This window comes from Nicotiana tomentosiformis, chromosome 12 (genome assembly GCF_000390325.3).
Source record: "Nicotiana tomentosiformis chromosome 12, ASM39032v3, whole genome shotgun sequence".
Classification (NCBI taxonomy): domain Eukaryota; kingdom Viridiplantae; phylum Streptophyta; class Magnoliopsida; order Solanales; family Solanaceae; genus Nicotiana; species Nicotiana tomentosiformis.
Genome location: NC_090823.1, coordinates 118,657,989 through 118,719,924, shown reverse-complemented (window position 1 = coordinate 118,719,924; position 61,936 = coordinate 118,657,989). Strand labels below are relative to the sequence as shown.

Below are 61,936 nucleotides of genomic sequence, written 5' to 3'. Positions count from 1 at the left end.
TCTTTGTACTCAAAAGTCAAAACTTGCACCATCTTTTAATTAGATACTGCTAGTCTGCTACCATACGCGTTACAGACAGTTAAAGAGTGATGTTTACACTTGACAGTTGGTTTTTTTGGTCAGGACCCCCCATTTCTATTTTTTTTCCTTAAAATCATCCTTAAGAGAAACTACAATTGTTTCTATAAATAAACTAGAAAGAGAAGTGGGTAGGGGCTATACACAAGGATCGTGATTGGAAGTAAATTCAAATTCATATGCATTACCATGTCATTTTCGGAGTTCAATACTTGGCAGTGTTGTCAAATTTCTTTTCTTTAAAGAGGCTGGACTCACTCTTTCTTTTGGATGACTCTTTTCTTTTCTTTTTTTAAAATATGTTTCAAAAGAATGATTCCTTTTTAATTTATAAATGTTTTAATTTAAAATTTTCATTTTATTCGTATTGACTAACTTTATAACTCGATAAATATTGTAACATGTTTAAGATTATAAATTTTATAGTCATACAAATATTATAGCATGTTTAATATTATAACTTTCAAGCTTCTCAACTTGTTAGTTTTATGTGAATAAATAAATAGGTAATTACTCCTACCGGCTTTTTTTCAGTTTGAATGAACCATAAATTTTAATTTTCACCATAAAGTCACACACTGACTAATAGAAAAAGCAAATGTTTATCAGTCCATTACAACCGTTGTTGATTTGAACGAGTTGAGTTTACTGGAGAGGTCTTAAGTGGGCAATAATTGTGCACTCTCCTTGACATCGCAATGTGCAGCCACGCCATTCAACATTTCGAATTGTCATTTTCTTGTCAACTTGCCTCTGATTGAAGTGGATGCTAATTAATCTAGTTATACATATGTTCCCCTCTTATTCGTCCATTTACGGCCGTTTTGTATTGTCAATTCTTAGACAACAGTTGGGTGCCAACTCATCCTCAATTTGATGTTTCCACGCATTACCCCAAATACAGGGGCGGGATGGAAGCCTGTATACCAGTTCCGTCGAATTCAATTATTTTTGCTTAAACAATATATTAATAAATATATATATATATATATATTTTAAATTAAAATTTTAATTATTAGCATTTGAATTTAATTATTACCATGACCTTCGCCTCTGCCCCAATATGATTTAAAATGAAAAACAAATATATTGAAAATATAAGCTAAAGACGCTTCAAAACAATTCAAGATTTTGACTTCTCTAAAAAGCTATATTATATTTTTTGTTTTTGTCTGATCCCTTCTGTGCACTTTAACATTTTTTTTTTGTGGTTCACACTATTTAATTTTTTCAGATATCAAGAAGGAATTAACTTTTTTTTCTCAAAGTTGTCCTTGAAGTAAAGAGTCTATGAGTATTTATTGTAATTTCAATTAACAAGTTAAGGTTAATATGGTCAATTATATCGATAATTAATACTAAAAAGTGAATTTCTTAATATACGTGAAAATAACTTAAAAATTAATTAAAGTGGATTGGAGGAAGTATAAGACAATAGTAACATTTAACTTTCTATAAAAAGCAAAGGTTGGACCCAAACCCAGTTCTGGTTGGTATAAGGTAGGACCTAGAAGAGTAGAAGTTATCGTTCTCTAAAATTAAAAGGGCGTTGAAACGCTAAGTATCTGTGTGTGATGAGTTAATTAATGACTAATAACACTAAGGAAAAATACATAAATTATCTTTTTGTTATAAGAAATATCAAATTATGGTGGATGTTTATTCTTCCCCCATGAGCTTTATCTTAAATGCTTAATGACATATTCAATGACATATTTTTTATGTTTAATGACATATTCAATGATATATTTTCTTCACTTTTCATGCCTATATAAATGCCTTATAATAGATAGGAAAATACACATAATTGAAGAAGAATTAAGAATCTCTTCTCTCTTTCTCTATATATCTCTTAGCTTGTTTTTTCCTTTTTTTATATTGTTACTTTGAGTTATATTTTATAATACGTTATCACCACGAAGTTCTAGCCAACTGAATTGTTATGATGCGGCCAGTGCCGGTAGCGTCATTTAATGTTAATAATATGGTAAGAATGATGACGGTATAAGGTGTACAATGCCAACATATATTCGGCCATCATGGTTAGCCTTTTCTAATTAATTTTCAAGTTTCTTTACACTTTGCTATTTATGTTTCCATACATGAACAAAATTAGTTTACGAAAAAGTTTTTCTTGAAAGTTCATCGAATCATGTAAGGATTTTTGGTGTAAAAAACGATAAATATTTTTCCTATAACAAATATTATGTTCCTATGTGTTAATATTAAAAAACACGAAGTGAAGACTTTTGAGAGAGCACATATTTTTTCTTTTTATTTTATCACATATTTCTTCCATCTTAAAGTGGGATAATTATCACAAAGGACACGTAGATTTTAATTGATTATGTGTTTTTCTATATTTGCTTGATACTTTTTATTTGATTGAGTTCAGTTAATGAAAGTTCGTATATGCAAATTAAATTCAATCGCCACCAATAGTGGAAACCTATCCCATAAGTCTAAAATAAGACATGATATTACCGTGGAAGCATGAATAGATGTGGATATGATAATGGACGGAATTATAATCGTCATCATTATGATAATTAGAACAATAATGGCTCTCAAAATAATCCTTCACTTTGTGAAAGTGATGTTTGCCATTGATATGGCATGAGATTTTGTAAAGCACGCATGGATTATTATGTTCCATTCCTGAAGTGAATGTGAAAATAATGTGATAATCATTATGAATACATATTAATTTTTGGAAGAATATGAACGTGCTAGTGGTAGTAAATATACCACATCACCTCGAGAAGGGGGTTTGAGATGAAATAAGAAAATAATGTCATTATTATGGCATGAATGGTCATTGGTCACGTACCTATTGTACGCCAAAATATTTTGGCAATGTGATTATTAAAGGACAACAATAATGCAAGAAACAGATCTTGCATCTAGTTTTGACCATGACCATAATGATATAACTTTCTCTTTAAAAGAGATATTTACCGTATAGATGTTGATGAATATATGGTAGTATAAAATTAATTGAAGGATCTGGAAGAGCTACTATAACTCTGCATAATGGAACAATACTTATCATAGAGAATGCAATGTTCTCCTCCAAGTCCAAGAGGAACTTGTTGAGTTTTAAAAATATCTGCCGAAATGGATTTCATATTGAGACAATAGATGAGAATAATCTCGAATATCTCATCGTTACCAAGAATGTCTTTGGCCAGAAAAGGGTTATTGAGATGTTCCCATCTTTATCTTGTAGCCTGTATTGGACAAGAATTAGTGCAATTGAGGCGCATTCTATCGTAAACCAAAAGGTTACTAATTGCAATACTTTTGTACTTTGGCATGATCGATTGGGACATCCCGGATCAATTATGATGAGACGAATTATAAAGAACTCAAATGGGCATCCATTAATGAATTTAAAGATTCTTTTAAATAATAAATTTTCTTGCACTTCTTGTTATCAAGGCAAGTTGATTATTAGACCATTACCAATAAAGGTTGTGATTGAGTCCCCTGCATTTTTGGAACGTATACAAGGGGATATTTGTGGACCTATTCACCCACATAGTGGGTCGTTTAGATATTTTATGGTCTTAATATATGCATCTTCTAGATGGTCTCATGCATGCCTATTGTCATCTCGCAACCTGATATTTATAAAATTAATGACACAAATAATCCGATTATGGGCACAATTTTTCGATAATCCAATTAAGTCTATTAGACTTGATAATGCCACTGAGTTTTTGTCACGACTCGAAATTCTCACCTTCGGGATTGTGATGACGTCTAATATTTTACTTGCTAGGCAAGCCAACGTTAAGATAATTTTATCCATTTTAAACAAATTAAATTAAACGGAAGTCAATTACTAAAATAAAGTGCGGAAGACCATACCTAGCGAATCATCAAAATACATTCCCGAATCTGGTGTCACAAGTGCACGAGCTACTATAATAATACAAATAAAGGTTTGAATAAAATTCAAGTTGTTTGAAAGATAATACACAACTAAGATAAGATAGAAGGGAACTTCAGAACTGCGGACGCTGTGCTGTTATACCTCAAGTCTCCTCTGGATAGCTGAATCCGAGAAAGTCTATGGTACGCTGCTGGGACCAACTCCAAAATCTCCACAAGGAGTGTAGAGTGTAGTATGAGTAACACCGATCTCATGTACTCCGTAAGTGTCGAGCCTAACCTCGATGAAATAGTGACGAGGCTATGACAAGACACGTACTTAAACAACATGTACAAGCATATACAAATACGAAGCAACAATAACACAATAATTAACAATTATAAATTTGGGAGGGAACATGCGAAGGGGGATGATATAATAATTTTAGCAAGAGAAGTATCACGTAGCAGCCAATTAATTCATCAACAATAAAATGAGCAACTGATAATATGAAAATGGCACGGCACTACCCTTCGTGCTTTTACTCTCATTCTTCCCATAAATTTATAAATAAATAATAAGATTGGCACGGCATCACCCTTCGTACTTTAACTCTCTTCTGGCACGGCATCACCCTTCGTGCTTTTACACTCTTTCTCACCATGAAAAGATAATATAAATAATATAAATGACACGGCATCACCCTTCGTGCTTTTACACTCTTCTTACCATGAAAATAATAATATAAATTCGGAAGAGTATTTAAATGCGGGGATATATACTTATCTATCAATTCAATACCAGAATACCGACTTCACCTTCCAAAATATTCAACAATAATTAAACTAGTAATAATCTCATGAAAAATAATCAAATAAAAAATAATAACTTAAGCAGGAATATCTTAATTAAATAGGTAATTATTCATAATAAACAAATTCCACCCGCATGCTCTGATTCAAGCACAACGCATAAGTACTCATCACCTCATATATACATTGTACCCGCACATTAAATCACGTAGCAAATAGACAAATAAGTCCTACTCCCTCAAGTCAATGTTAACCACAACACTTATCACGATTTTCAACCGACTCAAGATTCCCATAAATATTTGCCTCGCGAATTGGTGTCTGAATGCCTCGAATCTAGTCACAAACAATTCAATATACTCAACACGAATTATAGAAATCAATTCTATATGAAAATACTAAAGTTTCCAATTAGAATCCGAAATTTAACTCAAAAATTGCTCGTGGGGACCATGTCTCAGAACTCGACAAAAGTTCTAAAATATGAACGCTCATTCAACCACGAGTCCAACCATATAAATTTTACCAAATTCCGACATCAACTCGACCTTCAAATCCCCAAATCTTATTTTCAAATCCCTATGCTCAAATCCTCGAATTTCGCCTCAAAAATACGTAATCTAGTCGGAATAATCAATGATAATTCAATATTATTGACTAACAATGATCACAAGTGACTTACCTCAACTTTTTCCGTGAATTCTTGCTCAAAAATCGCCCCAACCCGTACTTAAAATGTCCAAAAATGAGAAAAATCTCGGAACCCCTCTGTTTTTAACACTGTCAGTGTTTTCGCATCTGCGATGCACTTGGCCGCATCTGCAGTCTCGCAGATGCGAGGGTGGAGGTCGCTTTTGCAGTTGGATCGCTTATGCGGACAATAGTCCGCTTCTGCGGACTCGCTTATGTGAATAAGCGTCCGTTTCTGCGGTCCAAGGCCCCCTTATCCCAGGCTGCAATCTGCGACCACTGCGTCGCTTCTGTGACATGCTTTCCGCTTCTGCGAGCTCGCACCCGCGGTCAAAAATCAGCAGGTGCGATTATACCAGAAGGCCAAAATTTCAGATTTTTCTTAAGTCTAAGTTTTGATCTCTTAACTATCCGGAATCCATCCGAGATACCCGGGACCTCAACTAAATACACCAACGAGTCCTAAAATATCATACAAATTTAGTCTAAACTTCAAATCACATCAAACAATTCTAAAATTACTAATCATATCCCAATTCAAGCTTAAGGAATTTAAGAATTTTTAACTTCTACATTCGATGCCGAAACCTATCAAATCAAATTCGATTGACCTCAAATTTTGCACACAAGTCATAAATGATATAAAGGACCTATGAAATTTTCAGAACTAGATTCCGACCCAAATATCAATAGAAGTCAATTTGTGGTCAAACTTTAAAATCTTTAATCCTTTAAGCTTCTAGTTTTCGTCAAATGGCGATAATTTAAGCTAGGGACTTCCGAATTTGATTCCGGTCATACACCCAAGTCCCAAATCATGATACGGACCCACCGAGACCGTCAGAATATCGATTTGGATTTGTTTTCTAAAAATATTGACCGAAATCAACTCAGTTGAGTTTTAAAGCACAAATTCATATTTTTATCAATTTTTCACATAAAAGCTTCCCGAAAAATTATACGGCCTGCGCACGCAAGTCGAGGAAAGCTGAATGGTGCTATTTGAGGTCTCAAAACACAGAAATAAATATTAAATTTAAAGATATTTTTTCGGGTCATCACAATTTTCATCCCAAGCATTTAATGATTATTGCTTATCAATTGGGATAAAAGTGAAACATTCTGTAGCTCATGTTCACACTCAAAATGGCCTTGTAGAATCTTTGATTAAATATCTGCAATTGATGTCAAGACCATTACTCATGAAAACCAAGTTACCCACTTCAGTTTGGGGTCATGCCATTTTGCATGCAGCAATGCTAATTCGTCTCAGACCGATAAATTATCATAAATATTCTCTGTTGCAATTAGTTTTGGGTCATGAACCTAATATATCCATCTAAGAATTTTTGGATGCGTTGTATATGTGCTTGTAGCACCGCCATATCGCACCAAGATAGGTCCCCAAAGAAGGTTAGGAATATATGTTGGGTTTGAATCGCCCTCTATTATTCGTTACCTTGAAACATTAACGGGAGATTTGTTCACTGCTCGGTTTGCATATTGTCGATTCGATGAGGCATTTTTTCCAAAATTAGGAGGAGAAATTGGTGAAACCAAACGTGAAATTTTGTGGAAAAATACATCATTGTCTCATATTGATCCGCGTGCCTCTATTTGAGAAAAAGAAGTGCAAAAGATTATCCATTTGCATAAAATAGCAAATCAAATGCCAGATGCATTTATGGGTCTGAAAAGGATAACAAAATCACATATCCCTGCAGAGAATATTCCAATCTGTATTGATGTCCCTGTTGGACAATCTTCTAGTATCATAGCTAATGAGTCAAAAGCATACCTAAAGCGTGGTAGACCATTGGGTTCTAAGGATCGAAATCCTAGAAAAAAATAAATAAATGATCAAGATGACACTACAAAAGTGTCTCATAAAGAAACCCATGATTTAACCAATCCTGAGATTCATGAGGATATCGATGAGACCGAGACTCAAGAAAATAAGAAACTATCAATAAATCCAATCGATATTGAGGCAAATTTGAATCGATTGAATATAGTGGTGGATTATGTCTTGCATACAATGTTGCATCTATCATTATGCAAGATAATGAGGATCTTGAACCTCAATCTATTGGAGAATGTCGACAAATATGTGATTGGCCAAAATGGCAAGAAGCAATCCAATCTAAGTTGGATTCACTTGCGAAACGTAAAGTTTTTGGGTTTGTAGTCCAAACACCTAATGGTGTTAAACTTGTTGGCTATAAATGGGTCTTTGTACGTAAAATGAATGAGAAAAAATGAGGTACAAAGATATAAGGCACGCCTTGTTGCACAAGGATTTTCATAAAGGCCTGGCGTCGATTATGAAGAGACGTATTCTCCTATTATAGATGCTATATCGGTCTGTTATCTCATTAGTTTTGATGTCCATAAAAAGCTTGACATGTATTTAATGGATGTGGTTACAACCTACATTTACGTCTCACTTGATAATGAGATATACATGAAAATTTTCGAGGGATTTAAAATGTCTGACGCACATAATTATAAATCGAGGGAAATGTTTTCAATAAAATTGAAAAGTTCTTTGTATGGTCTAAAGCAATTAGGGAGAATGTGGTATAACCGCCTTAGTGAATATTTATTAAAGAAAAGTTATATAAATGATGTCATTTGTCCATGTGTTTTTATAAAGAAAACAACATCGGAGTTTGTTGTACTTGTTGTATATATTAATGACATAAACCTTATTGGAACTCCTACAGAACTCCAAAAGGTAATTGATTATTTAAAGAAAGAATTCGAGATGAAAGATCTCGGAAAGACAAAATTATGTCTTGGTTTGTAAATTGAACATTTGGCAAACGGGACTTTTGTTCATCAATCTGCCTACATAGAAAAGGTATTGAAACGGTTTTACATGGATGGAGCACATCCATTAAGTACTCTGATGATTGTTCGATCACTTGATGAGAATAAGGACCCGTTCCGACCTCAAGAAAATAATGAAGAGCTTCTTGGTCCTGAAGTACCATATCTTAGTGCAATTGGTGCGCTAATGTATCTTGCTAACATTACAAGGCCTGACATAACTTTTTCAGTTAATATCTTAGCAAGATATAACTCTGCTCCTACAAGGAGACATTGAAATGGAATCAAACACATATTGCGGTATCTAAAAGGGACTACCGATATGGGCTTATTTTATGGCAATGATTGCAGCCCCGATCTTGTTGGTTATGCTGATGCTAGGTATTTATCTGACCCACACAAGGCTCGATCTCAAACTATCTATGTGTTTACATGTGGAGGCACTGCAATATCTTGGCAATCGACTAAGCAATCAATTGTGACTACTTCATCTAATTATGCTGAGATTATTGCTATTCATGAAGCAAGTCGAGAATGTGTATGGTTAAGGTCTGTAATATAGAAGCATCCATGTGGCACACTGAAACAATACCTGTGATTACTGCGACTAAGGCAACAGCATCTGGCCTGGCAGGAAAAGCATAGAATCGAGTCTGCCCACCACCTGACTGGCCTCCCCCTCTTGGGCGACCCCTAGCTGTCTGACCTCCACCCCGAGCTGGCTGAGTGGGTGGTGTAACTGCTAGTGCTGGTGTCGTTGGTCAAGAACTCTGCTATGGATCCCCACTCAACAGCCTAGGACAATCTCTCTTGAAATGACCCAATTCTCCACACTCGAAATAGCCCCTCCTCTGATGGAATTGTTGCTCCTGATAACCCGAAGAATTACCTGTAGAAGCCTGAGCAGGCGAGGCATGATGAGAACTATGCGCTGGTAGTGCACTGAATGAAGACTGGCTTGAGTGCGCACTGTAAGAACTGTGGCTAGCTGATGCACCACGATGAGCTGGACGACCCGCCTGAGCGTGTCTGTAAGAACAGCCCCTGCCGTGGTAAAATTGACCCCCTGAAGGAACACCGCTGAAATCACCGAAACTACGAGGCCTCTTAGCCTCCCTCACGACCCATTCCTGGCTGTGAACCATCTCAATCTGACGAGCAATGTCGATAACCTCATCGAAAGTAGCACCAGACACTCTCTCTGGTCATGAGTAATCGCAGCTGAAAAGTGAGGCCATCTATGAATCTATTCGAGACAAATGTGGTTTGAAGTGTGAAAAACTACCCACAATTTTGTATGAAGATAATGCAGCATACATAGCTCAATTGAAGGGAGGATTCATAAAAGGAGATAGAACAAAGCACATTTCACCAAAATTATTTTTCACATATGATCTTCAAAAGAATGGTGATATCAGTGTGCAACATATCCATTCAAGTGATAATATGGCTGATTCGTTCACCAAATCTCTACCGACGTCAACCTTCAAGAAACTAGTATACAAGATTGGGATGCGAAGGCTCAAGGATGTGAATTGATGCTCTCATCAGGGGGAGTTAATACGCGGTGTACTCTTTTTCCCTTATAAGGTTTTGTCCCACTGAGTTTTCCTTGCAAGGTTTTTAATGATGCAACCAAAAAGCATATTTCTAAACATGTGTACTCTTTTTCCTTCACTAGGATTTTTTTTTTTCTAATAAGGTTTTAACAAGGCACATTATCTATGGACATTTAAGGGGGAGTGTTATAAGAAATATCAAATTATGGTGGATGTCTACTCTTCCTCCATGATCTTCATCTCAAATGTTTAATGACATATTTTCTATGTTTAATGACATATTCAATGACATATTTTCTTTACTTTTCATGCATATATAAAAGCCTTATAATAGATAGGAAAATACACACAATTGAATAAGAAATAAGAACTTCTTCTCTCTTTTTCTATATATCTCTTAGCTTATTTTTTCTTGTTCCATATTGTTACTTTAAATTATATTTTATAACACCTATGAAATTGTTCAAAAAGTCACTTATATACTTTAATTTTACGGGCGACCTATCATCCCTATTCTAGTTTGATGTAGAACTAATACCTTTTCTTTTCCTGACAGGAAATTGTTCAATGACATAAAAAATGCCACTGTCCTTTTCCTTCTACTTCTTCATATCTCTATTTCCATTCTTCTTCCTTTCAAGCGGTTCAATTAGACATGTATTAAAATTTTCTATCAAAGATATATAGTCATTCAAGGTTGAAAACTCTTTTTATCCTATCACCCTCCAATATTAGTAAAAGTAAACTACCAACACTCAAAATAAAAAAAAGGTGTAAAAAGAGAAAAGGATAGACATGTTTAAACTTTAATGTGCAAGTACTAGTTTATAAAGATGAGAGATGAATCTAGATTTAAAGTTTATGAATTTATATATAATAATAATTAGATTTACAGTTAAATAGTTATAAATTTGTCCCTACTAGTAAAGCATAAATAAGTTGAGATAACGGTAGTGTCCACTCTCTCATAATATTATAGCCGTTAATGATGTAGATTAATTAGGTGAAAGAATTTACTCAATAAGAGACAAAGCAATAAAAAGATATTGAAGAAGAGAATATAATAATAATAAATTGCTAAGCACTAAGAGTTTCTTGATTTAAACAGCTTTCAATCAACTTGTCATTCTCCAGACTCTAAACTAATGGTAGAGTGCCACTGAAAGATTCATCAATATTTAAGGGGACAGTGAAGAATTATCAAAAGTTGTTTTGAAAATGACAATTCAATTTCATCATTTTAAGCTTGGGTTATAAATTTACAGGAAGATGCCATCTGCCATATATATTGGTCAGTCTAGGGTAGTTAATTATCTCAACCACCTAATTGCATATTGCTCCAATGGACCTTACATTATCAAACAATAAGGCCAAACATACGCCAATTGTCTTTCAGTTTTTTATTTTTATTTTTAATTTCTAGATATTTTCTTTTTTCATGAGCCAGCCAAGTGCCAGATAAGACTATCTTTATGGCATGACAACTGAGGGTAATGAATTGGCGGGTTGAACTGAATTTAAACGGGTTAAAATGAGACAAAATTATATATATTGATATGAGCGGGATCAAAATAAGTTAAACAATAGATCATTAGCCAACTTGTACAACTCTTTTACTTCTTTATTTATTTTCTTATAATTTGTCTAATTACCCAAAAAAAAATCATTGTGGCATTATATATTAGAAAAAAATCATTCTGGCAGTAAAAAATTTAAAAATATTTTAACCAATTTCTTTATGGGTCAATTCGGGTTATATATTTAGCTCAAATCAATGAAAATATACCTAGACCAACATAACTAATTTTGGGCGATTTGGATGGGTCGTATATTGATGTGGCAATTAGTACGGATCGTATTTTTATGAGCTAATTTTGCAACCCATGACACGTTTCAACCAAGAAGAGTCATGATGTACGGACATGTGGATTATACTTATTTCTTGATTTAAAATTATTTAGCTAGTAAACTTTACATCACTCAACAAATCCAGAAGAATGATTGTCGTGAGATCTCCATGCTTTCGAGATTAGATCATTTTTTCTACATTTATATATCATCCATGTCTAAGCTACTAGTAATTAATTGATAACGACAAGATTGTCAGCATTGCAAATGTTGAAAATGAAATATATTTGGTCCAATAATTATCTTCCTGTCTGCTGTAGGCAAATTATAGATTTTTACGTGTTAAATAGTAACAAATTATGTCTCTTTTGAAGAGATTAGGAAAACAAGAACAAAAGAACTTGGAGTTAGATGTACATCTAAGATTCCACGCAACATGTCATAATCAAAAGTTTCCTCGTGAACTAACTGAAAATATTGCCTGGGAAATGAGCCTTAATTGACTGATATTATTCTACTACCTCCTATTGTAAGTATTAATCAATATTAATTGAATTTGTTTCCATTTTTTTACGTTATACAATAAAATAAGAAATTGTTTTCTCCAGACTTAACCGTACTGCTTATTAATTAGTGGAACATATATTAAAGTCACACGTACATATAGAACCCAAGTGAGTAAATCTTATGAATTGAGGTAGTGTAAAATTGGTCAAACTCGTAGCATTATGATCTGTCAGCGGTCTAATCAATAGTAGTACGTAGCATTTAGTATCGACGTTGAATTGACTAAAGAATAGAAGCATTGCTTTTGTTTTTATTTTCCAAGAATCAAGACTCGAGATGCTTAATAATATTCCAAACGTTCAGCTTAGGAGATAGTGGTTAGCACACGTTTTCTTCTTGCAAAGATGTGTGAAATTACTGAAACTGAAATTCACGTCTTCATCTCCCTACCTTCGTAAAAATATTTTCTGGCTTGAACTATCCTCATTACGTAAACTCAAAATGCACTTTCCCCCTTTCCTTTATCCTATTTTTACACGTCGCAGAATAGTACAAATATTTCAAGTAGTCACACTCATTTCTCAAGTTCCAACATGAGTTCGAACGTACACAGTAACCTATAAAAATAAAATTATTTATCCTTATCTATCAATTTATTTTTTTATTCATCAAATTAATTACATTTTCTACCCATATTAGTTTTTATAGGGAGTTTTCTCTTTTTTCTCTTATTCTTTTTTATTTCTATGCTTCTTTTCTTTTTTTTCTTTCTTTTCTCCTTTTCTTTTTTCTCGTTTTCTTCTTATTTTTTTCTTTTTTCTCTTTTATTCATTTATTTTTGTCCAAATCGTATTATTTATATTTTTACCATAACTTATTTCACACTCAAATTTGACTACTTCTTTATTTTTTTTATTTTTTATTTTTTTCTTTATTTCTTGTTCCTTTTCTAATTTCACGTGATTGCCATGCAAACCGTGATCTCCTTCCCTACAAATATCAGTACACACTCTACCATAACATAACCAGTTAAGGGGCAAAATATAATCTACGGCCGCCAAATCTCCATATATACTAGTTAGAATAGAAATGATAATAAAATATTGGAAAATACAATAAAAGTATAAGTAGCAAAAAAGACTTCTAGTACCATATGATACCAATATGATATACATGTATACCAACAGAGTATATGATTGCTCTAGAATATTGCTACAACTATCTGCGACTATACTACTGTACCAAAACATTAAAGGATGCGATAAAAATATGAGAAATTACATGCTCGCATTGTAAGCTAAATATTCTCAAAGCAACTTGCTCATCCCGTATACTAACTGGATATATAGATGTATGGGGTAATTCCAACAATTGCTTATAACTATAAAAACTATTACATAATACAAATAATCTATGTACATCGGCATAAAAAAATCCCAGCACTACAAATCATGTTCATATAAATAATTTCATAATAGAATTCACTTAAAAATGCAGCTAAAACAACCAAAACAAATTTCAAACTACCATACGATACCAATATGGCATATAACTATACCAACATGGTATACAATTTTACTGGTTAATTTCCGGCAACTATATGACTATACTATTATTACATAACACACATGCATAAAGAGGGGAAAAAAAGTGTACCACATATTAATATAATAAAGTATTTTAAGATATTGTACTATATTACTATTATTAAAAAAAATCAAATAGTATACTAATTAAATGCAGCTAATACAACCAAAAAAGGATTCAACTAACATATGATACCAATATAGTATATAGTTATACTAATAGGGTATATAGTTGTATGGGGTCGTTCCAACAACTGTATATAACTATAAAAACTACTCCCTCCGTTTCAATTTATGTGAACTTATTTTCTTTTTAGTTCGTGCCAAAAAGAATGACCTCTTTCCTTATTTGGAAATAATTTACCTATATGCAATAATTTATACCCACACAAAATATATATGTGCCTCATTTTACACCACAAGTTCAAAAGTCTTCTCTCTTTTCTTAAACTCTGTGCCCAGTCAAATGGGTTCACATAAATTGAAACGGAGGGAGTATTACATAATATACAAAATCTATGTCCATAGGTACAAGAAGATCCAACACAGCAAAATATGACATATAAATCATTTCAGAATAGAATTCACTTAAAAATATAGCTAAAACAACCAAAAGATATTCCAACTACCATATGATACCAATATGATATATAATTATACCAATAGGGTATACAGTTCTACTAATTAATTTCAGGCAACTATATATGACTATACTACTAGTACATAATACACATGCATAAAGAGAAAAATTAAAAAATAGTGTACCGCATATTAATATAATAATATATTTCAAGATATTGTACTATAATACTATATATAAAACAAACGCATAAAGAAAAAATCAAAAATAATTACATAATACATATGCATAAAAGAAAATTTAAAAAATTCAAGATATTGTACTATTCTACAATTACTAAAAAAAAATCAAACAGTATACCAATTAAATATAGCTAATACAACCAAAAAAGATTCCAACTAACATATGATACCAATATAGTATATAGATATACCAACAAGGTATACAGTAGTAAGCAAAGAGTTTTAAAAAAAGTTTTTAAATTCAATTATTAAACTGAAATAATATCAGTTGTCACATAATCTAATTAACTCAATTTTGTGCGTCATCGATTATACTAACATTTAGATATGTTATAATAATATACTATATACCATTTTGAAATAGAGAATAAATTAATAAAAATATTCAATGGGCACGTAGACCCTATTATGAAATGAAAAGATAGAAGAAAAACGTTTATTTATATTTGAGAAGACAATAAAAGAGAAAATAGGGTGGGGCAATTAATGGGGTTTCACGTGATCCGGGATTAGAAAGGAAAGGATTTTGAAAAAAGGTAGTTGGGTAAATACTTTAGATTGCATAGGTACACATTGTAAGACAAATTAGAATGGGCAGTAACAGGTAATTAAAATTAGATTTCACACTTCTTCACAAAGAAAAAGGTATGGATTTAATTAAAAGGAAGTATGCACGGTTTGGTATGCTGAGGAAAACAAATTCAAGCAAAAAAGAGGAATGGGTGGCCGGCAAAAATAGATTTTGATGAATAGGTAGAAATTGTAATTAATTTCTAAATGGGCAAAAATGGGTAATTAGTTTGTGCTTCATAGGCAAATCGTGTAGTTTTCTCTATATTATTTATGTTCTTGGCATGTGACAATAGGTGCAAGCTCATTGTCAAAGAATAGTGGGTTTAATCCTTTGATTTAGAATGTTGAATCTTGTGTACCATTTGTATAGCTTAGCATAAAGTTTTGATGCAGACTATATTGCTTTAACATTCTTTATAGTTTATTAATCTCTAATTCCGCTCGGTAATACTGAGAATTTTATTTTCCCTTGATATTTTGTAATCAGTTTCCTCAATCTAGCAAGTGGAGTAGGAAATTTACTTGGAATGACAAAAGATGCCACTTTACAGCACGAAGGAACACCAAATAGATAAGTACACAAGTCCAACACAAATAAGCACAGTTACTATACCTAGTTCAAAGGCAATAATGACTTCACAGTTTAGGAGAGACCAAATTAATCTACTGTTCTGGCATTTTCACAGTTAAGATTAGGTAGCAAATTTTGAAGAAAAAAAAACAAAACAATAATAATGTCTGAATCAACTTGCGCGCACCTCAACTGTTTCACTAGCTACCGGCTACCTCCCACAAGCACAAGTACGTGTTAACTTTGCCTACCAAGGCTTGAATTACATTTTATAGATTGTGAACTTGAATACTGCTATCCAGAGTCTTATACAGTTGATATTAGTAAGAATATTAAGCAACAATTAGGAAAACATATTATATCCGACTTATAATTCCGATACATGTCCTCTCTGTTGTGCAATCTATATCAAAACTGATTAGGGAAAACCAGCTAAGGGAACACCCAGTCCCCCCAAAAAAGGAAGGGAGAAAGAGAAAAAGGAAAACAAAAACAAGTTCACCCCCTCCAGGACACATTTACAGCTTCACAGGTCCCAGATTATTGTTTGGGCTTGAAAACTTACAAATCCACCCACAGAAAACTTGCACTCTCTGCTCCAGCCAATCTGAGGTAGCAGTAAGCTGTACCACTTCAATAGGATCTTCAAGACAAAAATAGATAAAATGAAGTTGTACCCTGCAAATTAGAAGGAGAAATTGCAGCTGCTCGAGCCCCAGTAGCCAAAAAACACCGTCCGTACCAACCACAGAGGGAGCATGTTTCCAGGAGAAAACTAATAGAGCAAAGTAGCTCATGGTTTGATAATATGATCACGTCACAATCTGAAATACCTTGCTCATTTGCGTCCCTGAGAGACTACTTCCTTCTGTTTTGTGAGAGTATCCTGGAACTCCAAGCGTTTAGCTGACCTGAGATCAACTACACTGGGAGGCATTGGTTGAAGGGATCCATGTAGCTTAACTAAATTAAAGAATTCCTCCTTTTGAAGACTTTTTTTCTCAACTAGTATATCAACAACTGCATCCATAAGGTTCCGGTTTCGCTCAAGGATCTGTACAGGCATTTCAGGATTACATTAATGAAAATCTGAGCAACATGCAGTTTCTTAACTAACTTTATCTTCTTCTTTTTCCACTTAGACCAGAGGGGCAGGGAATGAGTCTACTGATACCTCTTTTGCACGACCATAGCACTTATGTAAGATCCGTAGTGCCTCTGAGTCAATGTCCTAAAAAGCACAATGTATTTTGGAATTCAGGTGTCACGCAGAACACATCTATATGGAAAATACAGATGGAATGCAATACCAAAGAAGTGCAACCAAAAAGCAGAGACTGGAATTTTTTTATTTTAGAAGCATATTTGAAACTCTAGCAACCGCATACAAATGAAGTATTCATACTTCTGGAAGGAGGAAACATATATTTTTGTTAAAATTTCCATTGCCTTTAAGCAATTGATCAATGGGGAAGGGAAAATAGTTAAATTACTAAAGTTGGGGGGGGGGGGGGGGTTAAATCTTACATTTATCCGATCTGCAACCCAGAAGCTAGACAAACCATAATGTTTCTCAGAAAGACCTCCAAGAACAAGAGTCCGAGCCGCCGATCTAGCATTGTCTGCAGTCTCCGCCCATATGGTACTGAGCTGAAATATTTTAAATGTATAAGTGACTAATTATTGCCCCAGTGGACTTCCCGTGATGGCTACATTTCTTAATAATCTTTAAGACACCAACAAAAGCAACACTGGATCTTTTTGAACTATTTAAGTGCTACGTGACAACAACCACCCAGTAAAATCCCAAAAGTAAGGGGTCTGGGGAGGGTAGTGTGTACACAGACCTTACCCTACCCCAAAGCCCCACAAATGGAGTAGTGGGTGCTAGGTGACAAATGATGCAAAAATAAAATTTAAAGTTTCTGCATATCTTACCTGGTCCTTTCCATACCACAGCTCATCAGCAGCACGTGGTGCTAGCTGAACAGTGATGTGATCCAAGAGTGACTGTCGGCTGCATTAAAATGAATTTTAAAAGTTAAAGATGACTACACTCAGGAATTTTCTACTTCTGAGGTGCAGTCGCGCCAATGCAGTAGGCAGTCGCCTCTTCCAAATTGCCATGGGAAGCAAGACCAACAGACAATGAGGTATTTCAAAAACAAATACTTCATGTCTTTGGTGTCTACAGATATGTTTCTTCACTTCACATAAGGCAATACATGATTAGAGATTTGAAATACTCACTTCTTAGTTCCATTACATACATATCTTGTTGCATTTGATTTTCAATTTTAAGTTTTGAGAGAAGAAATCAGAAAGATAAGTGCAATATGAAGGGGATAGAAATCGTGCCTCAGCATTCCTTCCTTAAATTTGACATGATCCATTTTCATCCGCACATAACCAAGCTCCCTGCCAGCCCTTGGAGCAATAGTGACCTTCTCAAAAAGAAACATTACAAAAAACAGCCGTCATAAAAAGCACTTTGAGGAAAGTTCATACTGTAGACAGTAGCAATTGGCTCAATTAATCATCAATTATAACGATGATGATAACAGCTATTTTGATAGGTATGAAAATAAGAACTCAATGCACTTTGGAGGAAGAAGAAAAAGACAAGAGAAAGCTGTAGCTTCCAGCTCTAGCATTAACGAGCATGATTCTACTTTTCCGTATCTTGTCAAACAAAGAGCATGAGAAATCAGAATTCAGAAAGGAGGAGAAACATTGATTGCTCTATCATCAAATATTTCCTAACTGACCCAAGTTTATCTATACCAGCAGTCAGTTCACTTCAAAGCCCCTTGCTAGCAACTAATATTCTATTACATGGGTACAGCTTCCTTTGTCTAATACATGGTTAAATTAGACAGAAATTTCTGCATAAAAGAAGAAAAAGCATGAGAAAATCAAAATTCAGGAAGGAGGACGAACATTGATTACTCTTTCTCCTAACTGACCCAAGTTTTGTTTGCCATCCATACCAGTAGTCGGTCCGCAACAAAGCTCGTTCAAAACAAGTCAATTTTCTACTATACGGATATCGCTTCTTTTCTTTATAACATGGTTAACTTAGATTGAGATTTTAGTTATCATCTAAACTGTAAAGCTCATATCCATACATATTGTATAGGGAACAAATATAATCAATTTTAACATTTGAACATGCGCAACTACTTCGTCAACTTTCAAACAGGTATCCACTATGTGCAAGATGTAGTCTCACCTCAACTTCGCTCTTCTCATGTTGACTAAACTTGCCGTGCAGGTATTCCGTCTTCCTTCTACTTATCCTAAATATAACACTAGAGCTAATTCTTGACAAGGTAATATAATGACATGATATTCCACCAACACTGAATAATTAGGAAGAAATGCCAGAATTCGTATTTCCAAGCAGTTAGCCAAAGATAGAAATCCATGCAGTACAACAGTTCTTTAGCCTTTGTCATAGATGTGATGCAAGCATCTAGAAAAATAAATGCATATTTGGGTACTATTGAAGAGTGAACCAAGACGAAAGCAAAGCAGAAGCACAGACATGATTGCCTAACTCAGTAAAGATACTTCACCCAATTATCATACCATAACAACAATAATGAGAAAGCAGAGAGTAAATTATCAAAAAAAGATATGAATAAAAAAGCAGACAGTAAAAAGCAATATAGAAGAGAGTAAGAGCATTACAAACTCAATATTTCTAAGATCTGGGAAGTTCACTGCCACGACAGCCATCGCTGCTTCATTAATAGCAACTTGCTTCCACATTTCAGGGCTCCTCTCCTTCCGGTCAAGCATTCCTCGTTCTTCAATTTGTGCAGCTTGTAACAAGTCATCAGTTGTAATCTGCTAAGTGCAAACTCTAAGGTTATACAAAGTCTACTGTCTCTGGTAGCAGAAGAGCACACCATGGAGAAGTGAAGTACAGGTTTGGACACCTGTTTTAGTTGAGGAAATACTTCGCAAAGTAGTGACATTAGAGATGGATGGTGACCAGAACTTCATCTTTGTCATGATAAAATCTAGAAGACAAATTCCAGCGTACAATATTTTTGGTCTCTATGATGATATTTAGAAAAATAACACGAGGCTCATTAACCAACATCAACCCATCCCCACTTCTTCGGCTGAAAAGGGCATCATATTGAAAGCAATAACGAAAAAGTTTCTCCCATGTTGCGTGCAATAAATAAGAGCTCAGCTTAGGAAGATCTCATGTTGTTTAAAGACTATGTCAAAAAGTCCATCTGTATGGTAAACAACAACTAGTATTGGCATATATTGCTTAACAAGGTTCTCTTTTTTACCTTATCAAAAAAACAAGGTTAGAGGAAAATTTGACTCACTCTGAAGCCCTAAATCTATTACCTCAGGTCTTCCATCACGCATCATATTAATAGCGGCAACCTCAACAATGTTGGCCAACTCTGCACCAACCATTCCATCAGTCATACTGGCAACAGCCATATAGTCCAAATCAGGAGCCATAGGCTTCTTACGAGCGTGCACCTAACCCAAGGAGATTCAATGTAAGAAAAACATGGAGTAAAACATATTATAAGCTTGCTAAGATGTTATAATTTATATATCCCCAAGAAAAGCACTTTAAGATGCGGTACACCCCCAAAATAATGGAACCTTTCAACAGACAATTACATATGTAACATGCACCTTAAGAATTTCAATTCGCCCAATAAGGCCAGGTTTTGGTATGTATATCTTCCGATCAAACCGCCCTGGTCGAACAAGTGCTGGGTCCAATATGTCTGGTCTATTTGTAGAAGCAATAGTGATGACTTCACCTTTGCCTTCAAAACCATCCAAGCACACAAGAAGCTGGAGAAAAAAGGAGAACCAAATCAATGTAGCCTGAAATCTCAACAAGATGAAGTGAAAGTTTCTCATAAGTGCTAAATGCCCTGGAAACCTGATTCAAAGTCGCATCACGTTCTTGTCCACCCGAACCCTTTATCAAACCACGTTCTCTGCCAACCGCATCCAACTCATCAATGAAGACCACTGATGGTGCCTGAGACAGACCACACAATAACGCTCATATCTTGTTAAGACTTTATAAATTATATATACAACCACCCTTAAGTAAAAGCAAAAATGACTTGACAAGATTTGGAAACAGCACTTATGAAGCAACCCACCCAGCAAAATTCTATCAATAAATTAACGACTCCTCAACGTCAAACTAGCTGGTTTTAGCAATATCAAAAGACAAAAGCAAGCAATCACTCAGAATAGGAGGGAAATGGTAGAGTCTTCATAAAAAGCAAAGGTGGAATAAGAGTAGCCAATTAGAACACCAAGCGCTTTTAAGGAAATGCCTCAAGAGGATGGGCATGGATAGTAGAGAAGATAGAAAAAGGACTTACATTCTCCCTTGCCTCTTGGTAGAGTGCTCGAACACGAGAAGCACCAACACCAACATATATCTCAACAAACTGAGATGCCGAAATGGAGAAGAAGTTCACCCCTGCCTCACCAGCCACAGCCTTTGCTAGCAAAGTCTTCCCCACCCCAGGTGGACCACAAAGCAGTATACCCCCTGAAAGCATTGCCCAATAGATATGTAATGATATAAGACAAGAATAAAGCAATACCAGGCTAATGTGCCAAACAAGGAACGGAAAAAAAAAACTGAGGAATCATCAATGAAGTGAAACAGACAGGTGCATAGTAGATCTTATGCCTCACAACATTGTCAATATTTGAGAAGTGAGATAATGCAGGCAAGAACGGGAAAAAGGAAGAAGACGATAGCAGGGAAATAGAATTTAAAAATAAATAAATAAATAAATAAATATATATATATATATATATATATATATAAATTAAAGAGGCACTGGAAATGCTATTTGCATAAATTGATGTAATGAATGACAAGGAAACTTTGAGGGGAGAGAGAGAGACAGACAGATAAGAGGTTCTCTTAGTTAAAGTTACAGAAGCAGATATCAAACTTATTAATGTTATATTGAAGTCAGAGTGAGTTCTATTCTTGCATGCGATAGAATTATGTTAAAACACGGAGTAGTAAAATGCAGGTAGATGTAAAAACCCAGAGAAATATCTAGGAGAAACTTTACTAAAGCAAGAATCTCTTGTTACAAAGTAAAGGCGAGCAAATACATTTTGCACTATAGATGTTACCCATAGAGATATGGATGTAGAAGTGCCCACTGCCAAAGGACAGAACTTAGTAAACCCCCAATTCCATGATAAAGAAAGAGCCATAGGTGACCTAGCTAGCGGTGGACTAAAGAACCTTGGATCCGCTAACGCTGCAATTTCACAGTGGAAGAAGCCTATAGCTTTATGTCTATTGTATCCACGTAAACACACGATTCCATAAGGAAATGACAGTAAATTACAGAAATATACACTAGTACCCAGAACAAATAACTAACAAGTCTAGAGCAATTGAAGCGGTATATTCCTGCTGATCTGAAATAGAAAGAAAAGGACTTCCTATTTACAGAAATTATACGTCAAACAACAAACTCAAATAGGAACCACATTCAAGAAGACCCCCCAAAAATCAATATGTGCATATATATCTGACCTGGTATTTTGACTCCTCGCCTGCGATACATCTCCCCATGGGTGAAGAACTTAACAATTTCCTCAAGCTCCTCCCTGATTTTCCCAAGCCCAGCAACATCAGAGAACTTAACATCCACACCTCTCTCTAAATACTGGGGAAGTTTCTTATTACGTGCTCTTCGGACACGAGCACCTGACCTCATGAATTGCATAGCCATCTTCATATAAGGATTTTCCTCCCCTTTTCTTCCTTCCTCTTCGTCGTCATCATCAACACCCTCAAGCCCTTCCATTTCCCTCTCCAATTCCCTCATCTTCTTTTTCTCATCAGCTTCTGCTTTCTCTATCTTCAACCTATCCTCATAATCCTTTTTCTGCCTCCTATAACTAAGCACGACAGTTCTATAAAATATGTAGAAAAATACCAATCCAAGAGCAGTGGCAACATTCGAATCACTAGCTAAGGTTTCCCACATTCTTGCCATATCCTGAGAACTTCTACTTGCTTGACGCAACGACTCCTCATACCTCATTCTCTTCAACTCCCTCTTTCTTTTCCTCTCTTCCACTTTCTTCTGCGTTTTCATTGCCTTCTCCATCCTCTCCCTCTCCACCCTCATCTTTGCTAACTCCTGGTTTTGCCTCCTCTTAAGTTCTTCTCTCACCCTCTTCAGCTCCAACGCCTTTTTTGACTGTGGCTTGGCCTTCACAAAAGAAAGCATCCAAGCTGGAATATTTGACAAGAACCCCAAATAAGGTGAAGGCAGCTCAGGTTTTTTCAGTGGTGGAGTATAGGCATTCATACAAAGTCCATCAATTTTCAGGTCATCCCATTCAGACCAAAATCTTGGATCACTCTCAACAGAAGGTAACACAATTCTAACAACCTTAGAATCCTCTAAAACAGCTAAAACTACCTCGGGCCGTTGCTTTAACTCTACATTAGGTGGTTTAATTATATGCTTAAGTTTCCCTTCCCTTTTCAAATCCAATATTTCTGTATAAGGCAGCCTATTGCTCACAGTTGGAAGGCCCTGTGACCATTTTTTCAACTCTTGTGGCGTTAAAGCTTCAGTCTTTTTCGTCGAACGTCTCTTTTCGGAGACTTTTGCTGCATTTGCGGGTCTTACAAGTGAAGTTGAAAGTACAGTGAGTGTAACTGAAAGATTAAGTAAACCCAGTTGATTAAACCTAAGTTTCTTGTCTTCTTCGGTTGTGGGACTGTCAGAACTGCATGAAATGATTAACGGGGTTCTATTTTTTCGACAGTGGGGTTTGTTAAATTGGGGAAAGGAAGGAAAAAATTGAGAATTTAGAACGCAATTACAGGCCATGTGATTAAAAAGAGAATTTTGAATAGAGAGTTGAGGATGATTACATTGTTGAGCGAAGCAAGAGAAAGGCCTTAGGTAACTTGAATTTGGAATTGAGAAACCTCTTAGGCATTTTATCAAACAGCCTCAGGATGATAATTTTCGCTGCAAAAAAGCATAAATAATGCAGGCAGATGTTTATGAATGAAGAGGAGAGAGGAAGAAGACACTGAGCAGATATGGTGGCGGGTCGCCTGCATATAGGACCAATGAAGTTGCCAAGACATTTTCTTTTGGGCTCTACTGACGGCCCAATAATGGAGGCCCACTCCACCCCTTTCCAGTTTGGAATTTTGATAACTATTGTACAACACTTATCTATCTATCTATATCTATATTATATTAAAAATACAAAGGGTCTTAACGAAATGTCGTTCGCCTTTTTTACCCTCAAAAAATAGATTCCACCTCAAACAAAATTATCATTTAAACTTTTCCCTAATGTTTAGTAGTTCTAAATCAATGAAATTTTGTACATTAAATTCTTCCTTATTTAAAATTAAAAATAGGTCAAAAATACTAATATTATATGGACTCAAAGAATAATCTATTTTTAGGTCTAATATTCTCGCTATGCTTCTATGCTTCTATAGCGAGAGACTTTTGCCTCAAGAAAACTCTATTTACATAAACCTAAGATTCTAAAATTTCATGACTTTAGACTAGAGTAAGTGAACAAATATCTTCCCTGGTTAAAGTTGTACAGGTATTAATTATTCCTTTGGTTAGTTTTGTTATAATCCAAGATCCGTTTTTAAAATTGGAGAGAGGAAGTTTGTATATTTTATACAAGTTATTTTGTCCTAATTTGATAATTCTTTTGGTGCAGGAATTGATTGGATGACTGCTGGTATTCGGCAAATTAGGTTTGAAGCACTTGTACTAAAATAAAAGGGCTCTCAATTCGCAAAAGGAACTTAAAAGAGGGAAGGGATCACACAAAACAACCTTGTGAAAATATTTCAGACCAGATTGTTTGAAAGAAATTTCAATCACTCAACAATTTAATGTTGACCATCTGTATTTGTAACGACCCGACTTGTCGTTTTAAGAATTTACGCCCCGTTCAGTGACTTAAGGTCTCGAGCAGCTTCGCAATATATATTATGACACGCGGGTGTGGTCGAGTTTGAATTATTGAAGATTCGGAATTAAATTAAAAGAACAATCCTTATTTAGAAGCTTGAATGAAGAAAAACTTGACCGGATATTGACTTATGTGTAAACGACCTCAGAATTTAATTCTGATGATTCCAATAGCTCTGTATGGTAATTTTGGACTTAGGAGCATGTCCGAAAAATTATTTGGAGGTCCGTAGTGAAATTAGGCTTGAAATGCCGAAAGTTAAATTTTTGAAAAGTTTGACCGGGGGTTGACTTTTTGATATTGAGGTCGGAATTCGATTCTGAAAATTAAAATAGCTTCGTTATGTCATTTATGACTTGTGTGCACAATTTGAAGTTATTCCGGATTGATTTGATGTATTTCGGCACAAGATATAAGATTTGAAAGTTTAAAGTTTATTAGATTTGAATCGAGGTGTGATTCATGATTTTAGCATTGTTTGATGTGATTCGAGACTTCGACTAAGTTCGTATGATGTTTTAGGACTTGTTGGTATATTTGGTTGAGGTCCCGAGGAGCTCGGGTGAGTTTCGGGGTAGTTTCGGACCATTTTTAGGTCATTTTTAATTGCTGGTTTCTGCCTACAAAAGTGTGCATCGCGATTGCGAACTTTTGGTCGCGTTCACGAAGAGCAAACAACAGTTTGGGGCCTTGTGAATCGCGGAAGCTCTTTCGCGATCGCGTAGAACAAATCTCGGTTGCACTGACCCGACTTTGAAAGTTTATATATCGCAATCTATAAGGGATTTTGTAACGACCCAACCGGTCGTTTTAACTTTTAGAACCCCGTTCCCCTAAATAAAACTTTTTGTATGTGCTTTAAATAATTTATGACTTCTGGGGATGGTTGGTTCGGGATTTGGAAGTGTTTGGGTTGAAATCGGAACACTTGGTTCCTTAAGTTGGCTTTAAAATGCCAAGTTTGACTTTGATCAAATTTTTGAGCAAACGGACTCGGATAAGTATTTTGACAGTTTCGGTAGGTCCGTATCGTGATTTGGGACTTGGGCGTATGTCCGAAATCAAATTCCGAGGTCCCTAACCCGAGATATGGAATTTTGATGAAACAATTAAAAAGAATTTAAGTTCAAATAGTGACCGGATATTGAATTATATACAAACGACCCCGGAATAGAATTTTGATGATTCCAACAGCTCCGTATTGTGATTTTGGACTTAGGAGCGTGATCGGAATTTTATTTGGAAGTCCGTAGTGAAATTGGGCTTGAAATGGCTAAAATAAGAATTTAAGTTTGAAAGTTTGACCGGGGAGTTGACTTTTTGATACCGAAGTCAGAATACAGCTCTGAAAATTTTTATAGCTCCGTTTATGTCATTTATGACTTGTGTGCAAAATTTGAGGTCAATCGGAGTTGATTTGATAGGTTTCGACATCGAATGTAGAAGTTGGAAATTTTAAGTTTCATTAAGCTTGAATTGGAGCATAATTCGTGGTTTTAGCGTCATTTTATGTGATTTGAAGTTTCAAATAAGTTCGTATGATGTTGTAGAACTTGTTGGTATATTTGGTTGAGGTCCCGAGGGCGTCGGGTGGATTCCGGTTAGTTAACGGATCGAATTTGGAATTTGAAGAAGAGTTGAGGCAGCTAATATCTGGTGTGATCGCGGGTGCGAATCCATCGCGGGTGCGAAGCCGCGAATGCGCAAAATCCATTGCGGGTGCGAAGCCGTGGATGCGCAAAATCCATCGCGGGTGCGAAGCCGCGGATGCGAAAAATTCATCGCGGGTGCGAAGCCGCAGGTGCGAAAAATTCATCGCGGGTGCGAAGCCGCAGGTGCGAAAAATTCATCGCGGGTGCGAAGCCGCGGATGCTAAAATTTTTCCGCGGGCGCAATGATCGTTGGGCAGTGAGTGTTTAAAGCGGGGATTTGAGCATTTTTGCTCATTTCTTCATTCTTGGACGATCTTGGGAGCTTCTTGAGAGGAACATTCACCTAGCAACTTGGAGGTAAGTTAATTCCCACCTATTGCAAGTTAAATACATGGTTTATATATGGATTTAGACATGAAAATTTGTAGAAATTTAAAATTTTGAAGGAAAACCTAGAAAATTGGTATTTTTGATTTTTCACCATGAAAATGGTTATGGAATTGGATGAAAATTTTATATTTGAGTTCTTGAGATTATGGGTAACGATTTCCTCCGAAAATTTCCGAAATCCGGGCGCGTGGGCCCGAGATGAATTTTAGAAATTTTACCATTTTGGATAGGGTAATTTATTTAATAGATAAATTTTAAATTTTTGAACGTGTATTAATTATTTTATATAACTTTTGAATAGTTTCGAATTTTTCTGCATCGAATCAAAAATTTTACGCGACGCGATAATTGAAAAGTGGACTTTGAGACGAGGTAAGTCTATTGTCTAATCTTGTGAGGGAAAAATTATCCCATAGGGATTAAATTGAATAATTGTTGCTAATTGCGGGGGCTACGTACGCACGAGGTGACGAGAGTCCGTGCGTAACTACTATAAATGCTAAAGTCCGGGTAGTTTAGGACTCAAAGCATGAATTACTTGTGTAAATTGTATTCCTTGATTAATTAATATTAATTGATATATATATGAATATATTGTGAATTGTTAGATAAAGATATTAAAGGATGAAAATTTCATATGCTTGATTTTCTGTTTAAATCAATTAATTGTTAAAAGAAATTATTCTCCTTCCGAATTTATCTCATAATAAATATACTCTCCTTCCGGAGGTACATAAGAAAATGTCCTCCTTTCTTGTGGAGAGGGCCGAACGCCTCGGCAGGATAGATGCATCTATGGATCGCGCCGCACGTCCCTCGGCAGTGTACACGATACTCTGGATCGGGCCGTACGTCCTCGGCAGAAATCGTGCTTAATAATAATAATTACACAATACCTTAATAGTTTATTTCAGCTTGCGAAGCTAATTGATAAATTGGAAATCTTTGAAATTTAATGAATTATTATTCTTGTTTGTTAAGGAATTATTGTTATTCCTGTAAATGAGACGAATTGATAAATTGAAAAATTTATTTAAATTGAATTGCAGCTTGTAAAGTTATTTGATAAATTGAAAGTTTTATTGAAATTGCATGATTTAATTAATAAATTGGAAAATTATTGCATTTGAAGGATTCTTATTATTTCTGCTGGTTAAATAAATTATTGTTATATTCTGTGAATCATGCTGATTTAAATATTCTAGTTTTATTTTAATTATTATTATTGACCCATAGTGAGTGTCAAAGTCGGCTATCTCGTCTCTACCACTTTGAGATTAGGCGTGATACTTACTGGGTACACGTTGTTTTCGTACTCATATTGCACTTGCTGCATATTTTATTGTGCAGGTACATATATGTATAGCAGCCTTGTGGGCACAAAGGTGTGGTTAATAATTGTGGGGACATAGGTGAGCTGCATTATATATTATGATCCGCAGCTAACAGAGTCTCCTTCAGAGTTATTATATTCTTCCCGTCTAATTGGTATTCTAGACAGATGCTGTATTTTATTTTTAATTCCCTAGTAAATGCCCATGCACTTGTGATACCGGGTTTTGGGAATGGTTGTGAATTGTTTAGAAATTTAGCTGCAAAAATATTTATCATTTAATCTATGAGTTTTATCTCTACAGTTTTATTAAAGAAAATTTTTATTTCAAAAATAATAAAATAGGTAATTAAGTTAATTGATTATGGTTGGCTTGCCTGACAGTGGTGTCCGGCGCCATAACGGCCTTTTTGGATTTTGGATCGTGACAACATGGTATCAGAGCACTAGGTTCACGTAGGTTTCACGAGTCATGAGCAAGTCTAGTAGAGTCTTGCGGATTGGTACAGAGACGTCTGTGCTTATCTTCGAGAGGCTACAAGGCTATTAGGAATACTTTCCTTTTTGATTCCTCATCGTGCGATTCGATTCCTTTGATGCTTATGCCTACATTTCCTTCCTATTCAATATTATGCGACGTGAAGCGCATGTTATAAATTGGGGATCGAGGAAAATTTTAATGGTACTACAGATGTAGTACATGATACTTCTCCTTGTGTAATTAATTGGGCTATTGTCATCGCCTTACGAAAGGCCGCTCTGTCATTTCAAATTAAGTATCAGTACTACCTAAGGTTTTGAGATTTGGCATTGATTGTTATGATGATTCGTGCGTTGTTATCGCATAGTGTTTATGAAATGGAAAAAAAAATGCCCGTCTATGTGTCAGGGCAGTAAACGACTTGAAAGAAAGTTTTCTCAGTACACGATTCAGAGGTTCCGTGTTTTAATTCCAACGGAGAAAAGGCAATCGGACTATGAATATTCAGGTTTGGGGTTGATGGAGTAACGAAGCTTGATATTTTCGAGTGTGATAGAGTTCTCAATTTTGATGTGGTGTCATCGCCTTGTAAAATGCATTAAGGTTCGCCGGTGTTATGGTATTCTTCAACTTGCCTTCACGACGGGGTGTTAGGAATTAGTATAGGGGAAGCAGTCATTAGAGATCACGGTATGCAGTAATTCAGGATCGAAGCAACGTTTCTAGTATTGATGTCTCGAGAAGGATGATCGTCAGAAAGGTTTAAGCTGGTAACGAGCTATTGGTTCAAGTGCTACAGAGACGGATTTTGAGTTAAGGCAACAACTGGGCAGCGAAAGATGAGGAAGGACATGTGGAAGGTGCCTTGCAGTGGTTAGGTTCTGAAAAGGCCAAGTGTAAGAAAACAGAAGCAGAGTAGTTGCTTAAAGGAGATGGTTGACCAAAATGAGAGAGTGGCAAAGTAGCATATGGATTACGTGGTAGGATGATTACACGTCTTGAGGAACGTTTGGAGTGATTTGGGATGTAGAATGGACAATGACTAAGTCTACAGACTTAAGTTGTAATATTAGCTGCTATATTGAGGAAGATTGGATACAACATGAGGGAGTTGCTTGATATGAAGAAGGATACAACATGACTTTGGATTGGAAGGTATTGTCACACCTCTAGTTGACGTCCATGAGGAGTGAACGGACTGGTGCAACTGGTGAATGAGCTCGGACTCAGGATGATCTACTGATTTCGTAGTATTTGCACCCAGTGTAGCGGCGTTGGAATATACCGGCATGTAATTTCCACAGGTGGGTTATCTCCTATGAGCAGGTTAGCGGTCGCGTGGTGTTGACAAAGCTTCTGCGAAGAATTTTACTGGCTACCCGGTAAGAGATTTAATATGTAAATGTGAATAGTAGTTTAGAGTGTTTATTAAAGGTTAATAGAAGGATTCTGAGAAATTTGGTGAGTTGCATGTGCAGGATCATGTCAACGATGAAGAAAGAATCTCGGTGGATTCCAGAATTTCGTAATTGTAGCTTCAAGCTAAGTGGGAGAGCCCCACCGTCTATGATTGGATTACGTAGTGTCAACTTGTGCGGTTCATTGTTATCGGTATATTGGTGGGTCATCACGACTAAGAAAGAAAACATCGGTGGTAATTTGAGCAAAGAATTTGAGGAATGTGTGCCATATTTGGCCTTATCGATTCATGTTCGAACTTTGGGAAGACTCAGAGTTTATGCTTCGTGTAGATGTAATGCACAGGGAAAGTGAGATAGTCGGGTGTTTCCTTGAGAAAGTGTCCATGTGCTAGCAGGGCCTTGGAATTGATCATGTTTGGGAACAAGTCAGAGCAAGTGACTCTTAATAACGGTCCTAGTGGATTTAACAATTTAAAGTGTGGTGTCTAAGGATCTCGAGTCTATAGTATGGTTGAGTATCGAGCTTTTGCAGCAGATTATGAAACGGGGATTGGAGTACTCTACGTTATCTTCAGGTTGTGGTATAGAATTAGGGAAACATAAGGAAATAACTTCGGTTTTATAAAAGAAGTATCAGAATGGGTGTACCTATTAAAGATGTGAAAGTGCGCACAGGGAGGGATATGAGATAATTAGTGGGTTTTGAAACAGCGCGGTCTCGTGAAATAAGGTCACTCGGGATGAGTACGGATTTGAGTTCATAATGTAATGAATTGAGCTATTATTATTTCTAAGGTAAGTTGAAAATAAATTAAGAATAGACGGGTCGGCTAATAATGGTTGAATCAGCATAATGGTGGCAATGATCAGTTCCTTCAGCGCATTGAATTATGCGTGTGATTTGTGGCGGTACGTGCGAGGCTTGACGACCGTCGTAATTGATTTTATTTGGAGGAATTCAAGTATTATGATATGTTATGTGTAGAGGAATCCCAGAAGAGTTATGGTGGTTTAGACCACTACTTGAGGCCGGTATTTTCTATGGATATAGGAATTCAGTCACGTGTTGCAATGGTTCTCTTGAAATGAGTTAAGAAGAAGGTTTCTATATGATGAAGTGTTTACCCTATTAGTGGTTCGGGAGTTATGATGGAATTCTTGTACTCCTGCGCATTGGCGTGGTTAAGTGCACTAAGTAGCGTGGGATTCGAAAGTTGAGGATTTAAGATTTCGGTTCGGTGTTGACAAGGATGTCATGAGCTCGGATGAGCAGGGAAGGGATTTAGATGTTTAAAGTAATATGGTATTGTTTTTGGCATCATCTAAGGTCGATGTCAGGTGTAAGAGACCTTGTGTATTGATTTGTGGATTCTTGATATGCTTTACAACATTAGTGTAACCGGTAGCATGGATGTGCATACTTGTTACCTGGTGCGAAAGGTCGTGGGAGCGTGTCTCACGGAAAGATTGTGTAAGAGTGACATGTAGTCACTTGATTGAGTGAAGATTGAAACCAAGTATGAAGATTGTGGTAATATCGCTGATTTGAGAATTTATGCCTGGAGGGCGCTCAGTTCACTTGGTTGTGGACTGTGGAAGTTTGTTCCGATTATGATGGCTATTCTTGTGTGTTATGGGAAAAAGGAATATGGATCCTTGAAAGATTATTAGCCTAGTACGGTGCGATCAGAATCAGCTTGAGGTCTGTGGATAGATTTGAATATGAATATGGACTCTATATCAGACCGGATGTGTTCATTTCAGTATAAAAAGCTCCCTATGTAGGAGTATTCGGACGTTGGATGTCGTTTCGTCGTCGATTATTTCATGTAATACTATAATGTGTTATGTGAGTTATGAAACGGCTTGATAAAATTTTTATGTGTTGAGGCTCCGCGTAGAGATGGTATTATGTGAGCAGGATGGCTCTCGAGATTCAGATCATATATCGCACCTTAGTTGTGCTTGAGTTTTGTAGCGTATGGCGTTGTCGGTCCTTCCAAGGATGGTATTATGCACTTAGCGTGCTTGTGTCCGATGTTCGGATATTTTGTAAGTAATGAGCATTCTAGCTTTGTAAGTATTTTTTTTCTTTATATAGATTCTTTTTGTGCGGATCGGGTTGCACGCTGCAACAGTGTGATGTTGAGTACAGTTCCCTATATTCTATTTTGTGTGTTTTGTGTCCCATTTTCTGAGGAAGGTTCATGACACCTTTTCAGTTGTTCAATTAGTCACGTGGGTTGAGTAATCCTTTCCATAGTCTATTTTCCTTATGTATCGCAATTGAGTCCGTAGCTTATTAGCTCATTGTGGCACCATATGAGACTTTTTGTCATGTCTGAGGTGACTTATTGCCTAAGCAGCTTATACTAAGTGAGACGAGGTTATTGAATCCAGGATCAGTACGATCAGATTATATGAAGTATAATAAAGAGAAAATACCATTATTTGATCCATAATGAGGCAATGGTTCTTGTCAGAATGAGAAACTCAATAATTTGTTGATTCAGTAGTTGGTTATGAATTTCTACACATTTCTTCCATCGTGGAAGCAGTTCAAGAGTGGGAACAGGAATTATAGGTATCATGAGGTATGTTGTGAACATCAGATTCGTGGAATTTTGGCTATTGTTATCGGAGGATATTATTATAGTCATGTGAATGATGCAGTGCATGGTCTAAATTCAATAAAGGTATGCAATCATGTATTGGTGCATCGTGTAGTGATTGATACGACATTCATAGATTGGAAACATGCATGGTGAAGAATTCTGGATGTTAGAATTGGGCTCTAAGGCTTATTTGCCTAAATAAAGGGGAGAATCTTCAGATTTGCTCGAGCTAATGTCCTCAATTGGGTGTGGTAGCATGGGTAGGTGCTCGAAGTGTTAAACTGTGATTTTGGACAACTCCGGAACAGTCCTTAGCACGTTCGAGGACGAATGTATATTTAAGTGGGAGAGAATGTAACGACCCAACCGGTCGTTTTGACTTTTAGAACCCCGTTCCCCTAAATAAAACTTCCTGTATGTGCTTTAAATGATTTATGACTTCTGGGGATGGTTGGTTCGGGATTTGGAAGTGTTTGGGTTGAAATCGGAACACTTGGTTCCTTAAGTTGGCTTTAAAAGGCCAAGTTTGACTTTGGTCAACTTTTTGGGCAAACAGACTCAGATCAATATTTTGACAGTTTCGGTAGGTCCGTATCGTGATTTGGGACTTGGGCGTATGCCCGGAATCAAATTCCGAGGTCCCTAGCCCGAGATATGGAATTTTGATGAAACAATTAAAAAGAGTTTAAGTTCAAATAGTGACCGGATATTGAATTATGTGCAAACGACCCCGGAATAGAATTTTGATGATTCCAACAGCTCCGTATGGTGATTTTGAACTTAGGAGCATGATCGAAATTTTATTTGAAAGTCCGTAGTAAAATTGGGCTTGAAATGGCTAAAACAAGAATTTAAGCTTGAAAGTTTGACCGGGGAGTTGACTTTTTGATAGCGGAGTCATAATACAGTTCCGAAATTTTTTATAGCTCCGTTATGTCATTTATGACTTGTGTGCAAAATTTGAGGTCAATCGAAATTGATTTGATAGGTTTCGACATCGAATGTATAAGTTGGAAATTTTAAGTTTCATTAAGCTTGAATTGGAGCATAATTCGTGGTTTAACGTCATTTTATGTGATTTGAAGTTCCAAATAAGTTCGTATAATATTGTAGGATTTGTTGGTATATTTGGTTGAGGTCCCGAGGGCCTCGGGTGGATTCTGGGTGGTTAACGGATCGAATTTGGAATTTGAAGAAGAGTTGAGGCAGCTGATATCTGATGTGATCGCGGGTGCGAAAAATCCATCGCGGGTGCAAAGCCGCGGATGCAAAAAATCAATCGCGGGGGCGAAGATGCGGATGCAAAAAATTCATCGCGGGTGCGAATTCGCGGATGCAAAAAATTTATCGCGGGTGCGAAGTCGCAGGTGCAAAAAAATCCATCGCGGATGCGAAAAGTTTTGCGCGGGTGCGATGATCGCTGGGCAGTAAGTGTTTAAAGCGGGGATTTGAACATTTTTGCTCATTTCTTCATTCTTGGACGATCTTGGGAGCTTCTTGAGAGGAACATTCACCTAGCAACTTGGAGGTAAGTTAATTCCCACCTATTGCAAGTTAAATACATGGTTTATATATGGATTTAGACATGAAAATTTGTAGAAATTTGGAGTTTTGAAGGAAAACCTCGAAAATTGGTATTTTTGATTTTTCACCACGAAAATGGTTATGGAATTGGACGAAAATTTTATATTTGAGTTCTTGAGATTATGGGTAACGATTTCCTCCGGAAATTTCCGAAATTCGGGCGCGTGGGCCCGAGATGAATTTTAGGAATTTTACCATTTTGGATAGGGTAATTTATTTAATAGATAAATTTTGAATTTTTGAACGTGTATTAATTATTTTATATAACTTTTGGATAGTTTCGAATTTTTCTGCATCGAATCAAAAATTTTACGCGACGCGATAATTGAAAAGTGGATTTTGAGACGAGGTAAGTCTCTTGTCTAATCTTGTGAGGGAGAAATTATCCCATAGAGAATAAATTGAATAATTGTTGCTAATTGCGGGGGCTACGTACGCACGAGGTGACGAGAGTCCGTGCGTAGCTACTATAAATGCTAAAGTTCGGGTAGTGTAGGATTCAAAGCATGAATTACTTGTGTAATTGTATTCCTTGATTAATCAATATTAATTGATATATATGAATATATTGTGAATTGTTAGATAAAGATGTTAAAGGATGGAAATTTCATATGCTTGATTTTCTGTTTAAATCAATTAATTATTAAAAAATATTATTCTCCTCCCGAATTTATCTCATAATAAATATACTCTCCTTCCGGAGGTACAGAAGAAAATGTCCTCCTTTCTTGTGGAGCGGGCTGAATTACCCCTTAAGCATTGAGTCTTATGTGCCATTTGTGTAATGTGAAAAGTCGTGTACGCGAGGTGACGAGTACGTACTCGGGCTTATACATGCAAAATTTATTGAATTAAAGTTTTAGGCATTATTGTGTAGTAAATTGAGAAATTGTGGAAAATTATTAAATCATCTGTTTGCCATGCCTAAATACTTATTGTTGAATTTGTTTTTATATGATAATTTGATGTGATTGTTACTTGAAATATTTACGAAATTTCGTGAGTATTGTTGGTTTAATATTTCTTGGAAATTAAAGTCCAATATGAATTTTCTTATGCAAATAATTAATTTAAGCGAGTTTAAGAATAAGTGTTAATATAATTATCTAAATTTACATTAATGAAGGTTTTGCTTTATGCTGAGTAATTTCTATCTCTATTGATTGTTTTTAGGTGTTATATACATTGTGTGGAGCCCTGGGCTATTTGTTGTGAAATTAATTGATTTTCGTTATATCTTTGAAATTTGGTTGTGGCCATTGGGCAAATTGTGACATGAATTGATTTTATAATATTGCCGTATTAATTTTCCGTGTAAATTATTATGTTGTGTGAGTTATTAATTTGGGGAGATAAGGGTGGCATTTCACCGTTGATATTATGTGGGTATAATGGTGGCATTTCACTGTTGTCGTGTTTGTTGGAATATTGTCTGGGCGGAGCGATAAGGGTGGCAATAGGAGCGATAAGGGTGGCTATTGATATTGTCTGGGCGGAGCGATAAGGGTGGCTATAGGAGTGATAAGGGTGGCAATAGGAGCGATAAGAGTGGCTATTGTCAGGGACGATATGTGATGATGTGGGGTTGTGGTGTTGATAATTTTCATGTGATGTTGTGATTTGCTTTTGTTTATTTTTATACCTTGTGTAATTTGTCTTGTTGTTGGTAAATTGATAACAATCCGATTTATGTTAAAATTGGGAGCATGTGGCCATTGCCAGGCGGATTATAAAATGAAATATGGGCATGAGGTGTCATGAGTAAATAATGAGGATATTTTCCACGTGAATTGTCTGTGCAGCTGTGATATAAAATGTGGGCACGAGGTGTTGTGATGAAATAATAATGATAATTGGCACGTGAATTGTCCGTGCAGTTGTAATATGAAATGAGGACACTAGGTGCCGGAAAAATATGATGATTTAATTATGGGCATGAGGTGCCGTGAAAATGGGCTGAGACCCGTATTTTTATGATTATGAAATGAGGTGTCACATGGTGACTTTTTAATTGAAAGAATTATATTAAAAATATTTATTTGAAACGATTTTTATTCAAAAAGAACTATATGAAAGAATTGTATTTGAAAGTTATTTATTTGAGGAAATTATATTTGAAAAGATTTATTGAAAGAATTATATTTGAAAAATAATTATTTGAGAAAACTACATTTAAAAGAGAGTTATTTGGAAGAATTATATGTGACAGATATTTATTTGAAAAAACTTGAATTAATTAGGCGTACATGTATTTATTAATTATTGAGTGATATTTATGGTATTCTTGTTGTCTTGCTGCGCATACCACTGGTTGTTTTATCCCGCCCTTACTGCTATCTATTTCCTAGTATTTTATATATTATATTGCACAGGTTATTAGACTAGTGAGTGTCTTGACTGTACCTCGTCTCTACTCCATTGAGGTTAGTCTTGATACTTACTGGGTACCGACCGTGGCGTACTCATACTACACTTCTGTACATTTTTGTGCAGAGCCAGGTATTGGAGATATCAGACTTGAGCAGAGTTAAAACGGGACCGTAAGGATTCAAGGTAGAGGTGCTTTGTCGTCGCAGTCCCTTGGAGTCTTTTCATTTCATTGTACTGTTAAATTTTAATCAAATAGTATTGTATATTCGGTCCTCGTGATCATTCCATGTATTCAGTTAGAGTTCGTGACTCAGTACTACCAGTCTTGGGAGGTTGTATATTCATATTTATTCCGATGTTAGTTTTGGTTACTTATTTAATAAAAAAAAATGGCTTCAAAATGTAATACAAATCGGCTTACCTAGTATTAGAGATTATGTGCCATCACGACGCCTGTGATGGAATTTTGGGTCGTTACAGTATCCAGAGGTCCATAGTGTAATGTCTTCCATCAAGATTACATGGATAATAAGAATGCCAATAGCCGCAACAGTTATTGCATCCAAGCCGCTTAGGTTTTTTTAAGTTGACGTTTCCTGTTTTTTATATATTTTTTGTACCTAACATGTTTTTTTATATGGATTAATATTTATTTTTTGGTATAATTATTTGGTTTTTTACTATTTTATTATAAAAGTATGGAATCAAAAGTGTCTAAAATATTCTTATAATATTTGATCTGACATTTTTACCTTTTAGTATGACTATATTCCTTTAACATAATTATTGTACAATAATATAAATAGAAATTGCAATAAAAAATAATAATAATAACAATAACAGCCACAACAATAACAATAACAGCCACAACCACAACAACAACAACAACAACAACAACAACAACAACAATAATAATAATAATAATAATAATAATAATAATAACAACAACAACAACAACAACAACAACTATAACCTATATTATATTAAAAGTACGAATGCCCTTAACGAAATGTAGTTCGCCTTTTTTACTCTTTAAAAATTAATTTCACACTAGACAAAATAGTCTATTAATTATTTTCTTAATATTTAAGAATATAAATATTTAATTATTTTTCTAATATTTAAAATTTCTAAATCAACTAAATTTATTTATATTAAATCTTCCTTGTTTGCACTATGCAATATAATAAATTTATAACAAAAATAACAAGGAAAATCACATTACTATATCAATTTATGAAAACTTTATGGTACATGTTAGGAATGTAGTGATAATATTGCTTGTTTTCAAGTTTCTCTAGATGTCTAACCTTTTAAACTAATTAAAAGAGGAATTCTCTATCTCCCTATACGATGACGCTATCTTCTTCAATTTATTTACTATTTGTTTTTCCTCATTAGAATTAACTTATTATTTTAGACTAAATCCGATTATAAAAAATAAATATATTAGCATAAATATACATTCCCCGTTGGATATGCCATCAATATTTTATAATTTAAATTTTGGAGTTACAATTAATTTTTTCAATTTAGAATGAGACAATAAGTTGAATTTTGAATTCAACTATGATTTTTTCACGTTCTCTCCTAAATTTTATGAGGTTTCTTAAATTTTATGACTTTTCTAATTAATAAATAAATTTTTATTTCATTATACGATGCGTGCATGGGTTGCTTATGAGAATATTTGCTTCTTTCAAGTTTTTTCGTAGTTATTTGAATTTTTTAAATAATAAAAAGAGCTTTTTTTCCGTGTAGATGAAAGACGTCAGAATATATATTATCCTTTTAAAAATCGATTTCATATTAGATAAAATTATAATTTTATTATTTTTCTAATATTAAGAACTTAGAAATCAACTTAAACTTTTAATTTATTAAATTTTTTTTATTTAAACGATATAGAAACTTCTAATATTTAAGAATTTAAAATTAAATAAATTTTTACTTACATAAATTATTTTCTTATTTTAATTTTGTAACTAACTATATAAATTATTTTGTATTTAAAATAATATCTTTTATTATTGTAAAACTTTTAAGTTTATTCCAACGGGCAAAGCCATGATACTTTTACTTATCAGTTTGACAACAAAAAAGGTTTAAAAAAAATAAAACTAACCGTTCTTTATCAATATTATAAATGTTTCAAGATAGAAAGAACAAAAAACGTAATTTTGGGGGAAGTATCTCATTTCAAAATATCTTGTGGGATTGTGTTTACATTTCACGTTAAAATAGTAAATTAATTCTCTAAAAATAATTCCAAGTTGAATAAAGTTACGTTGTAGTAGTTTGTAAAACTTTACCTAATAGTTAGAAATTTAAAGACAACTAATGATACTAGAACTTATTAAATTTGAAAGTCAATCTGAATTTCTTCTCTTGAGTTTCTGGACATGTATGGTATTTCAAGTTCTTAGCTCTGTACAAAATATTAATAGAGTCTAAATCAAAGTCTAATTAAGATAAAACTAAAAATAAAGTTCTTGATCTTTTGTTTAGATGTTTCAACTTCTTTGAACATATTTTAGCTTTCTCAAGATCATCGAAAATAAACACAAAGATGTTAGGCTGATAAAAAAATCTTCCTTATTTCCTTATGGATTTTTATTGTCGTGAATTTGCCTCTAAATATAAAAAACATTAATCAATTTTTTTTTTACACAATGCAATCTTACTTATCTTCTATGTACAACATAATTGCATATTTTTAGAAACACAAATAAGAACTGATTTAAAGAAAATATTCTATATGACTTCCAAGTATATCAAAGAAATGAACCGCCATTACTCCTTTATAAAAGTTGTTGTGAGTTTGCTCCTAAAAGATTCAGATATAATTTATTTTCTTTTATATAATTCTGTCTTATTTAAGCTTTAATTTACATTATGTTTTCATTTATTCGAAAGTATAAAAGAATTTCTCTTTAAAATGTGACATACATATCTTTCAACATTTAACTTTTAAATCTTATAATAACATAAAATACGATGCAATGTATGTGCATAAAGACTATAAATTATAGTTTAAAAAAATTCCAAGGCATTTAAATGTATATCTACTATCTATATTATTAGATAAATATGATGATGCAAGTAAAAATTTTGATATACTAAATTAATTATTTTCAATATAAAGGAATATTGTATTATCTAGATGTCGATTGCTATTACATATAATTCATTCGTATTCTATATTTTAACACTTTTTATTGATGGAGGCAAAAACATACGTGCAATGCACGTACATTAAAGCTAATACTATATTAAAAGCACGAAACTCTTTAACGAAATATCGTTCGTCTTTTTACCTTTCGTAAGTATATTCTATTTTGGATAAAATTGTAATTATTGTCACAACCCGAAATTCCCACCAACGGGACCGTGATGGCGCCTAACATTTCACTTGCTAGGCAAACCAACGTTAGAGAATCATTAAACCAATTCCTTATTTCCATTCAGTAAATAACAATAATTAACTAAGATGAAATATAATAAGTGCGGAATATTATAAAACTGTATTAATTACTACCACCCGGATCTGGAGTCATAATTCATGAGTATTCTAGAATTTACTATAAGTAATAGTCTGAAAGAAATACAACTGTCTGAATGAAAGAAACAGTAGAACATAAAAGATAAACGGGGATTTCAAGGTCTGTGAGCGCCGAAAGATCTACCTTGAGTCTCCGGACAGCGGACCAATAATAAAATCTCGATCAACCCGAGTCGGTATTAAAATCTACACAGAAAGTGTAGAGTGCAGTATCAGTACAACCGATCCCATGTACTGGTAAGTGTCGAGCCTAATCTCGACGAAGTAGTGACGAGGCTAAGACAAGGCACCTACAAATCAACCTGTACAATTTAACAGTGTGTATACAAATAACAGAAATGAAGAACTAAACAGGAAATGTCGGAATGGGAACATACTGAGGGGAATACAAGATAAAGAACTACAACAAAATAATCACCGGAGCAATCAATATACCATGAATCAATAGGAATAGTGAATACAATAAGGAAAAATGCACGGCCACCCTTCGTGCTTTTACTCTCAATCTCACCATAAAATCAATAAAAATGGCATGACATCACCCTTCGTGCATTAACTCTCATATCATGGCATAACATCACCCTTCGTGCTTTTACACTCACAATATGGCACGACATCACCCTTCGTGCATTAACTCTCATATCATGGCACGGCATCACCCTTCGTGCATTAACACTCTCCCTTACCATAATGCAATGCATAAATAACAACAGGGAGATAGATTAACAAGTATAAACCTTACTTCAACATTAACACTCTCCCTTACCATAATGCAATGCATAAATAATAACAGGGAGATAGATTAACAAGTATAAACCTTACTTCAACATTTGGTTCTACAATATAAATCTCAACTTTTAAATAAATACTCGATTACTAATAGAAAATCCGTAAATATGATAATGACGATTAATTTAACAACACTAGTATAAACGTGTAGCAATTAGGCATATGAAGAGACAATATAAGAAAACGGAAGAAACATAGAAAAATAGGTAAATTGGCGGCGCATAAGTACTCGTTACCTCACATATAAGCCGCTCACATGAATTTCACTTAGCAAATAATCTAAGGTTCCTAATTCCCTTAAGTCAGGGTTAGACACAACACTTGCCTTGCTCTGAAGGCCACTTAATTCTTAATCACAGTTTTCTTTTTGGAATTCACCTCCAAACCACTCGTATCTATTTAAAAATGACTCAATAATATCAAATATTGCTAAATGAATCAATTATATTGCATAAATTTTCCAATTTTCCCTCCAAAAAGTCAAACAATCGACCTCGGGCCCGCTTGGTCAAAACCCCAGGTTCGAACCAAAATCCATTTACCCATTCACCTCGAGCCCGAATATATAATTAGTTTTGGAATCCGACCTCAAATTGAGGTCAAAATCCCCAAATTTTTGAAATCCCTAGTTTCTACCCTAACCCCTAATTCTACCATGAAAACTCTAGATTTTAGGTTGATAATTCATGAAATGTAATGGGTAATTGAAAGAAAATGATTTAGAATCACTTACCAACACTTTGGGGAAGAAATGGTTCTTGAAAAATCGCCTCACACCGTTTGATTTTTGAGAAAAATAAATTTTTGGCTAAATCCCGTGTTTGAATTCTGTTAAGTGCTGGCCAATAGTGTTCATCGCGATCGCGTGAACACTGCCACATTTGCGAAGAGCTGCCTCCTAAGGACTTACGCGATAGCGGGAGGTTTTACACGTTCGCGAAGGCTTAGCCCGCCTTGCCTTCGCGTTCGCGTGAAATGGCTCGTGTTCGCGTAGAGCTTCCCCAGCATAGCTAGAGCTCCGCGTTCGCGTTCGACCTGTCGCGTTCGCGTAGAGCAACTCCCCCCAATGCTTCGCGTTCGCGACCATGGTCTCGCGTTAGCGTAGAGTAAATCCCATCCGCCTCCACTTTCCTCCCCAGCCCAGTTTCCCCTTCGCGGTCGCGAGAGTGACTACGCGATCGCGAAGCACAGTATTGCAGATATCAGATACAACAAAAATATCAGATTTTTCTAAGTTCAAAACATCCCGTGTCCTAAACCAAACATACACACAAGTCTAAAAATATCATTCGAACTTGCTCTTGCGATCAAATCGCCAAAATAACACCTAGAACTACGAATTTAGCACCAAATCAAATAAAATTCTCAAAAACACTTTAAAATTTTTATTTTCTCAACTGGACGTCCGAATCACGTCAAATCAATTCCGTTTCTCACCAAATTTCACAAACAAGTCTTAAATATCATAATAAACCTGTACCGAGTTCCGAAACCCAAATACGGACCCGATACTAACAATGTCAAATATCAATTAATTTTTAAAAATAACTAATTTTCAGACTTTTAATTTTTATTAAAAATTTATAACTCAAGCTAGAGATCTCCAAATTCGATTCCGGGCATACGCCCAGGTCACATAATTCGATAAGGACCCACTGAGATCGTCAAAATACGGATCCGGGCCCGTTTGCCAAAAATATTGACCGAAATCAAATAAAAATAACTTTTAAGGTATAAATTCTCGTTTTCATCAATTTTCAACATAAAGCTTTTCCGGAAACATGCACGGACTGTGCACGTAAATCGAAGAGAGTAAAAATAAGATTTTTAAGGCTTAAGAGCGCAGATTTGAGTTCTAAAACGTAAGATGACCTTTTAGGTCATCACAATTATAAACTCTAATAAATTTTCCTATGGAATAAAACTAAAAATTGCGGTTTATTTCCGTTTTTGTTGCATACGGTTTTTATCTATTTAGGTTTAGGTTTCACTTTTAGGTTAGAATTCTTTTACCAATAAATATTTACTTAGTTATGTCTTTTCTTTGTTTAGGTTTAGTATTCACTTTACATTTAGGATTCTTTGTCAAAATTTCTTATGCTACAGACACTACTAGAAATTCGGCAAAAACCGATCAAGATCGACCGAAAAATCGACCAAAGTTGGTCGGTTTTTCAAAATAAATAAATAAATATATATATATATATATATATATATATATATATATATATATATATATATATATATATATATATATATATATATATATATATATATATATATATATATATTTTTTTTTTTTTTTACGAAACCGACCAACTTTGGTCGGTTTTCTTTGGTGCAAAAATGCGGGAAACTATTTTTGAGTCTCGCGAAATTTATGTTTCAAGAAACCGACCAACTTTGGTCGGTTTTTTAATTAAAATAAATAAAAATTAATATTAAAAAAACCGACCAAAATTGGTCGGTTAATTCGGCAGGTCATTTAAAAAAACCGACCAACTTTGGTCGGTAATTTTACTTTTTAATAAAACCGACCAACTTTGGTTGGTTATTTTCGTGCGAAAATACAATTAAAGAGTATAAATCAAATAAAAGACAGTCTTAAAATAAAATGTACTAATGATCTAGTGGTAGAATAGTATCCTGTCATAGTACAGACCCCGGTTTGATTCCCAGAAGGTGAATCTTTTTATTACATAATTAAAATACCGACCAACTTTGGTCGGAAAAAACCGACCAACTTTGGTCGATTTTTTTTGCAATATTTTTTTTTTGAATTTAATTGACCGACCAAAGTTGGTCGGTAATTTCCGACCAACTTTGGTCGGTATTCCTTTCCGATCACAAAAATACCGTCCACACGTAAATGGTCGTATTTTGGTCGGTTTTTGGCCATTACCGACCAACGTTGGTCGGTTTTTACCGGATTTCTAGTAGTGAGATCTTTTTTAACAGCTTGATTTTTGTTTTAATTATTGTATGTAGCTTTATTTCGTTAACAATTTTTATTTTTGTTTTAATTATTGTAGGTATCCTACAATTGATCATTGGAAGAAGTTCTTATAATTTCGTGGATTTGGATACGACAGTAACATCGGCTCTAGAGGCAAAAATTATTTGTACTTGAGGTAAACCTTTTAATATTTAGTTTGATTTGGAAGTTAAATAATAATTATGGTTGATGTATTTTTGACCGACAATACAAATTGAAAAGTTGTTAGTTTTGTATTTTTTGCTTATAATTTTTCATATATGATTATCAGTTTAATGACCTATTTATAGATTTTGTACAAGTCATTTAGACTTTAGATCATGGCATTCCGTAACCAAAAAGAATGGTTAGACATTCTAACTCATGATATCAATTCAAGATCTTATTTATTCAAGAATATTTTGCCTTATGTTTTATAATTAAAGTTGCTGATTGTTTTGCCAGCACAAATTGCTCATATTTTCCAAGAATTTGTTTTATGACCTCTTTTGATCGATTTTATTATAGATATTACATGATCTAAAAATTGTGTTACTTATAAAGAATAAACATTAACAAATGGCGTCCTAAAATTTTGACGATTTTGTCAGTTCAGTTAAACAATTTTCCTTATCTCATAAAATAGTCATTATAGAACACTATGGTACTGTTTTAGATTTTTCATCATAAAATTTTAAGGAATGTTATTTTAAAATGTGGTGTACAAATTTATTACGTTTTGAAAGTTATATGTCTTTGTTGAAGTTCAGCTACGAGTTTTTTTTCCAATCTTTGATCTTCAGAGATTGAATTTTTCTGAAATAGCAATTTACTTCAATTTACTTTAGGATAATCTAATTGTTTTACCTTTCTTTAATTTATACTATTCGTGTATTGTTATTAATTGTTTGAAATTCCCATGATGAAGAGATCATCAAGAATATAACGTCATAGTCGTCACTTTTGCTCTATAACATAATAGGCATAAAACTTGTGGTTAATGAAAAAGTTGAAAAAGTTAATTCCATTGATTCCAACTTACCGCCGAATTCCATTGATTCTTTCGTCATGTTAGCGGACTCGTTCGTAAAAGCACATGATGGTGCCATAAAAGTTGCAACAAGAAAATCGGACCTCTTCAAAGTAAAGCAAAGAGGTAACGAGATGCTGAGGGAATTCGTATCCCGATTTCAAATAGAGCGTATGGACTTTCCACCGGTCATAGACGATTAGGCCGTACAAGCTTTCACCCAAGGACTGAACGGGCTAAGCTCGACAGCGTCACGTCGGCTGAAATAAAATTTGATCGAGTACCTTGCAATAACTTGGGCAGATGTACACAACCAGTACCAATCAAAAATCAGGGTCGAAGATGATCAATTGGGAGCTCTGTATGGGCCCGTACGTCAGAACCACACAACCACTAAAAATCAAAGGGAAACCAACAGAGAACAAAGGTCGAACAGAGATCGATACCAACCGTACGACACAGATCGAATGAACAACGGTTCAGCACGTGACACGGTTCAGAACAACCGAAGGATTGATCGGGGGCAAAATTCTCGGGGACTTCTGAGCAAGAGCAGCTTTGATAAATATACATATCCTATAGAAATCCCTCAACTATCGGAGTATAATTTTAATATTGGTACATCCGCCATCGTATCGGCCATCGGACGCATCAAAGACACCAGATGGCCTCGACCCATACAAACCGATCCTGCCCAAAGGAATCCCAATCAAATGTGCGAATATCATGGCACCCATGGTCACAAAACGGGAGATTGTAGGCAACTAAGAGAGGAAGTGGCCCGCTTATTTAATAAAGGGAACCTTCGGAAATTTCTGAGCGATAGGGCGAAGAACCATTTTAGAGACAAGGAATTCGGTAAGCGAAACGAGCCAGAAGAACCGCAACACGTCATTCACATAATCGTCGGCGGCGTCGATGCCCCCCAGGGACCGATGCTTAAACATGCTAAAACGTCGATTGTGAAGCGATCTCGAACCCAAGATCATGCATCCACAAGGACTTTATCCTTCAGTGATGAAGATACAGAGGGAATCATCCAACCCCATAACGACGTGCTGGTAATATCCATACTCATGAATAAAACTAAGATTAAGCGTGTGTTAATTGATCCAGGTAGCTCGGCCAATATCATCAGATCGAGGGTCATAGAACAGCTCGGCCTGCAGGATCAGGTCGTACCCGCAACTCTGGTTCTAAACGAATTTAATATGGCATGTGAAACCACTAAAAACGAGATTACCCTACCGATAAACGTAGTCGGAACCATCCAGCAAATAAAGTTTCACGTGATCGAAGGTGATATGAGATATAACGCCCTCTTCGGAAGGCTGTGGATCCACAGCATGAGAGCCGTACCCTCGACCCTACACCAGGTCCTCAAATTCCCAACATCGGAAGGTATCAAAATAGTGTACGGAGAACAACCAGCCGCAAAGGAAATGTTCTCCATCGAAGAAGAAAAATCAATATCCTCACCTTCACCAATGAAAGGATCAGGTTCAAAGCAGAGCGCCAAATAACAATCACAGACATCGGCTTCGACCCGGCTAGGTAAGCAAAATGTTGAAGAGGACGATGATGATTGATGGATCCCTTGATCCTTCGCAACCCCCGATGATTTCGATGCCACCAAATCAACAATTGAGGAACTGGAGCAAATCGTACTGATCGAACACTGGCCCGAACAAAAGGTATACCTGGGAACTGGTTTGAGCCCCGAACTCAGGAAGAAACTCATTCAATTTCTTATCAATAACATCGATTATTTTGCCTGGTCCCATCTAGATATAACAGGGATCCCGTCGGACATAACGACGCACCAGTTAAGCTTGAACCCTATGTTCAGACCGGTGAAGCAAAAAAGAAGGCCCCAGTCCAAGGAAAAGCACGCATTCATAAAGGACGAGGTAACCAAACTTCTCAAGCTAGGGTCTATTTGGGAAGTAAAATACCCCGAATGGTTAGCCAATGTGGTTGTTGTACCTAAAAAAGGAAACAAACTTAGAATGTGTGTGGACTATAAGGATTTGAACAAAGCATGCCCCAAAGATTCCTTTCCACTGCCCAACATCGATCGTATGATCGATGCCACGGCCGGCCACGAGATTCTCACCTTTCTCGACGCCTATTCCGGGTATAATCAAATTAAGATGAATCCGGACGACCGGGAAAAGACTTCATTTGTGACCCTATATGGAACATATTGTTATAACGTAATGCCCTTCGGGCTAAAAAATACAGGAGCTACTTATCAACGCCTAGTAAATAGAATGTTCGAAGAACAAATAGGTAAAACGATGGAAGTTTATATTGATGACATGCTAGTTAAGCCCCTGCGCGCAGAGGACCATTTGGCCCATTTGCAGGAAACGTTCAAGATTCTGAGAAAATTCAACATGAAGCTCAACCTCGAAAAATGTGCTTTCGGGGTCGGTTCAGGCAAGTTCCTCTGCTTCATGTTCTCAAATCAGGGAATTGAGATCAACCCCGACAAAATCAAGGCCATCGAAGACATCACCATCGTGGACAACGTGAAAGCTGTACAAAGGTTAACGGGAAGAATTGCAGGCTTAGGCCGGTTCATTTCAAGATCATCGGATCGAAGTCACAAATTTTTCTCCCTACTCAAAAAGAAGAATAACTTCGCCTGGACGCCGGAATGCCAACAAGCGTTACAGGAATTGAAACGATACCTCTCGAGCCCGCCACTGCTTCATACTCCGAAAGCGGACGAGCAACTCTACCTGTACTTGCCGGTATCGGAAGTTGCCGTAAGCAGCGTCCTAGTTCGAGAAGAGCAAGGTACGCAATTTCCCATTTATTACATGAGTCGGACCTTAGGAGAAGCGGAAACTAGGTATCCGCACTTAGAAAAATTGGCACTTGCCCTGGTAAGCGCATCTAGAAAGTTAAGGCCGTATTTCCAATATCACCCCATAAGTGTATTAACCACCTACTCACTCCGAAATATCTTACATAGGCCCGAATTATTGGGTCGATTGGCCAAATGGGCCATCGAACTCAGTGGATACGATATCGAATATCAATCCCGCACGGCCATCAAGTCTCAAATTTTGGCAGACTTCGTGGCCGACTTCACGCCAACCCTCATACCCGAAGTCGAAAGGGAACTCCTTTTGAAATCAGATATATCGTCCGGGGTATGGATCCTTTTTACGGACGGTGCTTCGAATATAAAGGGGTCCGGGTTAGGCATAGTTTTAAAACCCCACACGGGTAACATTATTAGGCAAGCTATTAAAACTATCAGGTTAACTAACAACGAGGCCGAGTATGAAGCCATGATTGCAGGTCTCAAACTAGCTAGAAACTTGGGAGCAGAAGTCATTGAGGCGCATTGTGACTCTTTGCTGGTGGTGATTCAAGTAAACAAAACCTTCGAAGTCCGAAAAGGTAGGATGCAAAGGTATCTGGACAAATTTCTTATCACCTTACACCATTTTAAACAATGGACCCTACGGCATGTCCCACGAAAACGGAATAATGAGGCCGATGCTCTAGCAAATTTGGGATCGTCGGTCGAGGTGGGTGATTTGAGCTGGGGGACTGTCGTCCAACTTTCAAGATCGGTAATCGAAGAAGGGGACGCCGAAATAAATTCTACTAGCTTAACCTGGGATTGGAGAAACAAGTATATTGAGTACTTAAAAAACGGAAAGCTCCCTTCAGACTGTAAAGATTCCAGGGCCCTACGGACTAAAGCTGCTCGATTTACGTTGGCTGCGGACGGAACACTATATCGAAGAACATTCAATGGACCGATGGCGGTATGTGTGGGTCCGAGAGATACCAATTATATCCTCCGGGAAGTACACGAGGGCACTTGTGGCAATCACTCCGGCGCCGACACATTAGTCCGAAAAGTGATCAGAGTGGGGTATTATTGGATCGATATGGGCAAAGATGTGAAAGAATGTGTTCGTAAATGTGATAAATGTCAGAGGTTTGCGCCAATGATCCATCAAGTCGGGGAGCAACTTTACTCGGTCCTATCCCCGTGGCCATTCATGAAATGAGGGATGGACATCGTCGGCCCTCTGCCGTCGACCCCAGGTAAAGCCAAATTTATTTTATTTATGACTGACTATTTTTCTAAGTGGGTTGAAGCGCAGGCGTTCGAGAAAATAAGATAGAAAGAAGTCATAGACTTTATTTGGGATCATATCATATGCCGATTCGGGATACCCGCCGTAATAGTATGCGATAATGGGAAGCAATTTGTTGGCAGCAAAATCACAAAATTCCTCGAAGATCACAAAATAAGAAGGATATTATCAACACCATACCACCCCAGTGGGAACGGTCAAGCCGAATCAACGAACAAGACTATTCTTCAAAACCTGAAGAAGAGATTGAACGACGCAAAAGGAAAATGGAGAGAAATCCTGCCCGAAGTCCTTTGGGCATACCTAACAACGTCAAAATCCAGTACGGGGGCAACCCCATTCTCCTTAGTATATGGTTCCGAAGCATTGATACCAGTCAAAGTCGGTGAACCTAGTCCCAGATTTCGATTCATGACAGAAGAATCAAATAACGAGGCCATGAACACCATCCTTGAATTATCGGACGAAGGACGAGAAGCTGCCCTCATCCGACTGGCCGCCCAAAAGCAACGAATCGAAAGGTACTATAATCGAAGAACTAAACTCCGCTATTTCAAGCCCGGGGACTTAGTGTTAAGAAAGGTCACCATCAATACTCGGAATCCAAACGAAGGAAAATTGGGACCAAATTGGGAAGGACCATACAAGGTGCTCGAGAACGTTGGAAAAGGATCATACAGGCTCGGCATCATAAACGGCAAACAACTATCAAGAAGTTGGAATGTATCACATCTAAAACGGTACTACTGCTAAGGCACGACCTTTCCATATTCATCTAACTAACCCATGCAGAAGTTCGAACAAGAGCTGGAGAAGATCTTCCGATCAAGAGCACGCGTTGCACTCTTTTTCCTTTAGACCGATTTTCTCCCAAATGGGTTTTTCGGCAAGGTTTTTAATGAGGCAACCATCGATCGTGTTGCACTTTCAACAATATCCGAGGCCTCTTTTCGACAGACCTCGAATACCGGGGGGGCATCAGGGCCCTCAAATACATCGAGTTCTGATGCAAGAAAGTCATCTCACAACAATAGGGTTCCAACAGGAAAAATTGTAAGAGCCAAATGGTCAAAATGAACCACGCTCATATAGATTGGCCCAAACATAAACACATGTGCAATGACTTGAGATTTATTGTTCAACCAGAATTAAGATTCACTCAACCATTAAGCCTACGGGCTACTTATATTCCAAGTTCGAAACATTCACTCGAATATTAAGCCTACAGGCTACTTATATTCCGAGTTCGAAACATTCACTCGAATATTAAGCCTACGGGCTACTGTTATTCCGATTTCGAGCAAGCACTCACTCGACAATTAAGCCTACGAGCCACATTATCTCGAGTTCGAAATATTCACTCGACCATTAAGCCTACGGGCTACTGTTATTCCGAGTTCGAGCAAGCGCTCACTCAACAATTAAGCCTACGGGCCACAGTATCTCGAGTTCAAAACATTCACTCGAATATTAAGCCTACGGGCTACTGTTATTCCGAGTTCGAGCAAGCACTCACTCGACCATTAAGCCTACGGGCCACATTATCTCGAGTTCGAAACATTCACTCGACCATTAAGCCTACGGGCTACTGTTATTCTGAGTTCGAGCAAGCTCTCACTCGACCATTAAGCCTACAGGCTACTTTCATTCCAAGTTCGAAATAATCACTCGAATATTAAGCCTACAGGCTACCTTAATCTCGAGTTCGAAACACTCACTCGACCATTGAGCCTACGGGCCACATTATCTCGAGTTCGAAACATTCACTCGATTATTAATCCTACGGGCTACTGTTATTCCGAGTTCGAGCAAGCACTCATTCGACCATTACGCCTACAGGCTACAATATTTCAAGTTCAAAACATTCACTCGACGGTTAATAAGCTACTTTTACTCTAAGTTTACATTAACTCAACCATTACATTACACCTACGGATTATGTTCCTTCAAAGTTTGAATCATCGACTCAACAAGCAAACCCAGGGGCTACAAATCTGATCGATCAGAGAGACTACAAGGTCAACATTCGATTAAAAGTCTTCACAAAACAAAAATAAGTCGACCTGATTATACATGTATATACAAAATTTGCCTACGAGATTAATGTACAAACATGAAGAATTAGAAACTAAGCTTCCTAGTCGAGCTCTTCCCTGTCCTCGGATCCGCTATTGCTACCATCATCATCGTCAGAAGCCAAGGCTTCAGCTTCCGCTTCGAGCTCTTTTGCCTTTTTTACCTCTTCGGTAAGGTCAAAACCTCGAGCATGTATCTCCTCGAGGGTCTCCCTCCGAGACCTACACTTAGCAAGTTCGGCAATCCAATGAGCTCGAGTATCGGCAGTCTTCGCCGCTTCTCGGGCCTCCATCTGAGCAGCCTCAACATCAGCCCGATATACAATAATGGACTTATCCGCCAAGACTTTTGACGACTCAACCTCTGCCTTAGCCTCAACAAGTTGTGTTTCAAGCTCCTCGATCTTCTTAGCTTGAACCGACCCCTTTTGCTTGACACTTCGAAGTTGAACGTCGGCCGATAATAATTTTGTTAAGATGGTTTCTTTTTCCGCTGCCAGGCGGTCGAGGGTCTCCTTCCACCGATTGCATTCAGCTCGGATTTGATCCACTTCTTCTCGAAGTAATCCGATATTTTCGATCTTTTGCTGCAACTGAGACAACGAAGGGTTAACTTCCACGGTTGAGTCAAACCCATACTTTAACAGAACGAGGCTCGCCTGCTTATCGAGCTCGACCCCTTCTTCACGGACCTTAGCCAAATCCGCTTGGAGGTCCTTTATAGCCTCGTCCTTTTGGCTGCAAAGAAGCTGCAGGGCATCTCTCTCACCTGAGACCTTTCGGAGCTCGGCCTCACACTAGCTAAAATCGACTCAAAACCTACCAATGGCCTGCACAGTAAGAAACACGAGTCAAGTATGGAAAAGAACAAATAAACGAAGTGTGGAAGAATCATTACCCGAGTAATGAAACGCCGATCCTCCTCCAATAAAAGAGAAGCATCACCGATATCGGAACCATCGTCGACTCCAGTAAAATAATCCCTGAAAGGATCCCCTGCACCAGAGCCTGCGCCGATATCAGGAGTCTTCAATTCTCGAGCTTCCTTCAGCGCCTCCTCAGAAAAAGATGGAAGAGAAGGTGAATCACCCATTGTCATAGCCCCGAGGAAATCGCTCGGAGTACTCCGGTCGAGATTCTGGTCTTCGGGAACAACCCCGACAGGTACAACCGCCATCGGCTCGGGAGCTCTGGCAACCTCGATGGCCTCCGTAGACCGAACTACCAAAACCGAGGAGCTATTTTATTCTTCCTCTTCTCTCAGCCGTTGGACCGAGTCAATCAAAAGGGCAATTGTTTTTCTCTTCACCCTGCGAGTTTTGGAATTGGGGTCCTCTGACCGAGAGGAAGCTTTTCGCTTCTTATCTTCCCCCTGTTTAGGGACCAGGGACTTGTTTCTTTCCTCGCCGCTCGAAGGCCTCATAACGGCATCCCTGGTTACACCTGCACAAGAGGAAATCGGTAACGAATAGAACGCAAAGAATACTTCGAAGGAAACAAGAAGCAAACCTCACCATGGTTCTTGGCCTCCCATCTGCCTTTTGCCAAATCACGCCAAGCGCGTTCGGCGTAAGAGGAGGTCGATGCCAACTTCCGAACCCAGTCCTCGAGGTCGGGCACCGCTTGTGGCATCCAAGGGGAAGCTGAACATTAGAGAAGGACATCAGAAAAAATCGAAAAAGCACCTGAAAAGTGAACAAAAATCACTTACGGTCAAAATTTCATTCCTCAGGGAACAACATCTTCTCCTCCGGAATGATATCTCGGGTCCTCACTCGGATATAACGACCTATCCAACCTCGATCCTTGTCTTCATTGATGCTCGACATCAATGCCTTCGATGCCCGACGATGAAGTCTGATTAGTCCTCGAAAGATCTGAGGCCGATACAGTCGAATGAGGTGGTTTAGAGAAAAATCCAACCCTCCGGCTTTGATAGAGAAGAAGCACAATAAGATCACTATACGCCATAAAGAGGGATGGATTTGGCCAAGGGTGACTAGATACCTTTTGCAGAAATCAATAATCACCGGGTCGACGGGTCCCAGTATAAAGGTATAAGTGTAAACACTTAAAAACCCCTCCACGTGAGTGGTAACATCCTCATCGGAAGACAGAATTTGCAGCACGACCTCGGAACCCCAGTTGCAGTCTTTTCGGACAACCTCGAGGTGATCCTCCGTTATAGAGCATGTATACATCGATACATGTTCACATCGACCCGGAACGGAGGAAGGGTTCTACACCTTAAAATCGGTTTTCAAAATGCACGGGCCAGGAACATAGTCATGAACTGACGGCTCCACCGGCGCCTTATCATCAGACGGCCGTGAGGAAGAGGCTTTTTCCTTCTGAGGTACAGTTTTGGAAGTTTTCGCCATTGATTTGAAAGGAAAGAGTGCAAAGGAAGAAATAGACAGCAACAAAATTCTGGTATGAACGGCCCCGTAGCAGCAAAGTAGAGAGGATAAATAGGAAAGTCTGGAAGAAGAGAAGGTGCAAAAATGGTAAAAGTTGTGTGGAAAGATTATTTATAGACTAAGGCCTGACGGTTCGGTATCAGCGGTGGCCGACCACCGTCTGATACACATTAAATTCCTCGGTAAAACTGAGCCGATGGGACAGCCATCACATACGTCGAGATCGGGTTCGATAGAAACGTCGGCATAAATTTTTTCGAGCCGCAGGGAAATCATATCGTTCCTCGCCACATCCTTTTCGAGAAACGAGGGGACTATCTGCGTACGGTCAAAACCGATTCTCAGTCATAAAGACCGGTCGAGACAATGACATTTAATCGAAGGGTATCCACATGGCGAGCTCGGACGAATTTCGAAGTAGAGACGTCGAGCTTCGAGCTATAAGACCAATCAACCGCAAAACTCGATATAATTATTGAGCCCGCGTCTGAATCGGACTACGGGGTAACGACGACCGACACATGCCCCGAATATCGATGCTCCAAGGTAGAATCGAGCTCGAACTAAGACTGGTGATTCGATCTAGCACCAAGCTCGAGTCAGTGCCGAGCTCGCAGACAAGAGCCGTTACAACCGCACCAAGGGAGAGAGTCTTGGCGAGAATCAAGGGAGAGACAAACCATCATGGGTTCTCCACTATATGTATTATTTTATGTTGTTACAAATAAAGTAGTGACCCTCTACTATAAAAGGGGAGATAGACTGCAATAGGGAGGACACATTAAGATTTCATTGTGCTTGTTCTTCTAATATTTTTCAGTCTTCCCTTCCATCATTTTTTATTTTCACAGCAAAAATACCTGTATCATCATTTTATATCAAAGAAATTTGCATACCCTTAGAACCATATCTAAATTTAACGTTATCCGATTTTTCGGGTAAACAATAATAAAACTTTATTTTGTACTATTAAGAAAAGCTGAAAAGAAACTATACGGAGATAATGGACAGACTTGTGGTATGATATGGTGTTGTTTAACCCATGTAAACTAAGTACTATATATTGTGGTGCCAATGCATTACGAGATAAATTTACCCACTCTGTTCAATTTTTATTACGCATTCAGGTATTTTTGTTAAATTTTCTTTTGAATAAAATTTTAAATATTTTGATCGACTTTTACGATCGTACTGCCTTGTTGGTACTAAAATACTTGTGTACAGTTGATTTCAGGTATATTCGCAATAACAGCTGAAATAGAATTGACAAACAAACGTGTGCCAAGTAACGATTTAAGAAAATTTGATTTTCAAATAAGAGTCTTAATTAAAATAGATTAATCAAAGTAGTACATTGATAATTGTTCGAAAATCATGTTGTATCAATGTACTAATCGTATGAAAGCACAAGACAAAAAAAATGACACTAATTGTATCCAAGGTTCTTTTTTCGGATATTCTTTTAAATATTCAATAATTTTAGATTCTATTGAGCTAAAATATAATTAAACTCATTTTCATTAAAATATATATTGCATTTATTTGGACGTTTTTCTATTATACATAGTTTATACTTATTGTGTACAATTCTTTTATTAAAAGACACAATTACCACGTGCAACACATGTATCCTAAAACTAGTACTATACTAAAAACACGAATGTCCTTAGCAAAATATCGTTTGCTTTTTTTTTTTTACTCTCTAAAAATAAATTTCACGTTGGAAAAAATTATAATTTAAGTTATTTTTCTTATATTTAGGGTGTTTAAATCATCTAAAACTATGATTATTAAATATTTCCCTTTTGAACTAAGTAAGAAGTCCTATTTTTAGCCTTTGGCCATCATAACATACTTATTAATTAATAAGAAAATGTGTGTTTCTTACACCAAATAGAATACTATTTAATAATGTTTTACGTGAGTTCTTTAATAATGTTTACCTCCAATAAAGGACTAAAATTTAAAACTAATGCCTTTTCTTATATATATATATATATATATATATATATATATATATATATATATATTCTGAAGTCTCTCAATTTTATGTTAAATATTATTAGAAACATTTCATTTAAGAATTAATTAAATATTTTTTTTACTTTTTAAAAATATACAAGACTAGCACTAATAATATTATTCAATATTATACATTTTAACTTTCAAAAATTTTAAATACACTATTATAATGATGAGCAATATTGAGCAAAAATCAATAAAAGACACAAAATTAACAAGATAATTATGAGATTCTTAAATTTTTTTTAATCCACAATACATTTAGCAAAATATGAGTGGGTTTATTAGCTACCTTTCAATTGTAGATTCTCGTACTAGCTTGCTTTATTTTATTTTTTTAATGCCTTTTTGTTTGTTTATTATTGCACTATAATTTTGTGTTTATTTAAAGTTCGTAGATTATTAGTTACATGCTTATATTTTGTAAGTTGTATCCTTCAAGATTATTTAGATTACTAAGGCTCTTGCCCGTGAAACTGAAATTCTGAAATTATAAATTTGGAATAAATTTTAAGTTGAATTATTGATGTTGAGGACTTTTAAGATAGTTTCTTTAACTGTTGAGTTAGTTACACACAACCAATATTCATGATCATCTTTAGAAAATTATACTTTTATTTTATAACTTAATACTATTTTTTAAATAAATTTTTATTCACTAAGACATGATTCACGCACATCTCGCGTCTATACACTCTATTAAAAGCACGAACACCCTTAGCGAAATGTAGTTCGTCTTTTTTACTCTTTAAAAATATACTTTATATTGGATAAAACTGTAAAAAAAAAAAACCTAATACTTAGGAGTTCTAAATCAAATAAGTTTTTAAAATATATATATAATTTAGTGTTTCATATTTTCTCCTAATAAGGATACAAAATATTAAGACACCAAAAGAATACAAAAAAGGTAGGAGGAAAGTTTCGTTTCCAACAAGGAAACGCCACGACGTATTTTTTTAGAAACTTGGTTGTTAAATATGTTTGTTTCTATTCTTAAAATTTAATACGACATTAGGTTTTAAAATTGTCACGACCCAAAATCTCACCCGTCGTGATGACGCCTATCTCAATACTAGGCAAGCCGACAATCTCAACAAACCACAATTTCTTTTAAGTTTAAAAATATAATATTTAAATACAATCCACAAATCTCATAAATACCGATACAAACACTCCTAAAACCTAATGTCACTGAGTACATGGACATTTAATATGAATACAAGTCTAGAAAATATGGTCTATAATAGTCTGAGACCAAATACAGTAAACAAAGAGATAGGGAAGGAGAGACAAGGTCTGCGAAATACGGTAACTACCTCTGAATCTCTAGAAAAATCAACCGTACGAAAGAATCAACACTCGCTATGTCCGGAAATACCTGGATCTGCACACGAAGTGCAGGGTGTAGTATGAGTACAACTAACTCAGTAAGTAACAATAATAAATAAGGAACTGAAGATAGTGATGAGCTACACAGTTATAGTTCATTTTCAGTAATTCCAGCAAAGAATAGACATGCTTTCAAATCCGGCAGTTTAAGTCAAATCAGTTTTATACAGTTCAAGTTCAGGTAATCTGGATCTAAAATCTTTCAGAAATTTCACAACAATGACAGATAGCAACTAAGTGCAATAACAAATGAAAAGCAAGTTCAACCTCTCAGGGCAACAGTCACTCGACTCGTCACAACAGCTCAACCACTCGGCTCCCAGCCCTCAGCACTCACACTCAATGGGTACCCGCACTCACTGGGGGTGTACAGACTCCGGAGGGGCTCCTACAGCCAAGCGCTATAATCTGTACGGACAAGTCACGTGTTGCACGGATAACTCACGTGTTATAGTATAAATATCTAGATCCACACAGACAACTCACGTGCTATAATAATATCTCACAATCAGGCCCTCGACCTCGCTCAGTCATAAATCTCTCGAGTCTCTTGGGCTCTCAAAAATCATGAAATCAGCCCAAACCACAATGATATGATGCATCAATAATGAACAATAGAGACTGAGATAAAACAAATAAGTAAATTGTGACCGAGTACAGAACAACCATTAAGCAGATAGTTCAATATGTACACGACCTATGTGGGTCCCTACAGTGCCAACATATAATCTAAACATGATTTGTGGTTCAATTTCTCTACCACATGGAGAATGTACAGATAACAACAGATTATTCAACTTTACAGTTTCACGAGACGAACCAAGTCATAATTCTCTCGGTGCATGCCCACACACCCGTCACCTGGTATGTGCGTCACCTCCAAATCAATCACATGACACAAAAATCTGGGGTTTCATACCCTCATGACTAGATTTAAAACTGTTACTTACCTCAACAAGACGAACCCAACATCGAGCAAGCTAATCAATACTCAGGAAATTCCATTCCACGTGTATCCACCTCTGAATGCCTTCTTGTCTCCTCAATTCAATGCCAACGATCCGAAACTGAAATTCACCCCTTAATGATACTACAACGATCTACTATACTAAGCAACTGCAATCTATAATATCAGCATCCGATGTGACCAACATTAGTAACCAATTCCATAGTTTAGGCCATTTAGACAATTTACCAAACACCTAGTGGGCATACATCTATACATTTCTTAACCATAGAATTAGTTCTTCCAACTACCATCATTTACTAACAATTCATCCCACCATTATTCTTTAACAACTTATAATCCTAACATCACATGTGTGACTAACCATTCTCACCCAACCAACAAAATTCCATCAAATAATCACCTTTCAATCTCTACAATGATTATGCATTTAAATTGAGAATTTATGGCTTCCAATCACTATACCATAAGTTCCAATACTTGATTCATACTCATATTTCCATAATAAATTCAAACATGTATACATAATGCTCTCACACCCAAGAATCATACTTCTTATGGCCTACTTTTAATCCAAATCCCGAAATTAAAAACTAGGGTATGGAACCTTACCTCTTTGATGAAGATCTTGTGATTAGCTTCCTTGATTCTTGAAGATTGGTGCAAGATTGGATGATTAGAATGTTAGGTTTACTCCATCTCTCTCTAAAATGCTCTTACATCTCTCTAAAATATCAGATTTTTACCTAAAAATGACTTAACCCCTTTTTCTACCCGGCCTTGGGGTTATTTAATGGGTTTCTACGTGCGCAACTGTGCACCTAGGCAAGTGGCCACGCACCTGAGGCAGAAACTCTCAAATATGCTCGGCCGTGCATCTGGGCGCGCATATGACACAGGTCCAGTAAAAGTGCCATAACGTTCTGTATACATATGCAAATGACAAACGGTTTAATGCGTTAGAAACTAGACTCAAAGAGATTTGATTTTATAGGTTATACACCATATAAATCTTCATATCTTGAGAGTTATGCTTGTTTGAAGTTAGGTCTTGTGCGAACTCACTTGAAGCTTTATCCCATCATATAATGTTTCAACTTGACTTAGCCTTAGGGATCTTCTTAGACCATAAACCATTTTTAATGCACCTCATACATATATTATCATGATCAATTGATATCATTCTAATTATAAATCTTGTTCATAGCCGAATTAATATAATTAGCCCCCGCCAATCTTTTTAATGGTCTTAAAACACTTCGAAGTATTTTTATTTTCGGGGTGTTACAAAAATAGTAATTAATGTTGGAGAAAATAGGAATTATTAATTTGTGATAAAATATAATTACCTTAATTAATCTATAAAAGTACCTAAATTATTAATGTGACTTTACAAAATAGGAATTAGTTACAAAATTCATCTTGTAGCTAATAGGATATTTTTATAACTTGTCACTAATTCTATCACCGAATATGAATTTTTATTATTTAGCTACACAATTGGTCCAACACTAATTGGTTTTCTTTTTGTAATTGACATGTCAATAATAAGTAACTACACGATTATTTTGAAATGAAATTAAAGTAAAAGAAAGGGATACATAATAGAACACTGAACTTTCAAGATTATCTTGGTTGTTTACATGCTTATTAGCTAGGTTATTCACTACTTTTTTGACTAAATAGGATCAATATTCGTCATTTTTAAGAGCTTATATTTTTTAAAATTTTATTTCAAGGGATTATATATTTTTTAATTTTACACATATCGATAGGATACACGCGCATCGCACGTACCCTAAAACTAGTAACTAAAAATAAAGGTGTCACGACCCAAAATCCAACTAGTCGTGATGACACCTAACTCAACTCGCTAGGTAAGACAACTTTCAATTATCCAATTCCAATAACAATTATTAAAGCAATTTAAGTGAATAATTATCTTAACCTTATACATTCCCCAAGAACTGGTAGTACAAATCATGAGCTTCTAAGAATAGAGTATACAAAGCGGAAATGAAATAAATACATAGTCTGTTTGAATAATACATAAACAGAGCTTTTATAAATCTAAGGCTACCCTGAACAAGAGGCAGCTACAACAGGAACGCAGGTACATCTTCAAATTCCGCAACCATCGAGCACATCAACAACAACATCCAACATCTGCACACAACGTGCAGAAGTGTAGTATCAGTACAACCGACCACATGTACTGAGTAAGTAACAAACCTAACCGTAGGTTGAAAGTAGTGACGAGCTTCTACCAAGGTCGGAGTCCAACTTCCATAATCAACAATAGTTCATAACAATATTAAACAAGTAATACCAGAAGTAACTCAAAGAATAAATGATCAGCTAAATCATGACTTCTGAAAATAGTTCTGCCTTTCAAGTAAATCAATGAAAACCCAAATCGTTTACCGAAGTTACCACAAAAATGAATAAGTTTGAAAATAATAATTTTTCCAAAATATATTCAATAATAAATAAAATATCTCATTTTCTTTTCAGATAACCAGTGTAAAACAAATGCATCACTATGCCCATCTGTCAACATATGTGAGAAATCATGGATAATGTGATACCGTACAGCATGAGAAAAACACATCTCTATGCATATATATCATGTGTGCATGTCAATATAATGTATCTCAGAGATTGTACTCATGTACTCACACTCTCAGAGTACTCAATATCACTGTCTCGCATTCTCTCTCACTATGCTCAACACACTCAATCACTCAGCGCTATACAATACCTGCTGCGGCGTGTAGCCCGATCCCTATTTATAGTCGACTGCGCTCATTGGGGGTGTGTACAGACTCATGAGGGGCTCCTATAACCCAAACGCTATAAGCACGGGCAACTCACGTGCTGCACTGACAACTTACGTGCCATAATATAAATATCTGGATCTGCACGGCCAACTCACGTGCTGTACGGCCAACTCACGTGCTGTACGGCCAACTCACGTGCTGCACGGCCAACTCACGTGCAATAATAATATAAGGATCCGCACGGCCAACTCACGTATTGCACGGTCAACTCACGTGCAATAATAATATAAGGATCCGCACGGACAAATCACGTGCTATAATAATAAAGTATGCTGCAGACGGGCAGCCCCGATCCATACTTATCCTCACAATCAGGCCCTCGGCCTCACTCAGTCATCAATCTCTCCAGTCTCTCGGGCTAGCAATGTCATGAAAAATAGCCCAAAAATAATGATATGATGTATCAATAAATAACAACAGAGACTGAGATATGATATGCAATGAAATGAATGTGACTGAGTATGAATTTTCAATTTAAAATAAATAATTCACAGCAATATGACCTCTATGGGTCCCAATAATACTGGCATATAGCCTCAACATGATTTTTAATATGCTTTTCAGCTCAATATCTTTAACTCATAAAACTGCATGGAAAATGCCAAGATTATTTAACTACAAATTCCACAGAAATAATTATATCACAATTTCTATAGTACATGCCCACACGCCTGTCACCTAGCATGTGCGTCACCTTCCAACAATTTACGAAATACATATATTCAGGGTTCATACCCTCAACTCCAAGATTAGAAGAGTTACTTACCTCGAACAAGCCAAATCCAATATCGAGCAAGCTAAGCAATGCTCCAGCAATTCCACTCTGCGCGCAGTAACTTCCAAACAGCTCGAATCTAGTCACAATAAATTTGATTCAGCCCAAAAATTTTATATTAATTAATTCCATATCAAAATACTAATATTTCCACAAAATCCGAAATTACGCACCAAAAATCACCTGTGGGGCTCACGTCTCGAAATCCGACGAAACTCACAAAATCCGACAACCCATCCAATTACGAGTTCAACCATATCAATTTTATCGAGTTCCAATAACAACTCAACATCCAAATCTTAAATTTTCGTTTTTGGAAGATTTTACAAAAATCTTGA

At 36.2% G+C, this 61,936-nt stretch overlaps 1 protein-coding gene across 1 annotated transcript; it reads right to left on the bottom strand.

The window, feature by feature from the left end:
* Nucleotides 1–15,986: 15,986 nt before the first annotated feature.
* LOC104109692 (probable inactive ATP-dependent zinc metalloprotease FTSHI 2, chloroplastic) lies at nucleotides 15,987–23,855 on the bottom strand. The gene is made up of 11 exons (XM_009619037.4): nucleotides 22,336–23,855; nucleotides 21,146–21,318; nucleotides 20,689–20,790; nucleotides 20,433–20,597; nucleotides 20,130–20,270; nucleotides 19,449–19,607; nucleotides 18,114–18,199; nucleotides 17,694–17,772; nucleotides 17,283–17,405; nucleotides 16,930–16,986; nucleotides 15,987–16,809 (listed from the first exon to the last, which is right to left on the bottom strand). Exons 1-11 carry the CDS (start codon nucleotides 23,648–23,650, stop codon nucleotides 16,594–16,596), a joined length of 2,616 nt encoding a protein of 871 aa, XP_009617332.1. The 5' UTR covers nucleotides 23,651–23,855; the 3' UTR covers nucleotides 15,987–16,593.
* Between the last annotated feature and the right edge of the window lie 38,081 nt (nucleotides 23,856–61,936).

What these genes read in the sequence shown, in the direction of transcription:
- LOC104109692 (XM_009619037.4), bottom strand. Translation starts at nt 23,650, where the DNA reads ATGGCCTGTAATTGCGTTCTAAATTCTCAATTTTTTCCTTCCTTTCCC. An exon ending in GTGATGCGACTTTGAATCAG is followed by an intron (nt 20,598 to 20,688) that starts GTTTCCAGGGCA and finishes TTTTTTCTCCAG; the next exon opens with CTTCTTGTGTGCTTGGATGG. An exon ending in TGTGGTATGGAAAGGACCAG is followed by an intron (nt 17,406 to 17,693) that starts GTAAGATATGCA and finishes AAAATATTTCAG; the next exon opens with CTCAGTACCATATGGGCGGA.